This window comes from Hibiscus syriacus, unplaced genomic scaffold (assembly GCF_006381635.1).
Source record: "Hibiscus syriacus cultivar Baekdansim isolate YM2019G1 unplaced genomic scaffold, ASM638163v2 tig00005974_pilon, whole genome shotgun sequence".
Lineage (NCBI taxonomy): Eukaryota > Viridiplantae > Streptophyta > Magnoliopsida > Malvales > Malvaceae > Hibiscus > Hibiscus syriacus.
In genome coordinates, this window is record NW_024062076.1 from 4,645,013 (window position 1) to 4,717,101 (window position 72,089).

General features: G+C 33.9%; 3 protein-coding genes across 4 annotated transcripts; all 3 read left to right on the plus strand.

The window, feature by feature from the left end:
• Positions 1-18,254: 18,254 nt before the first annotated feature.
• On the plus strand, positions 18,255-19,259 carry LOC120200427. The gene is made up of 2 exons (XM_039201286.1): positions 18,255-18,451; positions 18,557-19,259. Exons 1-2 carry the CDS (start codon positions 18,255-18,257, stop codon positions 19,257-19,259), a joined length of 900 nt encoding a protein of 299 aa, XP_039057217.1.
• Positions 19,260-26,635: 7,376 nt separating this feature from the next.
• LOC120200495 (glucan endo-1,3-beta-glucosidase 12-like) lies at positions 26,636-28,344 on the plus strand. Its single transcript, XM_039201330.1, has 3 exons — positions 26,636-26,747; positions 26,827-28,137; positions 28,235-28,344. The coding sequence occupies exons 1-3, from the start codon at positions 26,681-26,683 to the stop codon at positions 28,267-28,269; spliced, it is 1,413 nt and encodes a 470-aa protein (XP_039057261.1). The 5' UTR covers positions 26,636-26,680; the 3' UTR covers positions 28,270-28,344.
• Positions 28,345-43,005: 14,661 nt separating this feature from the next.
• LOC120200496 (grpE protein homolog 2, mitochondrial-like) lies at positions 43,006-45,503 on the plus strand. Of its 2 annotated transcripts, XM_039201332.1 has the most exons (6): positions 43,007-43,249; positions 43,733-43,931; positions 44,019-44,212; positions 44,295-44,462; positions 44,950-45,078; positions 45,238-45,503. In XM_039201332.1, the coding sequence occupies exons 1-6, from the start codon at positions 43,112-43,114 to the stop codon at positions 45,349-45,351; spliced, it is 942 nt and encodes a 313-aa protein (XP_039057263.1). In that variant the 5' UTR covers positions 43,007-43,111; the 3' UTR covers positions 45,352-45,503. The 2 variants fall into 2 exon arrangements, with proteins under 2 accessions (XP_039057262.1, XP_039057263.1); XM_039201331.1 differs by having other exon boundaries at positions 43,006-43,249; positions 43,733-44,212.
• The last annotated feature ends 26,586 nt before the right edge of the window (positions 45,504-72,089 follow it).

Consider the following 72,089-nt stretch of genomic DNA (forward strand, 5'->3'; position numbering starts at 1 on the left):
AGTTTAATAAAATTTAGTTTAATACTTATTGAAAGTCGCGCCATTCTTTGAGTTTAAAAGTGCGGTAATATTATATCTGTAAAAAAATAACTGAAACAAACCTGATTAAATAAATTATATATGAACGAAAATATAACACAATAAATTTTTACACATCAACGTAAATAATTTAAATAATATAATTTTATATTATTACCTGCACCGTAAAACTATTTCGACGTATACTCTCGCTTTTCAATTTTTACAAACATAAAAATTAATTGAAAATAATTAGTATAATATTTTTTCAAATAATCATAATAAATAATAAGTATAATAACAAAATTACCTTATAACGAAAAATCGCACGAACTTCTAAACTAAATATGAGAAGATTGCCAAAATTATTGACTCGTTGACGGAATTATTGTATTAATTTATAAGTTGAGAAGAGAGATGTGAGGAACATAACCGGGGGAGAAGGGTATATATAGACATACAAGACGCGGTACCTGCACCGCTGTATATGTAATTATGGTATACCGCGGATCAGGGTCCGCGCTAAATATAATTGTCTAGATACACAGATATAGCGCGGTTCAGGGGTGCGTTATATCCCACGTGCAACCCAGTCAGCGTATAGCGCGGTGGAGGGGGGGCGCTATACCCCACGCGGCGCCAAATCAGCGTATAGCGTGGGTCAGGGGGCGCGCTTTACTGCTACGGATGTTAGATCGAAAAATATAATCTGACCGGTGTTAGATCGATAAATATACCGATCACCGATGATATTTCGAGAAAAACGCCAACATTTCAAGGGGAAAAGGTCAACATAGTGGGCAACCCTTGAAAGACAATGTTGGTGAACAAGAGTCTGCCCAGTTGTAATTGGGACATTTGAAGTCATCTATCAAACTCGTAATTGAAGACTCACTCACCTGCCCTTATTTCTTTATTAATAAGAAGACTCTCTCACCTGCCCTAATTGAACAAGTGTGAAACAATAACACGAAGTCAAAGATGGTTTCACTACAAAAACATAATCTATTAATAGGTTTTAATGTCATCTTTGTTGTGTTTATCAACTGAAATTCACTAAATCCTAACGTTTGCAATGAGAAAACAGATGAGGTGTCTTTTTCCTAGTTTTCACTTACATATCGTCCATCTAGGATGGCAACCGGCCGGGTTCGGGCCAGGTATTGGTCTCCGTCCCCGTTTAAAAAACTCATACTCATCCCCGCTTAAAAATCGTGGGGATTTAAACGGGAATCTCCATTGGGTAATCGGAGAAAACCGCGGAGAAACAAGTATCTCCGTTTAACATAAACAGTTATTTAAACGGGTATCGGGCCGGGTATATATATATATATAAATTAAATATATAAATATTATATATATTTTTTAATTTAAATTAAATTTATTAATATTATATATATATATATATAATAATTATTTTTAATATTTATCAGATCGGGTATCGGGTCGGGTAATCGGGTAATCGGGGCAGGGATTACCAAACCCGTCTCCGTCCCCATTTAGCATAAACTATTTTTCTCCGTCCCCATTTAATTCGATTTTCGATTTTCCTGGTCGAATTCAAATTTTTTTGCCATCCTACGTCCGTCTTTCTTATCCGTACCCAACCAAAATGCCGACATCCATGTGTCTCACGATCTTGAACTTTAAGGGGCTGGGTTCAATTTCGATTTATAAACTTACCCTGTAGGTCTGCTAAAAAAGATCGAGTTATTAAGGAATTCCAAGTTGTATCCCTTCAAAAAAAAAAAGTTATATAATGATATTTTGTCTTTCTTAATTTAAATATTTGTTAAATAAAATTGTAAACGAGATATCCTTTATATTTTTTCAAAATCATACATAAAATTATATTTTTGTTTTGATTTGGTCATCTTTCATTAAAAATAAAAAAATTATTGATGTGTCATTTTTTTATTTTTTAATGATGATGTGACATTATCTTATGATGTCATGTCAGTATCACCGTTAATTTTATAACGGTGGGATACCAAGACGTAACGTTAGGTATGATTTTGAAAAAAATAGTGACCAAAATAGAACTATTAGAATAGTTGGGTGACAAGTACATAGTTTACCTATTATAAATTATTTAATCCTTTTTTTATAATATTGTGTTTATAAGGTATTATTTGTTTAAAATCTTTCTAAACTATTCACAGTGGACACATACCTTAGAGACAAATTATTCGGATCAAAGATCTATGAAGGAACAACACTCCCTCTAATCATCGATACTACTTGAGAGTTTAAATTATTTAAATATTTAATAATATCAACCTAAAAATATGTTAATTAAATTTAAATAAATATATTATATAGCGATGATGTTCAAATAGATATATATATTTATCTCAAATATCAAGAATAACTATATTCTTGAACTAACATATTAAAAAATGTATATTAAAAAATCCCCAAAAGAAAATAAAACCATAGAGCTAATCAACAAAGGCAGTCCTTTGAAGAAAATCTTGGTGAACAAAAACCTGCTGACTTGTATCTGAACGCTGAAGTTACTCATAAATGGACCAATATCTTCCGATTGACGTACGATAACATCTAAGATATGCTTATATTCATTTATCAATTTCAAAGGCTAACGTGACCATGGGGTTCTCTTTTGATCAAACAAACGACATGTATGAAACACCAGAACAAGTCAAACATGGAGTTTAGAAGGGGTTTTTTTTTCTTTTTCTTCTTCAAAACTCATCGATGGTTTCCATGTTCTCTTAAAATTTCTCAACCGAAAGTAATCAAATTCAACGTTTCCATGAAGTAACATATGTATAATAAAACACAATTATGTTTTAATTATTATCATAAAACATTAAAAGTGATTTAATACTATTGATGTTAATTACATTTGAATTTTAAAATAATACATGACTTAAATATTTAGAAACCTAAATAACTTTTATATCTATTTTTTAATTAACCCGGGACAAGTAGAAGACAATATATATTCAAAGATAAACTCTTAATCTTTCAACATTGATCGCTCACACCCCTGACATCTATGGTACTCGAACCCAGATCCTCAGAAATAATAACAATTTCTTTACCACAGAGGTCACTTAATTCGTGCAACTTGTATATCTATTTTAAATCTCTATCACTATGTACATCAAGGGAATTCGTTCTGTAGTACCCTAATTTGCCCGGGTTAACACCCCCATTACCCATACCGTACATGGTTCCCTTTACGGCATCGGCCAGCTCACCACTGCAGCACCAAATCCGAATCAGCAGCAGCACTAGCATTAAAATAGAAAAATGACAACTCATTCTCCAGATTCAAAAACAACAGAAGATCATGCAAAATAGAAAAACAACAAAAATTGTAATTAAGAAACTGTCCTTTCTCTCGATTGGAAAAATTGTGTATAAGGAACCCGAAAAACATTGTAAGGTCTCATATTATATATGTTGCACTGATACGGATATGAGGACGGATACGGGAACGGGGACAGGAAACGGTAATTTCTAAAATTACAGGATATGGGGACGGTAATGGTACGGCATATAAAATAATTTTAAAATTATAAATATATATAAAAAATTATAAATAAAGTCAAATATCAAGACTCAAACAAGTAAAATCCTAATATTTGAGCATTTTTTAAAATTATAAATAGGTATAAAAATCATAAATAGAATTAATATTTGGATAGCAATGAGCTCACCCCATTTCTTGGCAATGCTTTGAAAGGTTGAATGGTTCCACGCAAACGGTGGAAGCCCTTTACACGAGAGCCATGCACGTCTGCTATTGCACTGCACATTTTCAGACCAAACTTCGACCTTCTCAGAACATATTTCCAACGCTTGCATCTGATTTTTTATTAAAAAAATATATTTATTTTATAACCAAATGCATAACAAAAATCTCGTTTCTTCTTTTTTCACAATTACTAGCGCGAAATATATAAAAAGTTTAGAATGGAGAGAGGAGGGCCATGACTGTCATTACAGAGCTATACCAATAATAGTAATTCAGACGGGGATTCAAACTTGCTGTAAAGCTAGAAAAACTCTCCCCTGCAGAGGGTTAAAAATACAGCAAGCTCAACCTCGCCCCTCGGCATAAAATATATGGGTTTCTTCTAATTCTTCTTCGTTTAAACTTCTAGTTTTGTTGATAATTTTTTCCATCTTTGATTTAATCATACCTGGGAAGGGAAAAGGGACCTTTTTTTTAGATCCCCTGTTTTTCTCAGATTTGACTCCCCTGTTTTATTTTAGAATACAAAGAAAAAAATATGGAGGAAATCGAGTATCCTTTTGGATTCAACAATGGTGTTGATATTGGGTCTTCCCTGTCCCAGCTGATATTATCGGGTGGCTCAAATTACAAATACCCTAGATTCAATCTTCTCTCATTGTCCACCATCCACGACCATCACCACCACCGAGCCATTAGGCTCCTCAGTCTATCTCCGCCAGTGAGACCTGCTTCAAAAGTTCAGTCTATCTTTGTCAATGGAACCTGGGGACGCATGTGCTAGTCACATGTTGTCCCCGAAACGTCCCCAGTGAGAACCGAAACGTCCCCCGTATTGTTCGAACGTACCCTACCACAGTGGCACGTCCCCGGTACGTACCCCGACCGTCTCCGTACCAGAGACGTTTCCGGTACTTGAAACGCCCTTCCTCTGCCGTCCCCGTGCAACATAGCATATTATTCCCCTAGAATCGAACACAGAAGCAATAAGAAAGCATTGGTTTGGTATTCTCTTTTTCGTCTCCATTTTTCAATAAGCATGGTGTGTGTGTGTGTGTTAAAAAATGACGAGTAAAAAAAAGGGTCTCGTTACATTGATAGGTTGAGTCTGTCGCTAAAGTCCCTCACCGCGTTGTTAGTCGTCCGAATAGAGAGTCTGGAGCTTGAGTGCTTTAACGTTAGGGGCGTCGATTCTTAGCATGCATATGTTGTTGAGGCTAGTTTGGGTATTAGTCTAAGCTCCCCGGATGAAGAGGGGAGTGGTCAGAGCAAGTTTAGCCACCGAGTTGTAGTGGCCGATGAGCAAAAGAGGGCCATGGGTTTATGGCTCTTCGGCCAAGGCTAGAGAGAATAGTAAAAGTGAGCAAAGTTCTTTGTGGGGTTTCGTTTGGGTGGCCATTAAGTATCACGTGCCTTGGCCGGCGTTCAGGGAGGGCGAGACCGCCGGAATGACCTTGACGCCCTGGGTTTCGGCCGCCTGCATACAGGTTAGGGAAGAAGAGAATGAAAGAAAGTAAAAATAGGAATCTTTAGGGTTTGGGATAGTTTACATGAAGTGGAAATAATTGGGTTATATCATTTTCTTTTTTGGGATGATTGCGTAGAGGCTCTCCCTCTTTCAACCTTTTCTTCGTTTTAGCCATTACTTTTGTGGTTAATCACGCTTTAGTCCTCAAACTTTATGCTTTTATTTACGATCTGGTTGTTATTTTAGGGTTAATCGTGAAGAGATCCCTATAAGTTAGACGCCTTGTTGCATTCTACTACTAAGGCTAGGGGAAAACTCTCTTAGGTCCCCCTATCTTTATCGTGTTTTTACATTTAGGTCACTAATTTAATCTTTTATTTATTTGTTTTGATTTAAGTTGCATGTTTTGTTTTGTTTTATTTTGGTCATCTGTAATGTTATTTATTCATTTATTTTGAAATGTTTTGTTGGTTTTTATTATTCTTATTTAGGTCACTATTTTAGTCATAATTTGCTTGTTGTTTTTATTTTATTTCCATTTTGGTCCCAAATGCTTGTAATGTTTGATTCTTGTTTTATGTGCTTTGTTATTTATTTGATTTGCAATGGTTTCCTTGATCTCTTGTTGGTTTTAATAGTTTAATCCCTAAAATCACCATATTTATTATTTTGATCCATCATTTAGATATTTGTTAATTTCTTGCTAGTTGTAATATTTTCAAATATTATTTTTACATCATGAATTCATAGAAACGTGTCTTAACTGACAAGGAGTGTGTTTCCAAGAATTGTTTGAATAAAATAGTACCTTTTACATTCGAATAAATTTTTTTAAATATATTTGATACATATATTTTATCTAAAAGCTAAGGCAATATTATTTTGTACGGGGAATCCATGGAAATGCCCCCTTAACTGACAAGGAAAGTATTTTCGAGAATTGTTCGTGCAAAATAACACCCCTTATATTTTTTCCAATATTTAGATGTGTATTCAAATTTGCAAATTTTAATATTTAGATGATGTATAATCACTTAGGTACCAATTTTGGGCACTGTGGGGTGTTAATCCTTCCCCACGCATAATCGACTCCCAAACCCTTTTTCTAAACAAATTTCTGGTTAAACGCATACCACATTTTATCTTTTAAAATTATTTTTCTTAAAATTATTTTAAAGGATCTTTTTTAAGTATTCGACATGCCTAACCCAAAGGTCAATGGTGACTCTAAATCTTTTTATTTATACATTTATTTTAAAACCAAAACTTTTTCAAGATTAAGTTGGATCGCTCCCCGCCATAGCCCAAAAAGCTTAAGAACCGTTCCAAGAGCTTGGCGACTCCATTGGGGACTTTAGAGAGTCAGACCGTAATAGATTATATGTCATCTTTGTAGTTGAAAATGGTAAATTTGAATGATATTTAAATTTTGATCCTTATATTTTGTTTGCATCACATCATGTGATACACCTTTTTTTTACTATTATTTGTACTAATGTGTGATTTACGTGTTTCAGATTTCTAACGTGTTTTTATGTTTGTTGGTTTTCAGATCAAGGCAAAGGATTGTGAGGTTCCCCTCACTCGTTCTATAACCATTCGAGTATCTAGAGCCTTCTAACTGTGCTCTGTCCCGTTAGGTAGAGGTGAACGCTACAGTTACGTGAGAAAAATTATTTTTCTCCGCATGGGCTTTAGCAAGTTACCTATGGGGTGCATATGCCTCGTGTTTACTAGGGAAACATTGATTTTCCTCACATGGACGTGGGGAAAGGCATCCTCTCGAATTGAACTCAACCTGTTTAAGCCTATAATGGGTGAGGATCGAGGGTCTGGCAGGCCCAAAGGGGCACCAACAAAGGATAATTCGAGGACCCTTTTAGTAATAACGAAACTCTTCCCGTTTTGTACTGAATTTCTGTTCACGATTCTTCAAAAGTTAAAAAGGGGAAACTCACTCTAATAATTTCCTCGAATTTATTTATTTATTTTGCAAAAGCATGAGAACTAGAAGAGTATGTAGTTAGGTTTTATATTTCCGTACGAAGGCTGTGAACTAGAAAAATGAGGTTAGGATTTATACATTGAACAAAGCATAGGGTAGAAAACATGTATGGGTAGAACTGTAATAAAAGCATGTCAGGGTAGATACCATGTTGGGTAGGATATTTTCTTTTCTTAAATATTTTTTCTGCTTTTTTTGGTTGAATGACAGTAACAATTTATTTTGTTTTATCTTATTTTTTATGCCTTATGTTTGCAATTGCATTTTCACATCATAATCAAACAAGGTGTCAGTTCACAAGTGATCGATCGAGTCAGAAGGCTTTCATATCGACATAAGAGTTCCATAACTATATATTTAACTCCGTAAAGGCGAAGACTTACAAACAAAGTTGATAGGCGAGAGAAGAGCTCAAAGATTTATTGAAGACTCCCATTAAACACAGATAAAGATGGTATCAAATAGCCAGATGATAGTTAAGTCAAGAGTGAGAAGATCCTTTGCGAGATATCAAAGCCGCTTTCTTCTTGGAGAATCCCACAGAAATAGAAGTCTAAAGATCCAATAATCACAATGGGTGAATTAAAACAAAGAAAGGTGGGTCAACACTTTGAGGAGTCCAACAATGACTACAAAGACAACATCAAATCGTGAGAAAGACCTAGATCAAGTAAATGAAGAAAATGAAGCTCTTCTGTCTAGTGTAAAAAGCACTTATGGTCTGATGAAGGTTGTTATATGGTGATCGCTTTTAGAATTAACACATTGTGCATTTGCATTTGCATTTGCATTAGCTTATTAATTTATTTTGATTGCTTTTACAGTAATTCTTAATATTTTGTAGTAATATTTTTTATGTTGCTTTTCTTTTTGCTTACATCGCATGATCATGACATAATCAAGGTGTTGATCTATGAGTGGTCATCAAATTAAAAGGTTTTCATGATGGACAAAGAGTTTCATAATCAAGTAAACTATAGCATCGCTAGGGAATGGAATCCTGATGAAGCTCCGAGAATAGTGGAGAGTTATGCACCCAAATATCAAATGTCCAACGATGAGCAAAAGGAGATAAGAGAGATGAGAGAGAAAATGTCCAAGATGATGACTAGAATAGTCACTTTGACCAAAGAGAAAGAGACTTCGGTAATAGAAATGAAAGAACTCGATGAGAACGATCTTACGATGTCAATTACACAAAATACTACTTTAGAACAAGATAATCATAACCAATCTGAGAAATCACGCACAATCACCATTCGTATCAACAAGTTGTATGGAGGCCCCAAGGAAATGGTGAAAACTATAGAAGTTTAGAAATATGAAAAGAAACAATGCAATCAAAACTCGTGAGCATTTGAGAGTATACTTACAACGTTAGGAGAAATAAACCTGAAGACTCCAGTTCAATCTAAACCAAGAGGTGGCTCTCATTTTGATTATATCCCTATATCATATAAGGAGTTGTATGATAAGATTTTAGAAGCCCGGGATATGGCCCCAAATTATGTGAAACCTTGGCAGCCTCCATATCCAGATTGGTATGATGTCAATGTTCGTTGTGAATATCATACCGGAGCTCAAGGATATTCCATTGAGAATTGGACCGCCTTCAAGCATCGAGTCCAACATCTTTTGGATCATGGAATCTTGGAGTTCGAGATAAAAGATCAACCTAGTTTGGTAACTGATTGTCCTGTTAGGTTAGAGCCAAAAAGTGTTCAAAGATAAGGATATCAGTGGGGGAATTCAGGAAGAAGAAGATTTGCTAAAGAGTGAAGCTCAAGTTCATCATTTAAGGAATGTAAATGATAAACTGAATGAAGAGATGGAAACCATGCGTGATTGTTTGAATGGATCAGTCAAGCCTTTAAAAATGTAAGTATAGGAAATACCTCAGAGGAGTGGGTAAAAGGGGTCCCTAAACTGAAAAACGATATTGAACAATGGAGAAGGAATTGCAAGGTGCATGAAGATCGAGCCAAGAAATTCTCTTATGATTTACATATTACAGAAGAAAGGTGCAATGCATCCGTTAATGACTTGCAAAGATGTCAAGCCAAAAATCAAATGTTGAATATGTTCATAGCCAATATGGAAGCCTAATATCATCGCTACAAGCATGAGAATGATGTTGAGCTAGAAGCCACTAGAACCAAGAACAAGACATTGATGAAGATTGTATATGGTTATATAGATCATGCACAAGAACTTCATAACCACAAAGACTTTCTTACAAGGAAAAATGAACAACATTGTCTACAGCTCTGAGAATTGACACAGAAGATGAAGGAAAAAGACGACGTCTTGCAAGAAGCTATTGCCCAAGTAAGTAATGTGGCTCAAAAATTGGTTGATTTAGTTGGCTTTGCAAGAGAACTGAACCAGATTGACAACTCAACACCTGAGCATGAGTGGAAGTTAACTTGGCTTTTGATGGAGATAAAGAAGTTAGGAGTTGAAGATATCCCTTATATGTAAAGTTTGTTTGATGTACCGAAACCTTTTGTGTTCAATGGAAGTTGTTTTAAGATGGTCACTCTGGAATGACACCTTTTGCATAAATGCATTTGCATCATATTTGTTTATTTAAGTATTTTTATATGCATTAGTTATGAAAACGTGGAAATAATTGACGAAGGCTTTTATAACGGTAATACCAAGATCATTCATTCATACTATTGTCTCATCATCATGAACAAACAAATGGAAACCATTGAGTAATCTCATGAGGAGTCACAATATCGGTTGCAAGAGCAGTTGACCGAGTTACAACGAGATAAGAGGAATCAATCATCGAATTCTCTACAAGACGATTCCAATTAAATGATCCAAGTGCTGACAACCAAGGCTGCTGATAGAGGGGAAATAACTATTAAAGAACATCAGTGTTATCAGACTAATACGTTGAGAAGGATAATCTACCCTGGGGCATCCCACTCGAACCTAACGAATAGCCTCATTAATCATGAGCAATCTGAGGATAGATTCAAACAGTTGAAGGAAATAATTGGAGCTATGAGAGTTGTTAATGACTCCCACAAAGAACTAGAAGCAAGAGAACTCAACCTAGTCCTTGATTTGGTTATCCCATAGGAATTTAGGATGCCTAATTTTGAGAAATATTATAGTATCAGTTTTCCCTTAGTTTATCTGAAAATATTTTGTATAAAGATAGAAGGGTATTTAAACGATGATAATATATTGATTCATTACTTCCATGATAGTCTTGTTGGGCTAACTATAGTATGGTATAACCGTTTAAACAAAGAGCAAATCAAGAAATGGGTTGATCTAGCTGACGCCTTTGTGGGTCAATATCGATATGTTAGATGCTTAACTCCAAAGCATCAAGATCTTCAATGAATAAGGATGAAATCCACTGAAAGCTTTAAAGAATATGCTCTAAGATGGAGAGGAGTGGCAGCACAAGTTCAGCTTCCCATGTTATAAGAATAAATATCATATATGTTTCATAATTCTCTCTCATATCCTATCTTCGAGTTAATGCTGGAAAACTCAACAGGGGACTTCAAGGATCTTGTGACAGCTGTGGAATTAATTGAAAATGTAATCAACAAAGGAAACTTAAAATTCACTTCCAAAAGCCCAACCGATCAAAAAGAGAAAGCTAATGAGGTAAATGAATGTTACGTCCAGAGCCCCCACAGCCACAAAAGAAAATGAGCAGGTAGTCATTCGGACCGACCAAAGAAAGTCTCAAGTTCTAGAAATACTTTGAAGGTATTCTAAGCTTTTATCTCATATATATACCCCCATTTGATTAAAGGTCAATACCTTACACTGAGGCCAACGAAAGTGCCACCAAACCCTTCTGCCTACAACTATGATCAAGATAGTGCTTGTGATTTCTACTTGGGGCATCTGGGCATTCTACGGGGAATTCTAGGCCGCTGTTAAAAGAGATAGGGATGCTTGCTGAAAATAGAACATTGACACATGAACTGGTGGAACAGTGGATGACGAACTCGAGTAGGGCATCAAAGCACAATATGTAGCATCCGATTAAGTCAAGTGCCACCGTATTAGATGGGTAATGGGCCACCCTAATTAGGAAGAGATCATTTCATCCATCATGGAGATTTATATCATTTGTATCATCTTGTTTGAATTCATTTTCTGTCCTTTCTCAGCTTCTTTGTAAATATATTTTAAATGAACTTATGCTACTTTAAGAATTGTGAACATTGAATCAAATTTGCAATGTTGCAGTTCTTTGAATATCAACTGAATTAAAAACTCTTTAAATGATTAGAGTTATAAATCTTTGACAAAGTGACAAGATTGAAAACTGATAAAACAAGGACCCTTGACCTTGCCTCAGAAGATACATTCGAACACCATACCTTTCTCTTGCAGTGGCTAATATAGCCTTCTCATCTCATGAGGAAATGAACAAGAGGCTTGGTATTCAGGTATGTATAGGAGTGGACAACATGAGGCATCTCTTGTGTATGAAATTGTAAAATTGACTATACTACTCTTCTATTGAGGACGTTCAGTGATGATCCTAATATTCATAAATGGAATGGTGGAGTGGATGAATTTAGTATAGGTAAGTTGTTTGGGAACTGAACTCTAAATATGAGATTGTCTAACCATTAAAGACACATAGACTATAACAGGTTCTTCTCAATGAACTTAAGAAATTCTAAATCTGAATACTCAAAAAGTTAATAAATTATTATTATAGATTATACAATAAAGCTAAGATATTCCACTAAAGAAATTGGTTATAGAGGAAACTCAAAAGCCCTATCTTTTTGAATATATTACATTCAAACCATGAAATTGCTCGGGTATTAGACAGTTCAGTGTTTGCTCCATTACGAATGACAAGTCAAAGACTTTGTGATGAGATGAACCCTTTAGATAGCTCGATAAAGGTAATTACAATAAAGTTGAATTCAGCTAACCAAACAATGGAAATTAAATCAAATTTATCTAATAACGAGTTTCAGTAAAATGGACTAAAAGAGTTGAGGAACATCTGTTATAGTCAGCCTCATACAAGCACTCAGGAATTTTATATTTAGATTGATGCCCTTGCACTACCTCTGATAAAGAAGATTGCGAAGCTTGAACAAATGGAAGATTTCAGAGAACCGAAGTAGAAGTGTGCTAGAAAGTCTAGTAATTGAATATGCTAGTTGCATCATTTTGTCCACATCCAGTTAAAATATCAAGCCAAGAAAAAGGGGTATGTTATAATGTTCACAATGACTGAGAAATAAAGGACATATTCAATGACTAAAACCTTGGAAAAGAGGAAGCCAACCTGAAGTCAACTCATCAATTTTGACACTTGTCAAAGAGCTATAACTTTGAAAATATTAAAAGAGTTATTGATTCTTTTGATATTTGGTGAACTCATGGTTTCCTTCAATAGTGATCCTGAATTAAGAATTGATAGTTTACAAAATTCTTTTGTTCTTTTATTTATAAAATAAAAGAAATGAGAAAAACATTTTCAAACAGGACAGTCTCAAATGTGAAAGGCCTTTGAAGCAGAAGAGGCTCATTCTGCGTCTATTGGAGAAAAAGAATATGTGATTCTAGAATCATGAAGCATTCCACAATCTTGAAAGGAAGTAGTCTGAGAGATTAGAAGGGATGGAGGATAGAACTCGTAGCACTTCCTTGTGACGTGTCGGTAACCCGTCGAGACGTAGATGATCGCCCTATTTGAAAGGGGCACATATCCCGGTGCATAGCAAAAATGCAAGAGTGCGACCAGTCAAGGATGAATTTTGGCACCCAAATAGGGAGGAGCCATAAAATACCCACCTTGGGGCATGACTAAAAATCCAGATCATGTGGAGATAACAAGGTTCATACCGAAACAACATTGAGAGTGAGTCTCACAATTTGGAGTGTCAGGGGCAGACCATGAATTTGAGCAGGGCTTACCTTGAAAAGAAAACCAACCGAGCATCAATCAACTATAGAGTCCTGGAAAAGAAACTCTGAAGGCAATTGAGTCAATGATATAAAGGGGCATTAAGATCATATTAATGACTATAGTAAGGATTCAGGAAACATTTCTTCTGGAAGTTTAATACAGATGAGAGGTGAAGAAGATGAAAAGACATAAGATGATCATATGGCTCTTCAAAGTTGCAAGCTTAAAATCATAAGTTGCTACACTGATATCTGAGTAAACCTAGAGAAGAGTGATCAAGAAGAAAAAGACCTGGTTCCCCACTTTGGAGTCAAAAGAAATTTGAATAAGCATTTATGCATTCATGAGAACATCATTTGCATAAAAGAAAATGCATTGTATTGATACATTCAATTTCATTCGCGTTTGGTACATAAACACATGATTTTTACAGATCTTCCAGTGAAAAGAGAAAATCCATGATGTCAAAATCTCAGCTAATGAAAGCTAGAATTCAAACCTTAAATACAGGGAATCATGTTTAGAGAGGCATAACCTAAAGAACAGGAAGACCCAATCCATATAAGAAGTGTTACTTTGAAGTGGGGCATGTTGCTTGACCATTAAGTCATTTTATAAGTTAAAAAATGAGAAAAGTTTCTCATTTAAATTTGAAAATTGAAATTTTTAAAAAGTAAGAAAAGTTTCTTACCTGGTAAACTATTTCCAAAATTAGTAAGTCCATCGGGCCATCAGTAAGTCTATCGAGCATGATGCTTAAATCCTTTAGGTCATCTGTAAGTCTTTTGAGCAATACGATAAGTCCTTCGGGCCATCCATAAGACCTTTGGGCAGGATGTTTTCACATGTTTCTTCAAAAAATGAGAAAGGATTCTCATTTAAATTTGAAAATTGAAAATTTTGAAAAATAAGAAAAGTTTCTTACATAATAAACTATTTTCGAAATTGGTAAGTCCTTCGTGCCATCAGTAAGTCTTTCAAGCATGATGTTTAAATCTTTCAGGTCATTTGTAAGTCTTTCGAGCAAGATAATAAGTCATTCGGGCCATCCATAAGACCTTCGGGCAGGATGTTTTCACATGTCTCTCGATGAATGAGAAAGGTTTCTCATTTAAATCTGAAAATTAAAAATTTTGAAAAGTAAGAAAAGTTTCTTACTTAGTAAACTATTTCCAAAATTGGTAAGTCCTTCGGGCCATCAGTAAGTCTTTCGAGCATGATACTTAAGTCCTTCGGGCCATCAGTAAGTCTTTCGAGCATGATACTTAAATCCTCCGGGTCATCTGTAAGTCTTTCAAGCAGGATGATAAGTCTTTTGGGTAATCCATAAGACATTTGGGCAGGATGTTTCACATATTTCTCAAAAAATGAGAAAATTTTCTCATTTAAATCTGAAAACTGAAATATTAGAAAAATATGAAAAGTTTCTTACCTAGTAAACTATTTCCAAAATTGCTAAGTCCTTCGGGCCATTAGTAAGTCTCTCGAGCATGATTATTAAATCCATCGGTTCATCCGTCAGTCTTTTGAGCAAGATGATAAGTCCTTCGGGCCATCCATAAGACCTTCGGGTAGAATGTTTTCACATGATTTTCAAAAAATTAGAAAGTTCCAAATTTTCTCATTATATTTTTTATAAAAAAAATATAAGAAGAAAAATGAAGTGAAAAATAGAAACTAAAAAGAGAAAGAAGAGAATAATTAAATAAACCCTCAGACGCACTAATTATTGACATATATGTCTTTTGCATGATTATTAGATATAAGAGGAAATAAAATATTCTCGGGTATGGAGAAGTAGATCAAGCGATTAAAAGAACCTGCACATGTAATATTGGGGAAAATTAAACAAATAAAGTTTTAGATCCAGAAAAATAAACCATTCCATTAAAAGATGGAGCGGATTAATAGAGGATCGAAGAAGAGTAGTGAAGCCATAATTGGGTTACAACCGAACCCAATAAAATTAGGCTATCTTTTGTCTTTTCTTTATTATTATTTCACAACAACAAGCAAAGAGAGGCAATTGTAATACCCTAATTTTTCCTGGGTTAACAGCCTCATTACCCGGACTGTACATGGTTCCCTTTACAGCACCGGTCAGCTCATCACCGCAACACTAAATTTACGGTAGTAGCAACTTTAGCATGAAAATAGCAAAATGAAAACTAATTCCCCATATTCAAAAACAGCAGAAGATCATGCAAAATAGAAAAACAACAAAGATTGTAATTAAGAAACTGTAATTTCTATCGATTGGTAAAATTGGGTATAAGGAACCTGAAAAACATTGTAAGGTCTAACCTTCTTTCCCTAGAATTGAACACAGAAGCAATAAGAAAGCATTGTTTTGGTATTCTCTTTTCCGTCTCCATTTTTCAATAAGAATTGGGGTATGTGTGTGTTAAAAAATGATGAGTAAAGAAAAAAACGTCTTGTTATATTGATAGGTTGGGTCTGTAGCTAGAGTCCCTCACTGCGTCGTTAGTCGTCCGAATAGAGAGTATGAGGCTTGAGTGTTTTAACGTTAGGGGCGTCGAATCTAAGCATGCATATGTTGTTGAGGCTAGTTTGGGTATTATTCTAAGCTCCTCGGATGAAGAGAAGAGTGGTCGGAGCAAGTTTAGCCACCGAACTGTAATGGCCGGTGAGGAAAGAAGGGTCATGGGTTTGTGGCTCTCGGCCAAGGCTAGAGATGAGAGTAAAGGTGAGAAAAGTTCTTTATGGGGTTTTATTTGGGTGGTCATTAAGTATCCCGTGCCTTGGTCGGTGTTCGGGGAGGGAGAAACCGTCGTAATGGCCTTGACACCCTGGCATACAGCCGTCTGTGTTTAGGTTGGGGAAGAAGAGAACGAAAGAAAGTAAAAATATGATTATTTAGGGTTTAGGATCATTTACCTGAAGTGGAAATAATTGGGTTATATCATTTTCTTTTTGGGATAATCGCGTAGAGGCTCTCCCTCTTTCAGTATTTTCTTCGTTTTAGCCACTACTTTTGTAATTAATCACGCTTCAGTCCTCAAACTTTATGCGTGTATTTGCGAAATGGTCATTGTTTTACGGGTTAATCATGAAGAGGTCCCTATAAGTTAGACGCCTTACTGAATTCTACACACTAAGGCTAGGGGAAAACTCTCTTTAGGTCCTTCTATCTTTGTCGTGTTTTTACATTTAGGTCACTAATTTCATCTTTTATTTGTTTGTTTTGATTTAAGCCGCATGTTTTGTTTTATTTTATTTTGGTCACTTGTCATGTTATTTATTTATTTATTTCAAATTATTCTGCTGGTTTCTATTATTCTTATTTATGTTACTATTTTAGTCATAATTTTCTTGCTATTTTTATTTTATTCCATTTTTGGTCCCAAATATATGGGCTTATTACACTGCCAATGCTTGTAATGTTTGACTCTTGTTTTATGTGCTTAGTTATTTATTTAATTTGTAATGGTTGCCTTGATCTCTTGTTGGTTTTAATAGTTTAATCCCTAAAGTCACCATATTTATTATTTTGATCTATCATTTAAATATTTGTTAATTTTTTGCTAGTTGTAATATTTTCAAATATTATTTTTACATGAGGAATTCATAGAAACGCGCCTTAACTGACAAGGAGTGCATTTCCAAGAATTGTTCGAATAAAATAGTACCTTTTACATTCGAATGAATTTTTTTTAAATATATTTGATACATGTATTTTATCTAAAAGCTAAGGCAATATTATTTTGTACGGGGAATCAATGGAAATGCCCCCTTATCTAGGGGTGTTTAAAATTCGGTTTTAACCGAATTAACCGACCGAACCGAATTAGTTCGGTTAATTCGGTCGGCCACCGAATTAATTCGGTCGGGGAACGGTTAAGGATTTTTTTGGAATTCGGTTAACGGTTAATTCGGTTTGAAATCGGTTAATTAACCGAATTAACCTTTAAATATAATTATATTAAGAGGCCTAATCCATTTAAAATCCATTTAAAACCCAAATCAATATTAATTAATTAAAATAATATCAAAACTAAATGCAAAATGTTTGAATCAAATTAATTAGATATTATTTATAATTAGATATTATTTAAATTAATTGTAAATTGTTTTTTTAATTAAAAAAATATTAAATTCTAAAATTCTAAAAAATTTCAGTTAATTCGAAAATTAACCGAATTAACCGAAATTTATTCGGTTCGGTTAATATTTACGAAAAAAAGTTTGGTTCAGTTAACGGTTAAAGAAAAAAAAAGTTTGGTTAATTCGAAAATGGTAGTTCTGTCGGTTTGGCCACCGAATTAACCGAATGAACACCCCTACCCTTATCTGACAAGGAAGGTATTTTCGAGAATTGTTCGTGCAAAATAATACCCTTTATATTTTTTTTCTAAAGAGGATCATAATTTAAATGTATATTCAAATTTGCAAATTTCAATATTTAGATGACGTATAATCACTTAGGTACCAATTTTGGGCGCTGTGGGGTGCTAATCTTTCCCCACGTATAATCGACTCTTGAACCCTTTTTCTAAATGAATTTCTGGTTAAACGCATGCAACTTTTTATTTTTCTAAAATTATTTTTCTTAACATTATTTTAGAGGATATTTTTTAGGTAGTCGACCTGCCTAACCCAAAGGTTGATGGCGACTCCAAATCTATTTTTTATACATTTATTTTAAAACCCAACCTTTTCCAAGATTAAGTTGGATCGCTCCCCGCCATAGCCCCAAAAGGCTTAAGAATCGTTCCGACACGTTCGCAATATGCTCTAAAAAACATTAATAATTCAAAGACTGGAGCAGATTGAGCTCTCAGGTAAGTTCTGATTTTGATTGGGTTTCTGTTAGATTTTTCCGTATGTGTGCTCGTTTATTATGGATTGTAGTTTTTCAGTTATTAGTTGGAATGTGAGAGGTTTGGGAAAAAGTCTTAAATGTAGAGCCATCAGCCGGGTTTTAGAGTATAATAAGCCTAGTATAGTGTTCCTTCAGGAATTGAAAGTGGGTGTGATCTCTGATTATGATGATCGGGTGTTTAAGGGCAGAATTGACAGGGGTCTTATTTTTTAGCCGTCTATAGGAGCCTCGGGAGGTATTATATCTTTATGGGATCGAGATATTTTTGAGATGAAGAGCAAGGTTACCCATAGGCGAATTGTTGCGGTTAAAGGCAGCCTGTTGATTAACAATCTGGAGATTGGTTTTGTAAACGTTTATGGGCCTCATTCTCAAAGTGACAGATATGATTTTTTCGACCAACTTAATTATGTAATTTCAAGCTTAAATTGCCCAATTGTTGTGGGAGGGGATTTTAACATGGAAAGGTTTGTCTCTGAAAGAATTGGGGCTTCTGATTTTCCTGCTGCGAGGAGAATTTTTGAAGATTTCATCTCTTAGTGGGAGTTGTTTGATGTTCCAATTATGGACAGTCGATTCACTTGGTTTAGGGGCGGACCGGTTACAACTGCTAGTATACTAGATAGAATTTTGATTTCTCCTGAGATTGCCTGCTTATTTCCGGGACTGGTGCAGTTCACTCTTCCAAGGAGTGTATCAGACCATAATCTGGTTTTCTTGAAAGCTAAAAACCATAGAAAATTTATCCGGCCATTTAAATGGTTCAACCATTGGAGTGAAGATTCCATTCTTGTTGGTAGAATCAAGGATGTATGGGAATTGAATAGAGGTAAAAACATTATGCAGTCCCTGCTGCTTACAAAGGTCGTGACAAAAGATAGAGCAAGATCAGTTCGTGATAGTAATCCCGTCAACGTGGAAATCTTTGGGAAACAAGTTGAAGAATTAGAAAGTAAATGTATTTCGAACCCCTTTTCTAATTCTGTTCAATCCGATCTTGTTGCTTTGAAGGCTCGGTTGTGGGCCATTTTACGAAAAGAAGAACGAGAGTGGCTCCAAAAATCGAGACTTAGGTGGTTCAAAGAAGGTGATAGAAATACAAAGTTTTTCCATTTAACTGCTTCTTCTAGAGCAAAGCGAAACCAGATTAACAAACTGAAGGTTCATAATTCGGTGTTAAAACGTCAAGATAGGATTCAACAGGCTTTTGTTTCATACTTTAGGGGTTCCTATAATGACGTGAAGACAATCCCTGTAAAGATATGGGATATTTAGTTCAAGAGATTGTGTGTTATCTCTAGAAGGTTCCTTGAAAGCCTGTTTTCCGAAGAAGAGGTTTGGTTCGTAATTAATTCGTCAGATGGCTTGAGAGCGCTTGGCCCGGATAGATTTACCTTGGATTTTTTCAAAAAAAATCTGGATGGTTATTAAGGAAGATGTCATGTTGTTTTTGTCTGACTTTTACTGGGGCAAAGTCGAGGATACTACTTTTAATAAATCTTTTATCGCCCTTATTCCGAAGGTTGGTGAGGCAGCTAATCCAGAGGATTTTAGACCAATTTCTCTGGTGGGGAGTTTGTATAAAATAGTATCTCGGATTCTGGCTAAGAGAATGGCTTGTTGTCTCAAAGAAGTGCTTGGGGAAAATCAGTTCGCCTTTATTTCGTGTAAGCAGATTGCAGATTGTGTCCTGATAGCCAACGAAGTCATTGACGACCTTTCCAAGAGGAAAAAAGAAGATGTTCTATTTAAGGCTGATTTTAGTAAAGCGTATAATACCGTCGATTGGAATTTCCTGAATTTTATTCTTAAGAAGATGGGTTTTGGCAAAAGGTGGAGAAGTTGGATTCATTTCTGCATTTCGACCTCTTCTATTGTTGTTCTTGTAAATGGTTACCCTTCGGACAATTTTTCAATAAAGAGAGGCCTTAGGCAGGGCTGCCCCTTATCTCCTTTGCTTTTTAATATTGTTGGGGAGGCGCTAAGTGGATTGTTAAAGAAAGTGACAGAAATTGGGTTGTGTGAAGGTGTTGGAATTGGGTTGGGAAGTATAGATATTTCTCATATCCAATTTGCTTATGATTTGTTGGTATTTTCTTCTGCTAACATTTTGAGCTTACAAAATTTCAGTCGTGTTCTAAAAATCTTTGAGCTGGCTGCAGGTTTGAAATTAAATATGAAGAAAACTAAGATTTTTGGTATCAATGTTGACGATGGTAGGATATCTAGTTGGGCGTCTTCAATTAATTGTGGATGTGCTTCTCTCCCTACGACTTACTTGGGTCTTCCGCTAGGGCACAAAAGGAATTCGAAGTCTCTTTGGCATCCAGTGCTGGAAAAAATTCAGTCTCGTTTACAAAGTTGGAAATCTAAAGTTTTATCTTTTGGGGGCAGGCTTACTCTTATTAGATCAGTGTTATCTAATCTCACTGTTTATTTCATGTCTTTATTCCCTATTCCTAAGGGCGTTGCTGACTCTATTGATAAAGTCATCGCCTTTTCGTTTGGAAGGGTAATTCGGAGAGAGGAATTCATTGGTTAAATTGGAAATCTGTTTGTGGTCTGAAATCTCATGGGGGTCTGGGTATCTTTGATGCTCTAACCAAAAATCGAGCTCTGCTAAATAAGTGGGTTTGGCGTTTTAGCGAGGAGAATGATAGCCTTTGGAAAAAAATCATAGTTGCTAAGTACAATTACGATCCCCTTGATATTTTTCCAAAAGAGGTTTATTCGCGTAATTCTTCTTGGGTTTGGCATAACATTGTCAATCTGGTGCCTTCTCATGTGGGGAATGTGTGTGATGATTTTATATGCATTATGAGAAATGGAGAGAAAATAGATTTTTGGAATGATCGGTGGTCTAATTTGATCTCTCTTAAAGCATCATTCCCCAGAATTTTTGGATTGGCTGTTAAAAAATCTGAAAAGATATCTGATTTTGGGCTTTGGGTGAATGGTGTTTGGGAATGGAAGATATATCTTAGGAGGGGTCTTTTTGATGGGGAAATTCCTCTTTGGTCGCATTTCTTGGAGGTTATTAATCTAGCTGCTAGTTCAGCTCCTGCTCACGATAAATTAAAATGGGTGGGCTCCGCTGATGGAAGATACACCCCAAAATTTTATTGTCATTCTGTGACTTCCGAAGGCAAGTTGGTCGATCTGATTTGGCAAGTTGTATTGTGTAAATTAGTTCCTCCAAAAGTGTCTGGGTTTGTTTGGAAAGCAGTACATCAAAGGTTGCCGGTTATTCATGAACTGGTGAAGCGGGGAGTTCATGTTTCTGATCAGATTTCTTGTTCCTTCTGCAATAGTTTTCCAGAATATATTAATCATATTCTGGTTCATTGCGAGAGTTCATGGCAGGTTTGGCAACGCTGGTGTTCCGTGTGGCATATTTGTATGGTTTTTCCTTCGAATGTTAGAGACTTGCTGTAGGTTTGGTGTTCTCAAAAAATTAAAAAGTCTTTACAGGATCTATGGTCTATCGGATTCTTCGGTATTATATGGAATTTATGGTTCAGATAGGTGTGTGGGCTAATGCGCTTTGGCCCTTGCTGGTTCCGATCATTCAAGATTTTGTTCGTTGCCCCGATTATGTTTTGTTTGGTTGGAGATGTTAGTAGTGGGATTTTTCTGATATGTGTTTGTTATGATAGTTATTCGACTCTAGTTTTTTGTATTGTGTTTACTGGTGGACGTCTGCTCTGAAATGTGGGCTCGTTGTTGGGTTTGTGCGCTCTCGGTGCTGTGGCTGATCATTTTCGAGCATGCGTCCTGGAAGCTTCAGTTTCTTTTTCTCTGTGTGGTCGTGCATTTGGTTTTCTGGTGCAATTGCTAGTTGATTTGTTATCCCTTCAATCGTTGCTGCTTTTCTTTTTCTCGGTTGGTTGAATTGGGTTGGCTGTGTTTTCTTGAGCAGTTTTTTCTGTTGGAAATATGGCAGTGGGTGCAATTAGGGAGATGGTGTTTTGTTGGATGTTCTTCTAGCTCCGTTCTGGTTGCTGCTGCTGGTTGAGTTCAGGTCGTGGGTTGTGTGAAAGGGTCTGTTGCTTGTATATGATCCTTTCGATTTTCTTTTTTCATTCCTATCGTTAGTTTATGTTGGAACGGTTCTGAACTGGCCTGCGGTTCGTTGTTTGGCTAGAGTTCGGATTGTTTGTTGTTAAAGTATTGTTTGTTTTTAGATCATTTCTATCTCAAGGTATTCTCTTTTTCCTCCATTTAAGATTAGGGAGGTTTTTTAATGAGGTCCTTGAGGTGGTGTACTTTGTACCCCTTTTATACAAAGTACCCTCTTTAAAAAAAAACATTAATAATTAGAATTTTTAAAAGAACATTTTAGACATTGGATACTCGAAAATTTATACTCCTAAAAAAATCATTGCCTTCGATTTGACTTCTGATAGGTCACATATAATTTGTTAAAATCAATCAATGATCAATCACATCAAACATGTATGTTTATCCTACCAATCTACATATAGTAATCATGGATATTATCAACAACCTTCACTAAAGATCATTATAAGAAACTCTCAATCTAGATGGAGAGAGGATATCGGGTTCCAACTATTTTACATCCACCCTTCTTCCTCACAAAAGAGAGAACTTGTCATAATTACTAACAATCATCTAACACCGATTGTGACTCTTTATGCAACCCATAAGGGGTAAAGGTCCATAGCCAACACAACTTAATTTATTCTCATCGACAATTGGTGCGGCGAGAATGAAAGAATTCCTATCAGAAAAATATCATTCATGATGAACCCTTAAACCATCAATTCCTTGAACCCATTTAGGAGTGTTCATAATTTGGTTAAAATCCAATTAGTCGATCGAGCTAATTTTTTTAGTTAATCAATCGATTAATACGGTTCGAAATAGGTTAATTAACTGATTTAATCAAAATTATTAATTATTTAATATATTATATATATTATTTATATATTATGCTAATATGAGTGTTTAAATTTTGATTTTAATCGAATTAATCAAAAATATATAATATATAATATATATTATTTATAAATTTTGATTAATTTGATAACCGACTAATTAATCGAACTTAGTTCGTTTCTATTAAATTCTTTTTGAAAAATCAATTCAATTAACGGTGGTTAATGAATTTTGAGTAGTTCAACTCGATCGATTAATTGTATTAACCGATTAAATACCCTTAAACCCATTTTTTCTGAAGAGCTACACTGAAACACCAACAGTCCAACAAACTACAAATCCTTTAGGGTAAAGATAGTTTACTTTAGGATCATGATAAAGTTAAAAGAACTTAGATGCTAAAATAAAAAATATATATTTATGTTATAATAATTTAAAATGAATATTGAAAATTTAAAATACAGTGATAATTAAATTTTAATGTAGGTTAAACGAAGGGTGAGAGGGTAAGTAATGATAAATATAGATGATTTTATTCATATTTTATTCATATTTTTTAAAATTATGATTTTAAAAACAAGTACGACTTTTCATATATTTTAAAGAAATCATGAAAGATTATTAAAATAAAATTTTCATTATAATTGAGAGATAAAATGAGATATTATTTAATAATTTAATATATCGCATCATCTTATTAACAACAATTTGTGATGACTAATGACGTAGTATTTATTTTATAATAAATTAAAACCCAATTGATTAAATAATTCAGAATGATTAACCTAAAGGCTAAAAGATTTCATAGCTTTTAACTTTTCCAAAACTTCATTAGGAATACATATGTTGTTTTTAAAATGATAAATTAAGATTCATATAAAAACATTAATCCAATTAATAAATTTAAATAATATACGAGGTATGACATGCTCAAACCCTACATTGAGTGAAAGGTTATAATTCTATAATAAATGGTCAGTCCAAAATTTATACTTGAAAACTTATAATTTTAGCCATTTAAAAGAAAAAAGGAGCAGTTCATAATTCTTCCAAATACTTCAACTATTAAAAAATATTGAAATTAGTAGTTGTTATGCATTGACAAAACAAACCTATCGTAAAAGTCCTACTTTTATATTGATTACCATAATTATATTAAATAAAGTTAAACATTAAGATTATGTTTATTTTAAAAAAATAAATTAGTAAAATATTTTCATTTTTTATTAATTCAATGATTGTAAATTAATATATATATTTTCTAAATTTTACTTCTCGCATTTTCAAATATGAAATATAATTTCAGTCAATGATTTTGTTTGATCTAATAATAGTGAATGAATATAAAATTAAAGAATTTTATATTATGTAAGCATATATTATTTTCTCTTCAAAATTTAACTTAATCGGCTAAATTTAATTTTGAATGTCATAATATCGAGATGGATATATATATATATATATATATATATATATATATATATATATATATATATATATATATATATATATATATATATATATATATTATAAAATAAAAAGTAATTTCTTTTTTAATTAAAATAATTTGATATCTAATAGACTAATTCCTGCTTTGAAATGTTATACTTTTTCGTGACCCAAATTGATTTCACACCTAAGATTTGCTTGCAAATTGCAAAAGAAAACGTTATCTTGTTTTGAAGATTATTAATGACCTTTATTCGGCTTAATTCGTACGCATCGATGATTGCTTTCAACTTGAGGAAGGAAAATATATATTGATTATAACTTAATTGTTTGATTATAACTTAATTGTTTGATTATTGATTAATTAATTAATTGTCAATTTTTATTGTTACTAAGGTTTAAGGTTACTATTATAATAAAAATAAAGAAACTGGTATTATTATTAGGATAATCATCTGAGACGTTAGTGGTTGAATTATTTTCTTCACTTTTAATTCATTCTATTTTAATTTAAAATTTTGTTTATGACAGTGTCGGTGAAAAATAATTCTGCAAATAAATTTAATATTATGATAAATATTTTAAAATCTAAAAATAAATAATTAAAACTCTTAACATTATTCTAAAACCATTTATAAAATTATTTTTATCAAATATTAAATAATAATAATTTATTAATTGTAAAAAAACATGACTGTATATTAAAGCCAAAAACCTCGCCACATAATTTTTTTTTGGAAGATGCCACATAAATAATCCTTATTATTATAACGTCCACTTTTGTCTAATTTGTTGTTTTCTCTACATTTCTTATCCAACTTAAGTAGGAGTGTTCAATGTTCGGTTAAAACTGAATTAACCGATCGAATCGATTAGTTAATTTTGGGTTCAGTCGGTTAACGGTTAATGATTCTTTTTTTCAAATTTTTGATTTCGGTTAATTCGATTTAAAATCGGTTAATTAACCGAATTAACTGAAATTATTAAATATTTGATATATTATATATATATATATATATTATTTAGCTTTAGGAGTGTTTGAACCCAGTTTTTACCGAATTAACCGACTAAATTAACCGAATAAACCAAAAAAAATATTTAATATATAATATATATTATTTATAAAGTTTGATTAATTCGGTTAACCGTTTAATTAACCGAATTAAGTTCGGTTCGGTTAAATACTTTTAGAAAAAATTCGGTTCTATTAATTATTGATGGAGAAAAATTTTGATTAATAAAATTTAGGTAATTTAGTTTGATCGGTTAATCGAATTATCTGTTTCAACACCCCTAAACTTAAGCCTTTCAACACTTTCACATCCGAAGCATTTAATTGGTATTGCAGTCCCATCATGCATGTTTTTTTTAATATAAATTACATATTTAATCATTTAATTCTTATTTTAATTATTTAATTATTTTAAAAAAATCATTATTAATATTACATTTTAGTTTTAGTTTTAGTTTTCATTATATAAAAATTAATAAAAACATTTATATATTATCGTAAAATAATACTACATTATCATTAAAGAATTATTTTCTATTTTTTAGAGTTTGAGGACTTAAAGCAACTTATTAAGACATTGTATTAAGAAAACATAAATGTCTATATCATCATATATATTTAATTTTAAGATTTGTAATATTTGATTCATTAATCAGGATGACATTGAACTTGTAACATTAAATGGGATACGAGAATTTCAAGTTAACAAAGCTGCAGAATCTCTTAAATTAAGAATATTCATGCTTTTTTCAAAATGTTTCCGAAAGAATAATAATGAACTAATTTTAAAAAATAATATTTAAAGAATCTAGAATTGAAATAGCTGCATATTTTTATCACAATCTCAGAATACAGGAATAATATAAATTAAGAAAAACCACATTTAATAATCCTTTTGGAATAATTTACCTATAACAAAACAAAAACAACTATCAACTGTGATTTGTGAATGCGACGTTCGATTTTAGGAGAGATAAAAGGGCTTACGCAAAATTTCCCAGTTTCAGCAATATTGTTATGATTGCTGCCCAAAGGGTAACGCCATCCACATAAAGTACAACTATCAGTGACCGTCCAATTTGCCAAATCACCCTTCAATAGAAAACACGTGTATGGCTAAGATGTCATATGTAAATCTAAGTATTTTTTGAAAAATAAAAATAGTACCTGTCGAAGAAAACGGTCGAGTTGGTGGCTGCCATTGCTATTTTCAATCCAAGTTGTTGAGTTTTCCCACTAACCCCACTCTCCCCTATAAAACAACGTTAAAATCCCTCTCTTCTCTTTTTTAAACTTAAACACTTCATTTTTTTTCTTTTTCTTCGAAGCTTTGGCCATGGCTTCCCGACCATTCTGTCTTCTCATTTCACCCATTGTTATCTTCTCCGCCATATTTGTCTCAGGTATGAACTTCAAAATGAAATCCTTTCTTTTTTCTTGTCTCAACGAAACCCAAAGTTTTTTTTTTTTGCTTTCTTGCAGATGCTGCTGGTTCGTTCGGGATTAACTACGGTCGTGTCGCCAACAACTTACCGTCGCCGGAAAAAGTCGTTGAGCTGTTGAAGTCCCAGGGAATAAACAAAGTGAAGCTCTATGACACCGACGCCACCGTTCTGACTGCGTTGGCGAACTCCGGGATCACCGTCGTTGTCGCTCTTCCAAACGAACTCCTCGCCTCAATGGCCGGCGACCAGTCCGCCGCGGACAACTGGGTTCAATCCAATATAACCAAGTTCTACCCTCAAACAAAGATTGAAGCCATAGCTGTCGGGAATGAAGTGTTTGTGGACCCGAAAAACACGATCAACTACCTCGTACCCGCCATGAAAAACATCCACGCCTCGCTGGTTAAATCCAAGCTAGATTCCGCCATCAAAATATCTTCCCCCTTAGCCTTCAGTGCCTTGCAAAACTCATACCCTTCTTCAGCCGGTTCTTTCAAGCAGGAACTGGTCGAGCCGGTTATTAAACCCATGTTGGATTTCTTGAAACAAACCGGTTCTTACCTCATGGTAAATGCGTACCCGTTTTTCGCTTACTCTGCAAATTCGGATCAAATCTCACTGGATTACGCTTTGTTAAAGGACAACCCGGGTGTAGTGGACTCGGGTAACGGTTTGAAATACCACAGCCTTTTCGAAGCTCAAATCGACGCCGTTTTCGCAGCCTTGTCGGCCATTCAGTACGGCGACGTAAAGATGGTGGTGACTGAAACAGGGTGGCCTTCAATGGGAGACGAGAATGAAATTGGTGCTAGCGAAGACAATGCGGCGTCTTACAATGGTAATTTGGTACGGAAAGTATTGAGTGGAAGTGGGACTCCTTTGAGACCTCAAGACCCAATTAACGTTTACTTATTTGCCTTGTTCAACGAGAATCAAAAACCCGGTCCAACTTCGGAAAGGAATTACGGTTTATTTTACCCTAATGAACAAAAGGTATACAACATACCATTAACAGAAGAGGAGGCAAAAGGAGGGCAGTCAACGCCGGTCAATGGAAATACTAGTCAGGCTCCTGTTGCCGGAGAAGTGTCGAAGACTCAGGTTGGGCAGACTTGGTGCGTGGCAAACGCGAAAGCCGACCAGGCGAAGTTGCAAGCGGCGTTGGATTATGCTTGCGGTGAAGGAGGGGCCGATTGTAACGCTACTCAACCCGGCGCCACATGTTTTAGTCCGAACACGCTGGAAGCACATGCCTCGTATGCCTTCAACAGCTATTATCAGAAGAAGACACGCGCCGCCGGTACGTGCGAATTCGGCGGTGCGGCTTATGTTGTCTCACAGCGTCCTGGTATCTTACTGTATTTTGTTAATTACAAACAAATTAAATCATTATTCGATTTAACTCATGAATATCTATAATTTTGTTTGATTTTTTTGAATGGCAGCTTATGGGAATTGTGAGTTTCCAACGGGGTACTGAAGTGGAAATGACTTGGTGGATTTCAGCCACAGATTTGTTGGGCTACAAATTCAACAATTTCTTCTTCTTCTTCTTCTTCTTATAGAGCAGGATGAAAAGAGTAGGTGAAGTTATTCATTAGTTGTTTTTACTTTTTCTTGTTTATAGTTATGTGGTCCTGTTTGTATTTATTGTTATTATCGCCTATGAATTATTTTAATATTCATACATTATGAATCGGTTAGAAATTATTTTAATATTTATACTTCTTCTCAATTAATATTTTAAAGATTAAATAAATAACAACTTTTTAATTCAATTATAAATGATCACATAATAACATTTTTAAATGTATTAATAAAACGAAAACAAAGGCTAAGGCATCGGGCACAGGGCAGAAAAATTATAAATGCTTGAATAGAACAATCAGGGCCTTCATCTTGCAGGACGAGTTCAATCGATTAGGCGTTCGGGTGAAAGCTTGAATACAAATGGAGGACTGAATTAGCTTTTCACTGCTGATAAAAATTATTGTGGTGAAGGATTCAACAAACCTACTGTAAATTCGAACAATATACTCTGATAATTACAGAATATATGTATAATATTTTATCTTCTCAAATGACTTGATTGATTAACATAACATGTTTATGATTGTTATTAGAAGTCCCAGAGGGAATCATTCACTCGAGAATGATTGATTGAATAATCATGATTTTGATTGGTTTGTTATGCAAAATTTGTCACAATAAGAAATATGAATTTTCAGATTCTTAAAAAAGACATTTATAATCAATTAAGATCTCAAATAACTCAAGTATTGTTGTTAGTGTGTTATGCACACGAAGGGCAACAACATTTGGACGATAGTCATTACCTAATTGATTGATGATAGAAATCAACACCCATGCATTAGAAATAGGACAATTGTCAAGACAAGAACAGAGGCAATATCATGCTTGTCTTTCATATAATCGGAGATAGATCTAAAACCATGCAGATTACGAGCCAGCTTGGATTTGAGATCAAGAATGCGACTAAAAGATGCTCAAGCATAACTTGCGACTGGAGTATCTCGTGCCATTTTAACGACCACAACGGATGGAATGAATGGTTTAACTAGATCATCACAACTGTCATGAAGAATTGATAAAAATTTAATCCTGACGATACCATTGTAGATATTCAAGATTACCAATTTTTGTTGTGGCATTGATAAAATGATATGAGGAAGGTTGTTATCCATCGATATAACGGATTAGCCCAAAACTAATAAGAGTGACCTTATAAGCTGAACTTTGTGGGGGCGAAGGGAGCCTTAACTCCCATCAATTATTTTTTAAGTTTAATTAATATTAAAATATATATATTGTCAAAAAGGTAAAAGGGTAACTTTTGCCCCTCAGTATATCCAATTTAACACTTTTGCCTATATCATATTTTCTCATTAATTTAGTTATCGAAATTGTTCAATTGTATCATTCTATACTCTACTCCTAACATAAAACCCTAAATTATAAACTTTACACCCTAACCCCCAACTTAAGGTTTATAATTTAGGGATAGGGTATAGAATGATGTAATTGAGCAACTTTGAGGGCTAAATTGATGCGAAAATATGATATGAACGAAAATGATAAATATATATATTAGAGGGACAAAGGTGACCTTTAAACCTTTGAAAAATAACTAAAAAATTTATTAGGTCTCCTCAATTTAAAAAACTATATTTATAAAAAATAAAAAATATTTTAACTCCATTATAATAAATTCCTAATTCCGTAGATCCAAAACCTCGAACACATGCAGGGCCAGCCCCGGGCCAGGGCAGGAGGGGCTCCCACCTAGGGCCCACAAAATAAATTTTTTTAGTACAATATTTTTGTTAATTTTCTAATAATAAATTAAAAAATTGTAAAATAAAATAGAGTAATCTATGAATTTAGTACCTAAACTATTAGTTCCGATTCGTTGTGGTACTTAAACTTTTAATTTTTTTCAAAATCATATATAACGTTTAGTTTTCATTTCATTTTAGTATCCGTCGTTAAAAACTTAACGCGTTTAGTACCTAACTATCAGTTTTGGTTTGTTTTAGTACCTAAAATTTCAAAAAAAAATTAAAACTTAACGTTCAATTTTGAATGTGTACTAAAATGAAATAAAAAGACTAAAGTTTTTAACGGTGAGTACTAAAATCAAACAAAAACTAAACTTTACGTATGGTTTTGAAAAAAATTGAAAGTTTAGGCACTAAAACAGACCAAAACTGATAATTTAGGTACTAAACACGTAATTTACTCAATAAAATAATGGTGCCCATGAATTTATTAAGGTGTGAATTATCTTTATTGAATTTTATATTAACTGTCGAAACGATTTTTAAAACGTGTGGGGAAGCGAGATTTGGAAAAACCACGTCATTTTTAATTATTCTCTTTATGTTTGATTTTTAATTAAAAACAATGTGATTTTAGAAGACCTCTCGTTTCGAAAATTTGGAAATTCCTTTTACAATAAAAACATATGGTTCGAGGAGTCGCCACCAATCTTTGATTAGGGTGTGATTGGGCACCCAAAAACATTGTCATTTTATAAAAAAATAATTTTAATTAAAACGACAAATTTGCGGTCTACATTACCAAAATCCGGGTTCGGGAGTCGGTTACGCGTGGGGAAGGATTAGCACCCCCACAACGCCCTAAATCGGTACCTCATCGATTAATTAATGTCTTTGCAATGAAATTTACAAATTCGAATTTAATTTGGTTTATGATCCCCGACAAAACAACACATGAATTTTACGACATTCAAAAATGCCAAAATAGATTAAATTAAAATTATCAAGCCTTTAGAAAGATAAAGAATATTCGATTATTTAAAAATATTGAGACCAGATCTTTAGGTCAGTTCTAACGACATTTTCTCAACAAATTTAAATAGCCGAACATTTCTTTTTCTTTCACTCCCAAATTTTAAAGTAATGAATCAATTTTTAGATATCACTAATGGGATACACTTTTAATTTAAAATCGTCAAAAGCGGATCCCTAATCAGTTAAGACAACCCACTTAAAACAATTTTAAATTAAAAGGGTATTACCCTTAATCCAATTATATAATAATGTCAAGTTATGCACATGAGGGTATCATACAAATTGTACTACTAATTGATAAAATGATACAAACATATCAAAATGAATGTAAATAAAAATTATTAACAAGGTTAATAAAGTTTAGGGTTCGATGAAAAACATATATTCTAACAATGATCGTGATATTAATTTGTTTTAAAAAACAAGTAAAAGTAGAATTTATATCTACTAATATACACATGTAACAGATTAATTAATTATTACAAACTACTTAATTTACATATGATTTATTAAACCTATGTGAAACCTATTTAGTTAAATCCTACTTTATACTCATGCCTTTGCATATGGATTATTATGACAAAATAATATCATAAGGATTAAAAAATGTAAAATAACCTTAAAACTAAAATCATAAATTAAACAAAAATCAAGTCATAAAACATAACTCCTTACATTTCATTTACTAATATTGAAATAAACCTAATAATGCATGTAGGACTAAAATATAGATTTCAAAAGGAGCATACCAAATGTACAAACAAAAGAAAATTCATAATCACTGGATTCCGGGACTAAAATGCCAATTAAAAATATTACATATTAAATAAAAAATGACATATAACTTAGAATCATCATAATAAAGGACCATATTGAGAGTCATGCTAAATATAAAGGCAAAAGTAGAAAATCGAAAAGGCTTAACCTAAGGACTAAAACATAACGAGCGTAAAACTTTATTGCAGAATCAAAAGTATTAAAAATAAAGAGACATGGACTGAAACGCATTAAAACAAAACTTGGCGGGTACATACCTAAATAACTCCAAGCGCTAAAACAAATATTCTTTACTGTTGATGAAACGGTTCCATTTTAGCAAATTGATATATAATATATTATAAAATTTAAACCCTAATTTTCCTTTGTTTAAATCCCTTAGTGCCGCAATCTCTCTTTTCATTTCCCCAACTCTCTGCTTCCCCTTTCACGGCACCATTGGAACCCTCTCTCCATTCAAACTCCACGGCAGAAACCTTAACAGCGCCCTGTTTTCATCGTTTGAAGAACCACAAAGGCCCGACCAGTCGGCTACCTTCTTCAAAGTGGCTCACCATTAAAATCGACATGGTAAACTAAATCCCTTCCCTAAACCAACTCGAATCTCCTATTTCTTACCTTAAAACCCCGATTTCGAACTCTCACCACAACTTCCTTTTCCCACCGTACATCGGCGTTACGCTCACGTCGACCACCACCAGAGGTAACCGATTTTCTCACCACCTAAACTGAACCTATCTACCCTCAAAACGACCCTCCTCCTTCTCGCCTTCTCGACCGAATAACCCCCGATGTTCGGCCAAGGCAAAGCTACCACTTTCCTTCTATACTATTTTACTTTCAATCGAAAGCATGTACCTTTAGAAACTAAAAAACGTAAGTAGAAAATAAAAACAACTTGAAATCTCTTGTTTTGGTATGATTTATGTCTTAGATAAGTAACAGCGAGAAAGAACTAATTCTGCTTACATTTCTTGCTTGGTTCTATGGAAATAACAATTGATTCAATGTTGGTATTGCTACGAAAAACTGTATATTGAAACTAAAATCTTATTTTTCATTCTCTGTTTTTTATTTGCTTTGAAATGAATCCCACACACACAGTACTAAAACCATAGGAAAATGAATATACATATTACCTTAATAAGCTGTTATTGCTTTCGAAGAGAATCGAGAATTACAAGTAGTTTCTTTTTGGTTTTTTTTTTTGCCCTCATTACCACCCCCTCTCTTTTATGGTTGCTTCCGATCCATCTTTAATCTGTCTCCATTTTGTCTTTGCATGCGTGATTGTTGGATGATGAATGATTGATGTGGTAAGTAGAAACCCCAAAAATTTCAAGGTTTAGGTAAGAAATTGGTGGGATTTGTTTTTTGACTTTGTTGTGTGGAATTTTCGATGGCTGATTTGTTTTTGTTTTCTGTCTTGTAGCTAACTTGGGGTGACTCGATCCGAGGTGCCACCTCGCGTAGCAGCTGATGAAGAAGGGGGATCATGGTGTGCTTGATTGTTGTATTCGTGGTGACCTTGGAGACCTGGGACATCTGTTGCATGAGGTAGCGTGTAACAATGGATTACATCTGGGAATTGGGCTTCTGTTGGGGCTTTTTAATTGGGCCTGCAAATAGTTGTAATAAATATAATAATAATAATAATAATAAAATCATAATATACCCCGGACAAAAATGGGTGTCTACAGTTGCCCCTCTTTGCTTATTCTTGTGTTAACAAGAATAGTGCAAAGATAAAAAGACAACGCGTTTTTGTCCAAATTCATCTTCGCTTTGAAACTTGATAAGGGATTTGTCCCATTCCTCCTTCAAGGTAAGTGAGACTTGAAAAATCTTCTGCAAACGGGTTCGCTCTCTTTTTCTTCAGGGAGTAGAACTCGAACGATAATCTTCCTACGAGACTGCCCAATTTTCTTCAGGGACTAGAACTCGAACAATAATCTTCCTACGAGACTGCCCAATTTTCTTCAGGGACTAGAACTCGAACAATAATCTTCCTACGAGACTGTCCAATTTTCTTCAGGGACTAGAACTCGAACAATAATCTTCCTACGAGACTGTCCAATTTTCTTCAAGGACTAGAACTCGAACAATAATCTTCCTACGAGACTGTCCAATTTTCTTCAGGGACTAGAACTCGAAAAATAATCTTCCTACGGGTCTGCCCAATTTTCTTCAAGGACTAGAACTCGAACAATAATCTTCCTACGGGTCTGCCCAATTTTCTTCAGGGACTAGAACTCGAACAATAATCTTCCTACGAGACTGCCCAATTTTCTTCAGGGACTAGAACTCGAACAATAATCTTCCTACGAGACTGTCCAATTTTCTTCAGGGACTAGAACTCGAACAATAATCTTCCTACGAGACTGCCCAATTTTCTTCAGGGACTAGAACTCGAACAATAATCTTCCTACGAGACTGTCCAATTTTATTCAGGGACTAGAACTCGAAAAATAATCTTCCTACGGGTATGCCCAATTTTCTTCAAGGACTAGAACTCGAACAATAATCTTCCTACGGGTCTGCCCAATTTTCTTCAGGGACTAGAACTCGAACAATAATCTTCCTACGAGACTGCCCAATTTTCTTCAGGGACTAGAACTCGAACAATAATCTTTGTCCAAACGATTTTTTTTCAAGTGCGAGATTTTGGAAACCGCGTCATTTTTAATTATTCTCTTAAGATTACAATTTTTAATTAAAAACAATGTGATTTTAGAAAACCTCTCGTTTCAAAAATTTGAGAATTCATTCACGATAAAAAACAGGTTCGAAGAGTCGCCACCAATATTTGATTAGGGTGTGATTGGACACCAAAAAATGTTGACATTTTAAATAAAAATTAATTTTAATTAAAATAACAAATTTAGGTTTGCGTTACCAGAAAATAGGTTCGGGAGTCGGTTACGCGTGAGGAAGGATTAGCACCCCCACAACGCCCTAAATCGGTACCTCGTCGATTAATTAATGTCTTTGCAATGAAATTTACAAATTCGATTTTAATTTGATTTATGATCCCCAACAAATAACAACACATGAATTCCACCATATTCAAAAGCAACAAGATTGATTAAGTTAAAATTATCAAGCTTTTAGAAAGATAAAGAATATTCGATTATTTACAAATATCGAGACCAGATCTTAAATAGTTATAACGACCTTTTCTCGATAAATTTAAATAGCCGAACATTTCTTTTTCTTCTATTCCCAAATTTTAAAGTGATGGATCATTTTTTAGGTGTCACTAATGGGATACACTTCTAGTTTAAAATCGTCAAAAGCGGATATCTAATCAGTTAAGACAACCCACTTAAAACAATTTTAAATTAAAAGAATATTACCCTTAATCAAATTATGTAATAGTATCGAGTTATGTACATGGGAGTATCATGCAAATCATACCAAAATGATATCATGCCAGAATTAATTAAATAAATATTATGATAAAAAAACTATGTCATGTGATATACAAAAATTATATACATATATTTATTAATTATAATATACCATATATGTATATATATATATAATATTACATTACTTATGAATTCATGAGATGCAAAATACGTAAATAAAACAATTGCAGTGGTACCCTACGTTTGTCGGTTGGTATTGGCGCAACTATGGCAACAAGGTCAACAGATAACATGGTAAAATAAATGTTTAGCAGACAATTCTTGACAACATAATATTAATAAATAAATAAATAAATAACTAAAGAGTGGAGAGCAAACATGCCACGCCAAATTATAAGTATCTCATGCATTCCAATAATTGAAATATATATATATATATATATATATATATATATATATACTAATCCATGTTACTAACATATTTAATGATTTAGATAAAATAAGACAGAAACAACACTGATCATAATACTGTTAATATATAAATGTATACATGCACACAAACAGGTTAACACCAAATTATACTTTAAATATATATATACATATTAGAACAAGAATTAAATTTAAACAAATGTGAAATTAAACATGTAAATTAAAAATAAACTAGGGACCTAAATCAAAATGTACATAAATATAGGTCTATAACTAATTCACCCCTAATATTCACGTGACTAAAGTATAATTTTTCCAAAAACCTTTTAATATGTAACCTAAAATAAACTAAAGATAAATTTACTAAACCTAAACACTACAGGCAAAACACCCAGCCTCACGCTTCACTCTTCTTCTCCAAATCTTCATCTCTCTCATTCTCACGTACACACACGGCGCCACTCTCAACACCGGCGAGAACACCAACTAAACCCGACTAGAAGCTAAACCCTCTAAGGTAAACATTCTACCCTTTACTTCTTTCTATTTCCTCTTTTTTTTTCGATCGAGACCCGAAACCGACGAGATCCTAAACCCAAAGCCTCCCTATATACTTCCTAACACAGATCTAAGCTTAGCAGTGGACATGCAAAGACCTAAGGGCCATTAAACCCTTCGAATACTTACCCCGATGGCTAGGCTCCTCCTCTTGTTTCCAGCGATGCTCGGAATTCTCCAACTTCCGGCGAAGACTCGAAAAAGAACACAGCTAAATTCCTTTTTTTTTCCAGTTGGTTCGAGCTCCCCTTTTGAATAATAATAAGAAAACAAAAAAAAAAACAAATAAAGATGTTTTTGAGGTTTTATTTCTACTGCCTTATATTCATTGCGTTTTCTTCGTAACAGGGAAGAAGATCTTGTTACATTGCTTGTCCATACAAAAAATGGGAAATCGACCTTCGAAAATTGTTTCTCTCGAATACTAAAAAATGGAAGATCAAAATCCCTTTACCCCTATTTATAATTTTTTTTCTGTTGAAAAACTGAGCCCTCTGTTTACAATTTTCATCCGGAGTTTTAATACCCCTTTACAACATTTTCCCTATCCTCTGTTGAAAAATCGAGAACCCTTCGAACCTCCTATTTCGTGATGAAATCCCCCCCTTTCTTTGTTCTTCCAATGCTTCCTTTAATCTGTCTCCATTTTGTCTTTGCATGCGTGATTGTTGGATGATGAATGATTGATGCGGTAAGTAGAAACCCCAAAAATTTCAAGGTTTAGGTAAGAAATTGGTGGGATTTGTTTTTTGACTTTGTTGTGTGGGATTTTCGATGGCTGATTTGTTTTTGTTTTCTGTCTTGTAGCTAACTTGGGGGTGACTCGATCCGAGGTGCCACCTCGCGTAGCAGCTGATGAAGAAGGGGGACCATGGTGTGCTTGATTGTTGTATTCGTGGTGACCTTGGAGACCTGGGACATCTGTTGCATGAGGTAGCGTGTAACAATGGATTACATCTGGGAATTGGGCTTCTGTTGGGGCTTTTTAATTGGGCCTGCAAATAGTTGTAATAAATATTAATAATAATAATAAATAATAATAATAATAATAATCATATAATATAATAATAATAATAATTATTATTATAATATAATATTTATATCCCGGACAAAAATGGGTGTCTACATTAACGTTAATAAATTGTTCTTCCATAAAATTCTAATTTAATATTTCTTTCTCAAAATTCAAAAAAAATCAATTGAACTCTTTAAATTTGGTCTTTCCAAATTCCCAATATCAATTCACCAAATCTCTTTCCCGATTTTTTCATATCAATAAAAATAATTTATTAACATTATTTTTTTTTCAAAACTTAATGAGAAGAAAAAAATTTAAGTATAATTAGCATGCTTCTTTTATCTTTCATGTTTCACGATTCATCTAAAAATTATTATTCTCATTTTTTTATTTATCATATTTCTCTCACACGTAAAGTCACAATTGTTTATTATCAATTATGGTGTTTAAATCATATTGAAGATTATTCTTAAAATTCTAGGTATACCACATTTTCAAATTTTTTCTTTTAATTTTATATATTTTCAAATTCTAGATAGGAGCATTCTTTTATTTTCAAATGTTATGTTATGTATTGAGAAAAATATATTAGAAAACATTGATGTTGATACTATCATCAATGGTTTTGCATAAAAATGATCGATTGTAATATTTTTTTTATAAATATTTGTATTCTTAAATATATTTTTGACATCTTTTATATTATAATGAATTATATTTTTTTAAATTAATAAAAATTCTAATAAAATTTTTAAATTACATATTTTTTAATTTTTTTATATTAGGGGCCTATTTTTTATTTTCGCCCCGAGCCTAATAATAGTCCGGACCAGCCCTAAACACATGTGCCATTGAAGCCGAAGGAATACCCTTGATTGATCTTTCCGTGTTCAACTCAGCTGATGACATTGGTCTGGTTTCCGGCATAGGTGAAGCTTGTGAGATATGGGGCTTCTTCCAAGTGATCAACCACGGGGTGCCATTGGAGAAACGTGAGAAGCTTGAGAAGGCAGCCATGAATTTTTTTTTATCAGCCTTTGGAGGAGAAGGTGAAGATGAGGAGAGATGAAGTGAGGGTTTTAGGGTATTATGACACTGAGCATACGAAGAACGTTAGAGATTGGAAAGTGGTGTTTGATTTTCAAGTGCAGAGTCCAACCATATTTCCAGCTTCAACACCACGGGCGGGAAACTTGGTGGCTCTGTCCATTATTTTTCTAATTATTAATTAATATTAAAAATATATTTAAAAAAAATAAATAAAAAAACTGATCATACTCTCTCAATTAAAAAAGTTCTGTTTAGGAAAAATAAAAAATATGTTATTCTCCTTTATAGTAAATTCCTAGTTCTACTATTGTGACTCCATTTGTCGACATCAAACAGAAAAATTGGTGAACGTAAGTTTGATTAGAAAGTTGGTCGGTGCATTGAGATGTGTGATGGTGGAAGACGAAGTCAGGAAAATATATTCGATTTGAAGAAGAGCGAAAGAGGAAAGAAAATAATCGAGTAGAAAAAATCTATTAGGCTTTGATGACCATGTATTTATACAATGCAGCATTTACAAGTGATAGTATAAGTAGGAGAACAAGAAAATCTAATTATAGAAAGATAAGAAAAGTCAAAGGTTAAACCAAGTAAAGTTTATACAAGATAAAATTGAATTGAATAAGACTAGATTAGATTAATTGTATTAGATTGAATAATATAATCAAATCTTTATCTTTGATATTCACTCGAAGTCGATCCATCAAATCCATAAAAGGAAATTTCTCCAAACGATCCAACTTTATTTCTTCGTTCCAAGTGAAGTTTACAATAATGCATTTATGGAAGATATATGACGCTCGGGGATGTCTAAGGAAATGCAGACTATAAGGTTAAAAAACTACACAACCAGAAAAGTGAAAAAAAAAAATCTTAACAAAATAGGATTAGCGCAACTCGAAATGTTGACTTATATGTAATATATTAGATTGCAACTATTTTATAATAACTTAAACGAGTGTAACTGGTTAATGGCGGAACACAAAATGTTATAGTGTAGAACCAAAAAAGTTATCGATCGTAGTAACATAATATGTTTCACCCAAAATGTTATAAACACAAGAAAATAAATTATAAACGGTAAATAATATGGTATTATTAACATTTTAGGTTGCACCTAAAATGTTACTAGAGTTTAAGTTGATGGAGCCTAAGATTTACAACGATAACAGAATAAGTTAAAAGCTGAAAATATTATAAATATATATATGAAATCTAGTTGCGTCCAAAAATGTCATGGTTCACTAAGAGAGTAGGTTGCGATCTGGAATGTTATTAACATATTATCGTAGAAAATCTAAGGCTCCATAAGCTTAAACTCTGATAACATTTTATTATCGTTTATAACATTAGGTACAACATGTTATGTTACTAAGATTAATAACATTTTAGGTTCCAAATTATAATATTTTGTGTTTCGCTTTTCACGTGTCACCTATTTTTACCGGTCACGCCGTTTATTAGCCTTATTTTAGGCGTCTCACAACAGAACTTTCCTATGATGCATAGGGGTGGTTATCGAACGATTCGATCGCGAGTTGGTAGTTCTCAACTTATGCTCGTTAAAAAAAATATTGTTTGACCCGACTCGTTGCTCTCGTTAAGCTCGTTAAAATTTTGCTTGACTCGCGCTCATTAAAAAAATTGTTGCTCAACTCATTGCTCGTTAAGCTCGATACTCCTTGCTCGTCTCGTTGCTTGTTAAGCTCACTAAATTTTTTACCTTATTTTCTTAAATATATGTAAAATCTACTAATACTGTATAGAGCTTAATATAAACATAAATTAATAAATGTAACAAAAAAATTATAAAAAATGTATAAAACAATTTAAACTCCAAAGCAACAATCCATAAACACATTAAAATAATAAATATGGTTTGATTTTTTAGTGTAATAAAATATTAATCAATAATTTAGTATTTTTTTATTGTTTATTAGAAAATTCATACATTAGCAATTGATCATATTTTTTTATTATTTAATAGTAAATTAATAATTTTTAATAAAAATATTTTATTTTAAAATAACTATATATATATAATTAGCGAGATGCTTGCGAACTTATCGAGTCAAGTTGGATTTTATTCGACTCAACTCGTTAAGATCTTGAGTTGAGCTCAAATTAAATCAATCCGAGTTAAGTTTTTACCGAACTTTAACCGAGTCGAGTTTGAAATACTCACAAACTGCTTAACTCATTAAGCACCTTGACGCATACTTCTTAAATACGCTCCAACGTACGCACTTCTGAATGATTCAGCAAAACAGTGTTGAATGATTTAACACAGAAGTACATTCTGAATTATTCAGAGCCAGTTATCAAACAGCATGTCACATTCAGAGTCAAGCCATTCAGAGCCTCTGAATCATTCAGTATTTGAATCATTCAGCGCTTAATAATTCTGAAGTAAACAAACAGCCCCTAAGTGTATATTTTTATAATCAGGTCTACATTGCTTCCAAGTTGTTATGATTTGAAAGAGTAAGGTTATATTTGATTTTAGAAAATATTTTTTGTTTTTGTTTTATAAAATAATTTTTATTTTCAGTTTTTTGAAAATTAGAAAATATAATTGGTTAATATTAATGAAAAATTGAATTGAAAAATAAAAATAATAAAAATATATTTGATATCTAATTTCTTAAAATAGAGATGAACAAATAGTTATTAAATAATTAAATTAAAGTATAATTATTAAAAAAAATATATTACATAAATTTAACATGTGAGTTATGCAAATTGATAAAAAAAATCAAAACATAAAAATTCATAATAAATAGTTAATGCATATTAGATATCAATTAAATTAAAAAACTACACAAAAACACATTGTAAGCAAGAGCACACAAAAGTGTCATTAAAATTAAAAATAAGTTTAGTTGTATTTAAGGCCCTCAAATTTTTGGAGAAAAAATTAGTCTAATCCTATAACTTTTTTTGCACTAAATGTGACCTTTAAATTGAGGGGAAAAATCAATCTAACCCTTTGACTAGCGGAATCGAAAATTAACCGTCACAACGTTTACATGACAGTTGACAAAGTTTATATGATAATCTAGGATGATGATGTAATAGTTAACGATACTATTATGGCAGTATACAATGGATGATTATATGATAGGTGAACTTTTTTTATTAAGCTGAGAGCCTAATTGATTTTTTAGAAAGTTTGAGGACTTATTTAGGTTTTTTTTTAAATTAAGAAATTATTTGAAGTAAAATATAAAAAATTATTAAGATATTTAATATATTAAATATAAAAATACTATAATATTAAATTATTAAAAAATTAATTTAAAGACCACATTGAGTATAAAAAATTTAGGGACCATGTTTATTTTTTTGCAAAAGTTGGAGGGTTGCAGACATCATTAAATCAAAAAATTATTGTTAGAAGGATATCAATTTGTGTAAATTAAGTTAAAATTCTAGATCATGTGTTTTATATTTTTCAAAATTTTAGAATAATTTTAAGGAAAATATTAAAAATTATATTTTTTATGTTTTTATATTTTTACTCATTTTTATTTTTCATAAATCATATTCACATTTTATGGTCAAACACGTTTTCTTCAACATTACCTATTTTTTAAGAAATTGAAAATTTCTTATTTTTAAGAAATTGAAAATTTCTTATTTTTAAGAAATTGAAAATAATTTATATTTTCTATAACCAAATATACCCTAAATATCTTATAGTTTTAAAATCGAGGTTTAATTGTGCCATTAATATCGATGTTCTTTCAACTTAAAATTTAGTCCTTATATTTGTTTATTTTAAAAATTAAGTTTGTTAATATTGTTAATAGATTTGAACATGTGACATTCGAATATTAAAATGTATTTACACAAAACGAGGTCGAGAGCTCTGTATATGTGTAATTAGACCTGTAAAAGAGTTGAACGTTCAGTGAATCGTTCATGAACTGTGTAGCGGGAAGTTCATTTATGTTCGTTTATTTATTAAATGAACGAACATGAATAAGATTTTGCGTTCGTTTAATTAAATGAACGAACACGAACAAATGGCTCGTTCATTCATTTACGTTCGTGAACGTTCGATTATATGTCCGTTCGTTTATGTTCAAACAGAGGGCAAATTGAATATGTTACGAAGATTATTGAAGTTTGGATTTCAAGAATATTGTTTTGGTGAATAAAATAACTTTAAGACTTTATTATGTTCATATAACTTATTTATGATTTATGTATGTTTTTGTCGTATTCAAACAAATTGACTTTAAAGTTTCAGGTTATATTAATGAATTTTAAGTTGTTATTCTTGTTGTTTACTTTTTTTACATTCATTTGTTGTGTTCGAATAAGTTTTTGTGTGTGTTTGTGTTGTTCGTTTATGTTCGTTTACGTTCGTTTATGTTCGTTTATCATTTAAATGAACGAACATGAACAAACTATATTCCTTAATAAAAGAACACGAACAATTTTTTTTGTTCATTTATGTTCGTGTTCGTTTATGTTCATTTATTTATTAAATGAACGAACATGAACATACGTCCGTTCGTGTGCGTTCGGTTCGTTTACATGCCGTGCATATTCATCAATCACCTAATGAACGATGTCGTTTCTAACATTACAGAGAGGATAATTTCGTCAACTAATATAAAATCAACTTTGCCTTTTCTCTCTTAACGCACATTCTTTCGCTCTAAAAATTTCTCCCCTCGTTTCTATTTTTTTTTCTCGAGAAAAAACCTTTTATATTTCCCGTTATTCACCCCGTAAAACCCTAAACCTCCTTCTCCCTTTCTTCCTCCTCCAGAGATGTTGATGTCCGGGGCGTTGTCACGCGTCTCAAGGAGCGTCGGTGCACGCTCCTTGCTTCTCTCAGCTTCCAAGAGCCTTCAAACGCCAAGCTCTTCCACTCAGTTTCACTCTCTTATCTGTGAATATCCGAATAAGGTACATAAATATTTTCAGTGTTTTAAAAAAATCAATAAAACCTTTGATTTTTTTTATTAATTCTGAGAGGCTTTTAATAGGGTTAAGGATTTTGTTTAAATTGGCTCAATTTTGATGACTTGTTATATTTGTTCGTTTTTTTATTCTTTGTCTTTGTTTCACCATGTTGGAGTTCTCTGGGTTTTGGTTTGAAGTTAAAATGGCTTAAATTTATATGAAAGGGAGTGCCTTATATAAGCTTTATATTTGTTCTATTTTTTTCATGTTTATTTGATTATTATTTTCAATTTTTTACCAACTGCCTTAATGTAGTCATTAAATTGATAATTTATCATTTGATTGGGGTCTTGTTTGGTTCTAATGTTCACTGTTTTAGTCAGTAATTGAATGATCATGCAGGATTTTGGATCTTAAACTCATTTTGATTCCTACAAAATATAACCAAGTTCATAAAATTTGCATGCATTTTCTTTGTCTATGAAGGTGATTACAAGTGATGTATTTAAGCTGCAATATTCAACCCTAAATTTCTCTGCATTCCGACGATTTGGGGTCTCTTCATCAGCCTCCCCCGAACCTTCTGGAAAGGAACATGGGAGTACTGTAGAGAATAATGGTGATGATCCTGCAAAGGCAAGTGGGAATACGAATCCTGGAGAGGCCGAAGTTACAAAAGAATCAGGTTTTAACTCGGAGTCCCAAAATACAGTGTCTCAATCTGAAAAAGGGAGGAGGAGAGCCACTAAACGAACTGCATTTTCTGATTCGGATTCCGAGAGCAATGGTGACGCATCAATGGCTGATATGGTGAAACTTGTGGAGGAAAAAGAAGAGCTCCTGAATGCCAAGCAAAAGGAGATTGAACAAATGAAGGACAAAGTTGTTCGAACTCTTGCAGAAATGGAGAATGTTATAGTCAGGACAAGACGGGAAGCGGAGAACTCGAAAAAATTTGCCATACAGGTAGTGTTGGCGAATTAATAACCACTTGATTTCTAATTGGAATCTTTGGAAATGAGTGTAATTATTTGTTGATGTGCTACAGAATTTTGCGAAAGGCTTACTCGATGTTGCAGATAATTTAGCAAGGGCTTCTACACATGTTAAAGGCAGTTTCTCTAAGATTGACGAATCAAAAGACACTGCTGGAGCTGTACCACTCCTTAAGACACTCCTTGAAGGAGTTGAAATGACTGAGAAACAACTTGAAGAGGTAAGCTTTCTGTTATTTCGCCAATCAGGTCGTTAGTCTCAAAGCTTCCTATGATACTGTGAGGTCCCGTGAAGCTGAATTATTATAGTTTTATAATTGAATTTGTATGATTTGATTTCCTTTTCCGTTCCCTGTTAAAAGGGAAAATTTGATGAACTAAAATCACTTAAATCATAGGACTATCATAAGATTACTTGTTGTACTTGGTCATGTGCTTACTGCTTAGTTAATTATCCAAGTTGTGGTTTCTTCCTACATTGTTTTGATCTTCATTTTTCTTGAATATCCATGTTTGGCACATTGCCAAACATGGGTTCGGGGAGACGCATGAAAAGATTGAAGATACCCATGTTGGATATGTGCCCATATCTAACATCTACACCAGAGTCCGAGCAATATAGTTTTATTCTATCACTTTGACAATGTTTGACTTGTACATGTATTCTATATCGTATTACTAACCGGTTAGAGATGTTATTGCTTTCAGGTATTTAGAAAGTTTGGAGTGGAAAAATTTGATCCTACAAACGAACCATTTGATCCACACAGGCACAATGCAGTATTCCAAGTACCAGATAATTCTAAGCCTCCTGGAACAGTTGCTCATGTTTTGAAGGTATTATCTTATAATTGAACTTTATCAAAAGAGATCCATTTACCTATAGTTTGTTATAATTGATTCAGATTAATGTTTGATTCTAGAAATGGATTAGTTTCCGGTTACATTATTTATGTTTAATTACCATTAAATACATGTTTCTGTTCTTTATTACAGGCGGGATATATGCTCTATGATCGAGTTATTCGACCAGCTGAGGTCGGTGTTACTCAAGCAACAGATAATGATGCAACTGAGAATAGCACGAGTGACAAAGGCCCTGATGCTTGATGGTAGCTTAGGTAAGGTTTTAAATGGCAAATTTTCAAAAACTTTTACCTTCGTGATAAAGAATTATACACATTTAAGGGTTATCAGTCACTTCTTTCACTACTTATAGAAGACATGTGCTCGTAAGTTATTCGAATTTGGTTCGACCATTTATCTAGCTGAGCCTGAGCTTGAGTAGTTCAAACTACCGACTGAGTTGTTCAAGTCGAGAGCTTGATTTTTTGTTTTCAACTTTGAGCAAGCAAGATATTCATAGTTTTCGAAAACAGTACATGTTTAACCTTTGATCTCTTCGCGCTCCACAATTTTGATACATTGGTATGATGTAGAACAAAAACAGGCTCGAATTGAACAAGTAAATAACGTTGGATAACCAGCCTAACCTTTTCTTTAACCATTCGAACCAGCCACAGCAGAAGCCATGAGATCGAACACCATGAAGTTTTTATACTTAATTTAATATAATTTGGTCCTCTTACTATTGTTAATGGTAGATTTTAGTCTGGATCGTTGAAAAGTACCGTTACTTGATTGATGGGTATTAAAAAATTCTCTAGCAACAGGATAAGATAGGATAGTATATGATAGGAGGATCAATTTATATCAAATTGAAATGTAAGATTAAATCCTCAAATTTAGCTTAGTTCAGGGACAAATACCACAATTCAACCAATTCCACAATCATCCTTTGGCGATTCTTACTGCAATTGATTATTTCCATCTTTCAAATGCACTTGAGTTACTGCAATGACTAAGTTGGAAAAATGAGTGCTCTGCAAAAATAAAAATATTGACTAGAAAAATGATTTGATGTGAATTAGAATGAAGTTTAATTGTGTTGTGGTCTAAATCACTTGAACAAATATATCATGATTGGTGTAATTGTTGAAAAGAACGTCATTCTCAACGTTAATATAATTCTTCAATATTCATACACTAAAATGATATACAAATCACTTAATATTGTTATTTTCGGAAAGATGGGATTGAGGTCGGAAATATTTTTCTTTGATGTTCAACAATTAAAAAACAAATTTATACAAGGAGAGGTAGGAGAGAAATTACTATGATTGTTTTATCTTTTAGAAGTGAAAAAACAACTTTTAGTTATACACGGTTGAACATATATTTTGATATAACGAATAAAGGTAAAATCTTTTTGAACTTAATTGAATTTGTTTAAATATTTTAAAAATAATTCAAAGTCCAACAAACTTGAAAAATATGTTTCAAAGTTTTTAACCTTAAAAATACGTGTAACTCAGTATCAATACTGTGATGCTAAAAAAGTCAAAATTGAGCTTGTAAAGGCTATATTTTGAAGGAGTATCGATACTTACACTAGAGTATTGATATCACTGAGTACAAAGACCTAAAATTGCTAAAAATTTTACCTCCAAAATGCTCCAAACGTCCTCCAACGACTACAAACTCATTCCTCCTTATAAATCTTTAATGTTCATCTTTTGAGAGTTTAATTGTGCAAACACATTTGCCTTGTGAGATTTTTTCCTTGTTTGCTAAATTTGTATCTCTCTAAGGGAAAATGTAACTCATAGTTTTGGGTATAAACTTTGAGAAAAATGTAAGGTTACACTTTGTCCTCAAAAGAAAGACAAATTAACGAATTTGTGAAAAATCCTTAGTGTGAATAGCTGAGGTAGTGGATGTAGACTTCATTAAGGAAGTCGAACCACTATAAATCGTTACGTTAATTTTTTATCTTTTGGTTTCTTCCACCACATTATCTTGTTTGCTAATTCAACAACTTCTTAACTGTTTTTTATTGATCGGTTCGAGCTCAAAAAACTCAAATTGAGGGAAAAAGGATAATAACAATAGCACTTATAAAAATAATTAATTACCATAAATATTATTTTAATGATTATAAATTATTTTATTATTTTATAACATTTTGTAATTATATAATATAAATTATGATAAAATATTCTATTGATATATTTTAAAAAACATACAAATCAGATTGAACCAAGCTAGATAGTTCTTACCTAATGTAGATTTTTTTTTGCATTGCCAATATTCTTCCACTAATTAAGAATATTTTTTAGAAAATCAAGAAGATATTTTGAAGTAAAACATGAGAAGAGTAATAATAAAATTATTCGCTTAAATACTAATGAACGTACATAAAATTAATACGTAGTGAAAATGGACAATTCTTCTCTTTAATAAGTGAATGAATTTAGAACTTGATAAGATACGAGAAAACTTGTAAGAAATAATTAACTTCATTCATCAATTGGAATATGTAAAAATCAATAGTTTAGTCAATTCATCTCATAATGTTGGTAATGCTCCAGAAAGATAATCCAATATACGTACATAAATTAATACGTAGTGAAAATGGACAATTCTTCTCTTTAATAAGTGAATGAATTTAGAACTTGATAAGATACGAGAAAACTTGTAAGAAATAATTAACTTCATTCATCCAATTGGAATATGTGAAAAATCAATAGTTTAGTCAATTCATCTCATAATGTTGGTAAATGCTCCAGAAAGATAATCCAATATTTTTTTATAGAAGATGAATAATTCTTCACTCTTACATTGGTAATTTCATTAAGTTTAGCTTAATATAGACCATCTAAATATGGATTATGAAAATCATTAAGAACATTTTTTTAGGATTGTCCTTTCAATTTTAGTTATGGTGAATTCACCAAGTTCTTTTCAAAAGAACCGCCCAACCTTTGAGATATAAATTCATTAAGAATAAAATTTAACTTTTCTTATTGGTGAGTTCATCAAGTCATTCTCAATAGAAACACTAAATATATAAGATATGAACTCATTAAGAGTAGAAAATTTTGTAACACCCAAATTCGATCTGACCTGAAATTTGAAAGATTTGATAGCACATTGAACCAACAAAGTGGCTAACCATTTTTTTGAAAACATTTCTCAAAACATAAGTAAATCATCCATAAATTTAAACATAAGAGTTTAAGGTTTACAAGTGGGAAGCTCCCAAATAGCATTCAAAATAAACATTCAAGTTTTAAACAAAAAAGTTGCGACTCAATTTTTTATAGAAAGATCTATGAAAATACATACCCTCTAAAATAACTGAGACATACTCTATAGTTCTACAGAATCTGGAATCCACAAATATGGCAATAAGCTCCTCAACCGACACCTATTAACCTGCGCATGGAAACAAATTCTTAATGTTGAGCTACGAGCTTAGTGCCACACATATAACTCTACTATACTACATGCATCCATCAAGTATGTAAAATAACAAGTATGGTCATGCGACAACAAAATGCACCAAGCATGAGACATAACAAAATATCACACACACACACACACACACACACACACACACACACACACACACACACAACACACACACACATATTATGATATGTAAATTTTTGCCTTGCCATCAATTAACGAAAGTGCCTTAACACTGGTACTAAAGTGTCTCAACACTATTAGGAGAATACTTGGATATCTCATTCATATTTATTAAGTGAATGTCATTCATTTGAGTAGTTCAGGTGTCCTCATTGTTTCCTGAACATCACATAAGAGTTTAAGTCTTAAGTATAATTCCTTTATAACATTTGTTTACTTCTCATACAACATTTGGGTTTTCACTTTCAAGCTTATTAGAGTAGTTATGGATATTCGAACCCTTTCCAGACTCTTAACCAAAAATTAGGCTTCTTACCCAATTCGGTATGTACCAACACTGACCCCCTTTAGTATCTATATTGACCCTCTAATATCGATACCGACCTTTGGTATTGATACCGAATTAGACTACTGGAATTTGAGAAAATTGACAATATCGATACTCTTACTTGGATATCAGTACCTCAGTACTAGGGTATTAATACCATCATAAGTATCAATACCAAAATTAGGTTTAATGTTTTATTTTAATAACTCAATATCAATACTTTTACTTAGGGTATCAATACCATAACGTCCCGATTCTTGGGTTAGTAGTTTCAGGCAAACTCAAACAAGAGTTAATTAAACCCATTAGGCCTACAAGAAGTTTTTGTCTAAATAAGAAGTGGTTTGGGCTTGGGTTGAGCCCATTATGGTTAGAAAAAGGGTATTTTTGATTTGGGGTAAATCTAGAAATGACCAAATCAACAATTTACCTCCTTGTTTTTAAGGCTGAAAATCTTAAATGGGGATGAAGTCACCCATGCAAAACATCTTTTTTTTTTCATTCTTCTTTGCCTTCTTCCTATTATTATCATTTTCATTTTCTCTCAAGTGGAAGCTAACAAATGAGAAATTTTTATAATCCATTATTCCTAGTTCGAAATTATGAAAATAGGTTTTGAAATCCTCTTCCTTAGATCTTTAATTTGAGCTCACAACCTTGGAGTTTGGCCATGGTGCTCATGGTTGTGTTTAAGAAGGGTTTTGTGTTTTAGAGCTTGCATGAGGCTCTAAATCATTCTTAAAGCTTAGAAACTTCATTCTTACATTTCTTAAGCTCCTAGATGAGTTAATAACTCATTTCCATTTTTCATTCTAGTTAGAGAAGTGGGTGAAAGCTCAAGGGTGAAAGACAAAGAGAAAGATATGCTTGAGTGAGCTTGAGGTGGTTTCCACAACTCCTAAGTGTAAGGTAACACACGTTTAACCTTTCCTTACTACTTTTAGCATGTTTAGTTTTGATGCTTGTATGAGTGTGGGAACCATTTGGGTGCATTTGCAGGTTCAAAGCATGAAAACAGGAAATTATTGTGAATCATGCATAAATTAATGATATTTTATGACCCTTAAGCACTAAATAAGCTTTAGAAGTCTTTTGGGGGCCTTAGGGACATTTTAAGAGTGAATTGGAAGGTTTTAGTCAAGAAAAACAAAGTTTTTTAGTCCAATGGTATCGATATTGTATGAACAGTACCCATACTGCTCGTCGAGAGTGGGCAAAATTCAAAGAGTTTGTGAGGAGGGTATCGATATCCCATTATGGAGTATTGATACTACTCATGCGGTATCAATACTTAGAGGCCTAGTATCGATACTCAGGGACTTGGTCAGATTCTATCGGTAATCATGGAAGTATTAATACCCATGGTAGAGTATCGATAGTCTCAGTAGGGGTACTCATAGAAGTATTGATACTGAGGGTAAGGTATCGATACTCTTGGGGAAGTATCAGTACCATATGAGGGGAGTACCAATACCCAAGGAGAAGTATTGATACTATTGTGAATACTTAGGATATAAGCCTAGCGCTAGTTAGAAAGATGAAACTAAGAGGTTTGATGGTGAAACTTTTTAATAATCTTTTTAATAATCTTACAAGTGAGAATCTTAATAATTTATGTGATAACATAAGATCTTAATAAGGTAAGATTCCACAAGACTTATGCCTTTGTATGACGCTAGGAAAACGACGAGGACACCCGAGTCACTTCATATAATGGTTGTGTGATAAAGTAATGATTATCCGTATATATCCAATCCAGTGCTTAGCATTTTAAATTCTAGTTGGACGTTGTATCGATGCTATGCGACTCAAACAATTCTTGAGTACTCTAGAGGAGTAAACTAACTGCGTAAGGTACCAATACTATGTGACCCAAACCTAGCCTATAGTATTAGGGAGATGTTGTTGCTATGTGACCCATATCTTGCCTAAGGTTGTGGTAAGAAAATAAGGGTGTGAGTTCCATGATGCTATGGTGGCCCCGAGCTACACCATGATGCTTACCATTATTTTTGTCTTATTGTATCCAAATGTCCATAACCATACTAGTTGCATGCTTATATGTTGAATGCATGTAGTATAGTAGGGTTATTTTTGTAGTACTAAGATTGTGAGCTCAGTGTGTGAAATGTGTTCTCGTGTGCATGTTCGTAGGTGCCAGTTAAGGAGCTCGTCGCCATATTTTGGATTTCCAGACTTGATCACCCATTAGAATACCTCCCAAGTATTAAGTGGACATGTATTTTCATAGACCCTTGTTATTTATTTGAGACGTAAACTCTAATTTGAATTATGTATTTTGAGTATTGATAACTATGTAAAAAGACTTAATTTCCAGTCTTTTCACTTAAGTTATTGCTCGTCTAAACAAAGTATGCATAGCATTTTAGTTGCATATAGGTTATATTAGCTTGTGGTGGATAAGTTTTGCTTAGGCAAGATTTATTTTGTCTGACTGATGCTGCTGAGGATAAGAGGTTGTATGGATTGTGTTTGTGCAGAAAACTTACAGAGGAAGAACATTTCAGTCGTGACAATGTAAATTTGCAAAGGCCAACGGAATAGATGAGAACAAGAGGAGCAGATTTATCTCGCCGAGGCAAGGTTTATCTAAAGAAGTCTGAAGCAGGTGTGGCGAAACTGCCTATGTCACACGCCATTTGGATGACCTACTTCACGTGCAAGAAAGCCTTAATTATTCTGACAACTGCCTTTCTTTTTAAGTCTGGGCATTTAATAACGGTTATTTAAGGAAACTCCAAAAGCATGCAAAGCCCTAGGAGATCTTTCCTTATAAATAACCTATCGTAGCTTGCAAAGAAAAAGAGGCAAGGAAGAAGAGAGAAGAGCTTTATCCAAGGCGTGAGCAAGCAACTACAGTGCTTCTTCACCGTCTACCCACCGACTTTCCTTGGTGTCCTCCATAGCCAGACTTTAGCAGAGCGGTGATCATGTCTCGAGAGAGGCAGATCACCAAGGCAGGTGTTGTACTGATTAAAATCATCGTGACAGAGCCCCCGATTTTGGGAGTCGTTCTACCTTTGTTCTTAACTCTTTATCTATTTGGGGTTCTATTAAACGTTGAATCTTGGATGATTTTTGATAGCATCATGATTGTATTACGTGATGTTAAACTTTGTTTTCCCTGAACAATATTCTTATGTTTTATGAATGATGAATTATGTTTTTCTTATGACTGTTTTGCTCATCGTTTAAATATTTTACCTTACGCTGTAAGAACATTGAGAGATCGCCTGGGGTTTGGTAAAACATGTCTTGACAATATAAGAGCATCGAGAGATATCCTTTTTTCTAGATAGTGATTCTTAGATTCGAGAGAATTAAGATAGATCAACGTGAGCAATGAAATGAATCCGGGATGGTGAAGTTCTAACTTGTTACCTTAGAGATAAGGAGTGAGTTTGAATCGACTAAAAGGGATAGACGCTAGAGTAGGATAGACAAAGCCTATAGTTTACGTTGATAGGTATTACTATAACAACAGTTTGACAAAATTCATTCTAGACTCAGAATAATTATTGTCAAAGAAAAAGTTTAGCATAAGTGCTCTGTGATGTGTCTGGATATGTGAGGTTGTTTATGTCTTGTTTTATTTTATTTTAGTATTCTGCATACTTATTTTGCCTCGACCAAACTTTCCTGCAATCGTTAAATCACTTCTTTGTTTTATTAATATTAGTTATTAAGTTGACAATCTCATAGGACTTAGTTTGTGGCACTAGTTCTAGTTGTGGTGAAAATATATTTCCTATCCAATCCCTGTGAAGACGATACTCACTTACCCTATATTACTTGAATTGATTGTGTATAGTTGCACAGATTTCTTACCTTAACATATACATTTATAAGCGATCAAGTTTTTGGCGCCTTTGCCGGGGATTGGCAGCTGACGATTTTAGCCATAGCTAGTTCTTTTTGTGTCACCTTATATTTATTTAGTCTAACGTAGTTTATTATTTTCTGTTGTAGGTTTTTGCATGACCCTGAGATCTGTTGGTAAGCCTTTGGAACCATTCGACCCTGAAGTTGAGCAAACACTCAGACAAAGGCTACGTGCCCAAAGAAACATAGAACAATTAAACCAAATTCAAATGCAAGACAACATGAGAGATTTCAGACCTGATGCAACTATCAATCTTTAAGTTGAAAGGCCAAGAGCGATACAAGATAATTTGAACCCGATTCTCAATGATCTCAATCCAGGTATAGTGGCACCTGAAATACAAGCCACTCATTTCGAACTTAAACCGGTGATGTTTAATATGCTAAACTCTATTAGACAATTTGGTGATTCACCCAATGAGGATGCTAGGCAACATGTTCGTGCTTTCCTTGAAGTATTCGACTCATTTCGGCAACAAGGAATACATGAAGATGTGTTCAAACTAAAACTTTTCCCTTACTCCTTACATGATAGAGCAAGAGCTTGGCTCAATGGAGTTCTTTCCGTCTCAATGGAGTCTTGAGCAAATTTATGCAAGAGTTTCTTATTCCGATACAATCCACCCAATATGAATATACAGCTTCGCAATGACATTGCGAGTTTTCGCCAAGGAGATGATGAATCAATGTATGAGTGTTGGGATAAGTACAAAATCCTACTTCATAAGTGTGTTAACCATGGCTTTCACGATTGGACGCAAGTGGTGATGTTTTGCAACGGAGTCAATGCACCAACTCGAATGATGCTAGATGCCTCAGCAAATGGCACCTTACTGGACAAATCACCTGAGGAAGCTTTTGACATCCTCGACAGGATAGCAAATAATGATTATCAATTTCCAAATACAAGATTGGGAACCGACAGAAAAACATCTGAAGCATATGAATTAGAGGGTAAAGATTCGGTAGCCGCTCAACTTTCTACCATAACCGATATGTTGAAAAATTTGCAACGTCCTAATAAGGTAAGAGAAGTCAAGGTGACCAATAACGCATGCATATTTTGTCACGGCAACCATCATGAGAGTGAATGCCTGGAAAACCATGAGTCAGCCAATTTCGTGGGAAACTACAATTGGAGCAACAATAACCCCTATTCAAACACGTACAATCCTGGTTGGAGATAACACCCAAATTTTTCATGGAGTAATCAAGGAAACAACAACAATCAAGCAGCAAATTACAGGCCACAACAAAATAATTATGACCATCAACATTTCTAGAATCAGCATCATCAGTAGCCTTGGCAAAACAATAAAGGTATAGCTTCTTCCTCCAATAATAATTCCAATACTAATTCCTTGGAGTTATCATTGTAGGAATTTATGGCATTGACGAAAGATTTCATGGCCTCCAAAAAGACCTTGATGCACGAACATTTTGCAATAATTAAAAATCAAGGAAATTTGTTACAAAGCCAAGTAACACATTTGCAAAGCCATAGTTCATCACTAAGAGCATTGAGGAATCAAGTGGGACAAATTGCTACGATATTACATTCTCACCCACAAGGAAACCTCCATAGTGATACGAAGATCACTAATCATCATGGGAATGAACAATGCAATGTACTTACACTAAGGAGTGGAAAATAGGTCAACCAAGATGACAAGTTTGGGGGAGAAAACTCAAACAGTTTTCGCCATGGCATAACACAACCAAAGGATCGAGCTGAAAATGTTGAACGAGAGGAAGCGCCTGAAGAGAAGGAAAAAATTGAAGGTTCAGAAATACATCGCTCAAACAATGAGAAATTCATGACCGAGGCCAGAGATTTTTCAATAACAGCAGAAGACAAAGTGAGACCTCCACCACCATTCCCTCAACGGTTGAAGAAGCATGATGATGACATCCAGTTCAAGAAATTCGTTGATGTTCTCGATCAGTTGTGTATCAATGTAACCTTTCTAGAAGCCATCGAGCAAATGCCTTCCTATGCCAAGTTCTTAAGGACATTGTTACAAAGAAACGAAAGGTAGAACGTGTTGCCACGGTAGCAGAAATCTGTTTAGCAGTGAGAAAACTCCCACCAAAGCAAAAAGACCCTAAAAGCTTTATAATACCATGCTCAATTGGTAATGACTTCATAGGACGAGATCTTTTTGATATGAGATCAAGTGTGAACTTGATACCAAAGTCCATATTTATGAAACTAGATGAGTATCATGTCTGTCCAACCTCAGTCATCTTACAGCTAGTCGATCAGTCATATGTGCGTCCAGAGGGCAGAATAGAGGACATCATAGTAAAGGTGGATAAATTCGTATTTCCAGTTGATTTCCTCATCATGGATTGCGAAGCTGATGAAAATGCCCCAATCATTCTGGGACGACCCTTTTTAGCCACTGGGAGAATCCTAATAGATTGTGAAAAGGGAGAGTTCACAATGCGAGTTTGAGAGCAAAGTGTCACCATCAATGTGTTCAACTCCATGAAATATGTAGACGATTCAGAAGAGTGCCAATGCATTAGAGAAGTAGAGGAGAAAAAAATCCTTGGACAAGTCGAATCTCTAAGACTCGATGAATATAGTGCTTTGTACAATGACCCTATAACCGAGATGCACGAACAAGACACTTTTGACCCAAGTGAATTATGCTCAGAAGATGATTCAGAGAATCATGGCCTTGACAACGAAATTCTGAACAATGAGCACCCTGAAAACGATACCAATGCATGATACGAAGGAAAGAAAAAGGATCAATCGAGACTTCTTCATAATAAATCAAGTATGAAAATTGAACCCTTAGATTATGATGAAGTTAAGTCTCAAGAGTCATCCTTGCAACATGCACCGAAACTGGAACTTAAAACTTTGCCATAACACTTAAAGTATGCTTATTTAGGAGTTGATGAAACTCTACCAGTGATAATTTCTGCCAACCTAACCTCCGAATAGGAGAATAGTTTGTTGAATTATTTTTCACAGCACAGAAAAACTCTTAGATGAACAATGGCAGACTTGAAGGGAATCAGTCCGACCATATGCATGCACAAAATCAACCTCGAATATAGCCATAGGACTTTAATAGAACCCTAAAGAAGGCTGAATCCAATCATAAAGAAGGTAGTCATGAAGGAAATTATAAAATGGTTGGACGCATGAGTAATATATCCTATATCCGATAGTTCATGGGTCAGCCCGGTGCAGTTGTGCCAAAAAAGGGTGGTGTGACCGTGATTAAAGGCGAACATGATGAACTCCTCACCACAAGAACAGTCATAGGCTGGCGCATATGCATGGATTACATGAAGCTCAACAAAGCCACAAAGAAATACCATTTCCACCTCCCTTTCATCGACCAAACGCTTGATAGGTTAGCAGGAAAAGCATTTTACTGTTTCCTCGATGGATACTCAGGGTATGACCAAATAGCCATAGCACCAGAGGATCAAGAGAAAACCATTTTCACATGCCGGTATGGTACCTATACATTTAGACGAATGCTGTTTGGACTATGTAATGCTCCAGCTACATTTCAAAGATGCATAATGGCAATCTTTTCAGACATGGTGAAAGAATGTATGGAAATATTTATGGATGATTTCTCCATCTCGGGTGATGATTTTGAGCGATGTCTCGGTAATCTATCCAAGGTACTGGAACGATGTGAAGAAGCCAACCTAGTGCTGAATTGGGAGAAATGCCATTTTATGGTGACCGAAGGAATAATGTTAGGTCACAAAATTTCATGCTGAGGCATTGAAGTTGACAAAGCCAAGGGGGACGAGATTACAAACCTACCCCCACCCACCAATGTGCGAGGTGTACGCAGTTTCCTTGGAAATGCAGGCTTCTACAGGCGGTTCATAAAAGATTTTTCTTAACTCTCTAAACCCTTATGTCTTTTGCTTCAACAAAATCATCCAATTGAATTTACTAATGATTGTTTGAATGCCTTCACAGATTTGAAGAGAAAAAGCTTACGACAGTACCAATCGTTATCCCACCAGACTGGAACGAACCTTTTCAGCTCATGTGCGATGCAAGTGACTATACGGTCGGAGCAGTGCTAGGATAACGAAAAAGTAAAATCTTTCATGTTATATACTATGCAAGCCGTACTCTTAATGATGCACAAGTAAACTATACCACCACTGAAAAAGAACTCTTAGCAGTAGTATTTACATTCGATAAGTTTAGGCCATACTTAATAGGCAATAAGGTAATTGTGCATACAAATCACTCTACCATTAAATATATGATTAATGAAAAAGATGCAAAGCCTAGACTAATTCGATGGATATTATTACTACAAGAGTTCGATTTAGAGATTAAGGATAGAAAAGGTATACAGAATCAAGTGGCAGACCATTTGTCTAGGCTAGATAACAAACCTGATTGTCCTAACATAACAAAAATTAAAGAGGATTTCCCCGATGAGAAAATATTATTTGTCCCGGCTACGCCGTGGTATGCTGATGTCGTAACCGTTTCTCGTCCGGGCACGAATTTTTTTATACTTGGCGAGAAAAATGATGTGAATAAATTAATGATTTTGATTTTTTTTAAAAATATTTTGGGAGTCGCCATCGGCCTTTTGGGGCAGGTAGGTCGAATACCTAAAAATCATCCTTTAAAAGAGTTTTTAAGAAAACATCGATTAAAAGATAAACTGATCTGCGTTTTAACCAAAAATTCGTTCTTTTTAATAATAAAAAGAGATTCGTGGTCGGTTACGTTTAGGGAAGGATTAGCACCCCTACAACGCCCAAAATTGGTACTTTTTAATTATAAAATTGTCTCTAATAATAGAATTTTAAGAATTCAAATATATTTAATTTATAATTATGTTATTTCAAATTTTATTGCTATAATTTTTAAGAAAATATATTAATTTAAATATATTTATAAAAAAATTTATTTATTTAGAAATATCAGAAAAAGACTTCTAGGTGCCTTAAGACAGCTCTTTTCTTCGATATTAAAAAATAAATAAATGACTAAAACATTTTCTTAAGATAATGAAAATTTATTTTAATATAGTAAGATATTTATTTATTCAAAAATATCAGAAAAGGGCTTCTAGGTACCTTAAGACAGCTCTTTTCTTCGATATTAATAAATAAAAATAAATATTAAAATTTTAATAATTTAAATAAACTAAATTATAATTTTTATAATATTTATTTATTTAAAATACCAGAATATGACATCCAGTTGTTTTAAGACTGCCCTTTTCTTTGATATTGAAAATAAATAAACATTATTATTTAATATATATATATATATATATATATATTTATAAAATAATAATTTAAGTATTAATTTAAACATATTAAAAGGATAATAATACAAATCAAATACAATTAAATATAATATTAAATCAAACAATGACCAAAATAAAGAAAACTAAAATTATGTGATTAAAATATAAAGATTAAAAAATTCTAATTCGAATTATTTAAAAGACAGGCATTAAAATGGTAATTTAACCTTGATTCATAATTCTAAATTAAAATAATAATTACTAAACTATGAGGGACTAAATTTAATATTTACCCTAAATATATATATGCTGATAAGGACTAAATTAAAATAAAATAAAATTAGAAGACTAAACTAAAATAATCAGAAATCAATTTCAGTGACTAAATTATAATGATTACAAACTTGGAGTACTACGGACAGGGTTTACCCTCTTCCCAAAACGCACCGTTTCATCATGAAACGACGTCGTTTTGTATCGGGTATAAATACCCCAAACGGCTGGCCCTTCGAGCCAGCTCTCTCAATTCTTCTTTCTCTCTTCTCTCTCTAACTGAGATAGAATTTTAACTCTCTCGCCTCTCTCTAAAACTAAGAGAGGCCACCGGCCGGCAGCCGTGCTTCGGCGTCGGCAACCACCGCTGGCCACCGTTGACGTTGGCCGGAAAAACCCCAAAATACCCCAAAATAGAGCTCTAAACATCCTAAGGTCCGATCCAAGATTATTTGAACCTAAAACCCCATAATACATCGTAAATCTACGATTTTCACCTTCGGCGTTTTGGTTCTCTGGCGACGTTTGGAGCTCTCCGACGACAGAGTAAGTTCCTCTCTTCTCTTTTTTTTTTCTTTTGGCTTCTGGTTGCTGTGTTGTTGGTTGGGATCGTTGGTAGCTTTCTATCTTCCTTCGTTTCTTTCTTCTCTCGTTTCTGTTTTTTTGTTGCTCTCTGTCCCTTTTTTCTTCTATTCTCTGTGTCTTTTTTGTTTTGCAGGATCCGGTGGCTTTTATAGCCACCACCGATGATGGCTTCAGACCGGTCCAGAGGATGAAAGCCTTGGTGAGTCACCAAAGCTATGCTGGTGACTCACAGTAGTGTCTTGACGTGGATGGGGCAGCTGGCTCTCTGGAAAGCTCGGTGAAGGCTTGGCGTGGCAGCAACAGCGTCGGCAGCAGTTGTTTGGACCACTTGGCGATGGAGACGGCGTCTGGATGAGGCACCTGGTAGAAGACAGTCGGTGGGTTTGGTTGGCTTCAGGGGCGCCACCGCGTGGTCCCTAGGGTTATGATAACCCTAGGGTTTCTTGATGGAGCATCTGGGGACCGTTGGATCAAGGACAGATCCAATGGTGGTGAGCAATGGCGGCTGGGAGCTTGTGATACAAACCTTAATTAATTTAGGGTTTCTGTTTTTAACTGGGCCTTGACCAAGTTGGGTCTGGGCCAATATGGGTTGTAATTGGGCCTCCAGTCTGGTTTGTAATTTGGGCTTGTAATAAAAAATAATAATATTATAATATAATAATAATATTAAAATAAAATAATAATAAATAAAACAAATGAAATAAAAAACTAGTGTCTTCAGCTACCCCTATTTGTTCATTCTTGTGTTAACGAGAATAGGGCAAAGACTAAAAGACAATAAGTTTTTTTTTCATTTGACTTCACTTGATTATGATGGCAATGTTGAATAAGTTCTTCTCATTATGAACTCTTTCACTGGGGATGACAATTCATCTCCTTCTGTGATGTAATTTGGAAATGTTGATACTGATCTATCTCCATCTGTGATAGAATCATGCAAAAGATTGAAGAAGTTCTTCTCATTATGAACTTCTTCTTCCTTCTTCAGATGAGTTCTTCTCATTATGAACTCTCTCTGGAAAAGTTGATCCATCGAGTGATGAATTCGAGCAAAAAGTTGAACAAGTTCTTCTATTATGAATTTTCTTCCTTCTTCAGATGAGTTCTTCTCATTATGAACTCGCCCTGGCCTGCTGATCCATCGAATAAATTCAAGCGACAAGTTGAACAAGTTCTTCTCATTATGAACTTCTTCCTCCTTCTTCAGATGAGTTCTTCTCATTATGAACTCGACTTGGCAATGCTGATCCATCGAATGATGAATTCAAGCGAAAAGTTGAACAAGTTCTTCTCATTATGAACTCTTCTGGAAATGCTGATCCATCGAATGAGGAATTCAAGCAAAAAGTTGAACAAGTTCTTCTCATTATGAACTTTTTCTTCCTTCTTTAGATGAGTTCTTCTCATTATGAATGCATGAATGTTGATGCAATCTTCATTTGACTGGTTGATCTTGATGCACCATTCTGTCTTTGATAAAACCAACTTTCTTTGTTTGGACTTGTGTAGAAATCCAATAAGCTTTCATCTTTGAAAAGAGAATCTATCATCTTTTAAAAGAGAATCTATCATCTTTGAAGAGTGTAGATGTAGATATGCCTGACTTAGCAGGGATTAATTAGGAGAGTAGAGTCTGTTCTGATTTGACTCTTGAAACATATCACAAGGAGGATTTATCCTAATTCTTTTCATGTATCCATATATAATCAGATCTTGAATAAGGCAACTTGGACCATATCATGTCGAGATGCTTAACAACAACATGTCGTTCAACCATAGTTGGCTCCACTAGTTTCTTATTGTTAAAATTTATGCTTCCCTTTTGTGGAAAGAAATCTTCATTATATCTCACTTCTAATCTTGGGGTTGAAGAAGACAGACTTCATCTTGGATCAATAAATGGAAACCATATGATCGTAACATTGATTCAGCATCAGAATAGCAGGTTCGTAAAACATTTGATAGCGCATTCATCCTTTCCTGTGGCTTCTGCTCAGATGTTCGTAAAACATTTGACAACACATTCATCATTTCCTGTGGTTTCTGCTCAGACGTTCGTAAAGCGTTTGATAACACATTCATCCTTTTCTGTGGCTTCTGCCAAGATTTCTCAATCATTGAAGCTCTTTGCCTATTGTTCAAAGGTTTTGAATGACGTCACAAGACCACTTGAGAACAAAACTTAATAGGAATACAAATGAGATGCTGGTGTGACCAAAAAGTTGATAAATTCTCAAGATATGCTAGTGATGAATTGAATAAGAGATACCAATTGATCTTGATATTGTCTCAGGCAAGGGTAAATGTGATATTGATCACGTTTTCTTCTGTAATGAGCGTTATAGGAATTAGAAACCCACCCACTATAAGAGCCATGTATGGAAAGATATCCGTAGAATTCTTGATGCTGGGGATGAAACGCACATGATAAACCAAATAGATGAAAACTCGGTTCAGTCTAGCTGGCAATGATAACCCCAGTAACATCGGGAAAGAGCAATATACATGAGTTTCTCTCTTCAATGTCATCAAGTAAACAAAACTGATGTGAAAAATAGCTTCGTAACCTCAACAGTATGGTTTAAACTAACTGACAGGAATCTCAAAGAAATATTTTTAATTATTACCGACACACAAAAGGCCAAATTCAGATTTCGAGGTCTCGAGGAACTGATCCTTGGATCGAATGGTCTACAAAGGGACCATCTTTATTCATGCAACCATGATGTAGCTTAACAAAGAACACACTATCATGTGACACATGGTTTAAGAAGATTGGGTATTTGAAACCATACTTGCTAAATAAATATTTGTTCAACAATATGATCCTAATGCAACTGCCTGATGAACGAAGCAATTATGTGTAGATTGACTGTTATTGTTTCACCATTTTCATTCTTCATATTTTCTGTCTCATTGGAAATATCTGCTCAAGTCAATGATTTTTAACACATGATGATGTGGGCCTTCAGCATACCCCAGTATTTGCTGATACGATCGTTCAAAAATGCATCAACAGTCCTAATTCTGATTGAAATGGGCTTTCAGCATGCCCCGATATTTGCTTCTTGTTAATCTGAGCCTTCAAAATGCCCCACATAGATCTATCTGAAGGAACCTTTAAAATGCCCCAACATTTGCTGATACAGATGTTAGAAGTGTGCTCAACATTACTTCTTGTTGAGATGAGCCTCTAAGAATGCCCAAATATTCATATTGTTGTGAGCCTTCAAAATGCCCCAATATTCTATTTCTGATTGCAATGGGCCCTCAAGATGTCCCTCTAGATTTGTCTGATTCACTCTCAATGTCTGTTTGACTGAAATGTCATGATCCCCACAAGGTCCAATTTTGACAATGAACTGTTGTAGGTACTTGTAGCTTTATTCGTACCCCAAATTTATTTATCTTGAATACTCTCATTCTGGTGTCACTAAACAGTAGTATTGTCAAGTAACTGGAGAAATTCCCTTCATGTTGTCACAAATTTAAGAAGTACTCAATCATTCGGACAGAAACGTCTGAGATATGTGTCTTCTGAATGAGGTGACCATTTTCTGTATCTGGAGGGATTTAGTCGGACAGAGCAGTAAAAATAGCTTGGTAATCCGTTCCAGGCTGACACAGTGGCTTATCATCTTTCAGTGAAGGCCATCTCTGAAATATACTTTTCTGTGGGAGAGAAACCAATTTATGCGAACGGTAATCTGATGAAATAGAAAGACTACATATAAAGTGGTACAGGCTCATCAAAAATCCACGCCCATGCAACATGTTGATTCTGATAACAACTCATCTGATTATGAAGTGATATTTCAGGATGATTTCACAGATATTGATAGTTCTTCTGATATAGAGGAAATCCTGAATTCTGATTCTGATGAGGAGAATAAACTGTTATACTTGACAAAAATGGGATTCTCAGAGGCTGAGACTTTATTAACCATGGAGAGATGTGGTCCAGATTCATCAATTGCAGAATTGACAGATTTTATATGTGCTGATCAACTGGCTAAGGCTACTGACACACTTCTTCCGGTAGAAGATAGGAAGCCATTATGCAATGATCCCAATTACAGGAAAAAGGTGAAACTCGGGCAATGATTTGTGGAAAAGGAAGAAGCAGAGGAAGCTTGAAAAGAAGCTTCTTAATGAAGACGATCATACAGTTCATCTTTTAATTCCAATGATTGGTTCTGGGGTTCCTACCGAACCAGATCAGATAACTCAAAGAATACTTCCAGAAGATGCTATTGGGTCTTCTTATTTCTACTATGAGCAAATTCATCTTTCAAATCCAATGATTGGTTTTGGGGTTCATACCAAACCAGATCAGATAACTCAAAGAACACTTCCAGAAGATGTTATTGGGGCTCCTTATTTCTATTACGAGAACGTGGCACTTGCTCCAGTTAATGTTTAGACTGGAATATCATAGTATTTATTCGATGTAGAGCCAGAATTTGTAGATTCGAAGCATTTTCATGCTGCTACACTGAAAAGGGGCTATATTCATAATCTGTCAATTGAGAACAGATTTCCTTTTATCTTGTTTTCTCCACTCACTATACATGATGCTTTTCCATTGACAAAATGGTGGCCTTCCTTCGAGTGTCCAGAAGTATGTTCTTGATGAGTGCTAAAAATGGAATCTGGTATGGGTTGAAAGGAATAAAGTTGTTCCACTTGAACCTGATGAGGTGGAAATGCATCTAGTTTTCCCTAAAAACCATACACGAGGAGGAGGATCTGCTAGAGACATGTTCCCCAGTGGTATCAATGTCCTGTCTCTTTTTTCTAAAATCAGTGATGCAGAGGTTGCCTTCTACTGTCTTGGCATACCTTTAAAAATAGATGTGCAAGAACTGAATGATGATCGGTTAGAGCAATTGATGAGTAGATTTGTCGAATTCGACCTTGTTGTCGGTGGCATCCAGTGTAGCAACCTTAATGGAAGCACTAAACATCATCAAGATGGACTTGAGGATTTTTGTTGGTGTCTTTTCTTGCAATGACTGATATGACAACTGTTTCTTCTGCTGCTCCAATATATCCCACTCTTTTCAAATTATGGAAAGGTTTGGCTGATAGTAAAACTGGTTATCTCATCTTTTGGAATCATGTAACCAATGTTACCCAATATGAAAGGCATACAAATGTAGAATCTGTTTCAATGTCTTATTCTGTGCCATAAGTTCTCAATCTCAAATTCAGTAATCTTCTGAAGGGCATAATGAATATCATCTTGACAAAGAAAATGATCGGCATAAAAGAAGTAGCAATGATGTATCAAGACTTGAGTCAGCATCACAGTATAACCAGAGTGCAGGTAGTGACTTGTTCATGGCTCTATGAGAACATGGATTGATGGCTGGGGAAAATAATTTGTCTGGTGATGCTTATCGACCTCAGCATGAGATAAATGATAATTTTTCTTGATGAGCTACTAATAATGTCATAGGAGAGTGTCACAAGTTCAAATCTCCAGACTTTCTGGCTTCTTGGACCACTTGCCTTCAAAAATGTGAAATGATTCATTATTCTGGCCTCGTTCATTCTTTTTCTACAACAGAGGTAGAATATGCATCGTCTTGCTTCAAGGACCTTCCTTATTTGAGACTTTCCTGTTTGAAAATGTTTTTTCTCCTTTCTTTATTAAAGAATGAAATAATTTTGTAAAATGTTGCCTATCACAGGTTCACAATAGAATCAAATCATAAGCATGAATTCAAAGAATATCAAAAGAATCAACAATTCTTTAATGTTTGAGAATTATAGCTCTTTGACAAGTATCAAAATTTGGTTTGGTTTCAGGATGGCTTTTCTATTCTCTATGGTTACATCTATTTAAGATGTCACTCTTCTCTCTCTTTACGAACTTTGTCACATGCCTAACTTTAAGGGCTTGGTATTTTAACCGGATGCGTACAAAATGACGCAACTAGGATTACTAATTACTAGACCTTCTAGAATACTTCCATTTCAATTCTCTGAAATCCTTCATTTAGACTCATCTAACCAAAGTAGTGCAAAAATATCGGTCTAAAAATGAAATTTCTGAGTGCTTGTGTGAAGTTGACTATAACAGGTGTTTCACAACTCCCTTGGTCCATTTGTTAACACATTTGCCACTTTGGCTAGCTGAATTCAGCTTTATTGTATATAATAATCACCTTTATCAGGTTAATTGAAACTTATCCATAAAGCCGGGGCGATTAACCAATTGCTCTAGAGGGACAGTTTTATTGCATATAATAGTATAATAGATTAGCTGAATATTATCCATAAAGCCAGGGCGATTAACCAATTGCTCTAGAGGGACAACTCAAGCTTTATTGTATAATAATATAACATGGGTGTTCAAATCCAATTTCTTAAGCTTGTTAAGAAGAACCTGTTATAGTCTAGGTGTTTTGGTGGAATTCAGAAAATCACTTTGTTAGAATTCAATTCTCAAGCAACTGACTTAAACTAGATTTACCTATTTGTAAAAATTATGTTCATCATCAAATGTCATCAATAGAAAAATACTCTAGTCAGTTTTGTAATGTAATATACCAATGGTGCCCCATGTTGTACGCTCCTATATATAAATACCAAGCCTTTTGTAATGTCTTTCAATTGGAGAAGGCTATCTCATATTTGTAATAGGATATTGTTTGGTTGTATTTCTTCTGGGGTAAGGTCAATGGTCCTTGTTTTTCTGGTTTTCAATCCTGATATTCTGTCAAAGATTATAACTCTAATTATGAAGAGCTTTTTAATCCAGTTGATATTCAAAGAACTGCAAGATTGCAAATTTGACTCAATGCTCATAACCTTAATAAGCAACACAAATTTATTTATTGCACAAAAGGCGGAGAAAAGAACAAAAAACAAGTTTAAACAAGATGCTGAAAATAGAAAGGTACTACAGTGGTAGATAACACTTCCACTTGTTTATGCATCATTACTTCTCTAATGTTGGGTGTGCAATTGGAACATAGTTCTTGTCCTCATTTGCCCCCCATTTCTTGATCATTTCTTGTGTTAAAACCCCTTTGTCAACAAACATCTCAATTTCTTTCAACAGTGGCCTACAATTTCCAGTAGAGTGTCCAGATACCCCCAAGTGGAAATTATAAACACTATCTTGATCATAGCTATGAGCAGAAGGGTTTGGTGTCACTTTCGTTGGTCTTGGTGTGATGTATTGACCTTTAATCAAATGAGGGTACAAGCCTGAAATGGAGGTTTGGAACACCTCCAAAGTATTTCTTGATCGCATGACTTTCTTTGGTCGATCTGAGCAACTATTTGCTCCTTTTCTTTTGTAATTGCGGGGACTTTGGATGTGATACTCATTCACATTACCAACTTTAGCTCTCTGATCAATCGGGCTATTGGATGTGACTTTTGACTTTCCTTTCACCGATTACATTCTCAATTAAATCTCCACTTGTCATAAGATTCTTGAATTCCTTCGTCGGATTTGCCTGCATTAACTCGCAGAAAGGAGCGGGAATGGAATCCTGAAACATATGTGATATCTTTTCTTCTAACATGGGAGGTTGAACTTGTGCTGCCACTCCTCTCCATTTTAAGGCATATTCTTGAAATCTTTCATTGGTTTTCTTCTTTACTCTTCGAAGATCCATACGTGTTGGAGCTAAGCCTTTAACATACATATATTGTCCCAAAAATGCATCAGCTAGATCAACCCATCTCTTGATCTGTTCTTGGGTCAACTGATTGTACCAGACTACTGCTGGGCCAATAAGGCTATCATGGAAAGAGTGAATTAACAGATCATCAGAACTTAAATATCCTTCTATTTTTCTACAAAACATTCTCAAATGGATTAAGGGACAACTGGTGCCATCATATTTTTCAAAATTTGGCATTTTGAATTCATGGGGGAATAATCAAGTCTGGAACCAAGCTGAGTTCTCTTGCTTCTAGTTCTTTGTAGAAAGTATCAACACATTTCATATTTCTGATTGCTTCATCCATCTTCTTGAATCTTTCCTCATACTGTGAATAATTAATGAGGCTATTCTTTGGGTTTGAGTGGGATGCCCCAGGGTATATTATCTTTCTCGACTCTTCAATCCGATAGCACGGTTTCTCTTTATCAATTATCTCTTCCTTATCAGATGCCATACACTGAATAATTTGATTTGATCCATATGGTACTGAATCTGATGTTTCTTTCCTTATATCCTGAGGTAACCCTGTCAATTGTTTTGGCCATGATCTTGTAGTCCTCATAGATTGCTCCATTGTTTTCATGATGTAGTAAAGTAATATTAATGTATATAACAATACTTTAAATAAAAAAATGTAATGTAAATGCGAAAATGCATAAATGCCAAAAATAAAAATGCAAAATGTGCAATTCAAAGATATAAAAAGTAAGAATACAAAATGAAAATGCACATATACAAAATGTAAATGTATGTATGAAAAGGTGTTACTCAAGAGTGATCATCTTAGAATAGATTTCATTGAACACAAAAGCTTCAGTACATCAAACAAAACTTTACATATAAGGATATCTTTCACTTCTAACTTCTCCAAAGCCCAATTAGTTTCCATTCATGCTCAAAAAGTTGAGTCTTTAGTCTGCTTCATCTCCTTGTAAAATCAGCTAAATCTATTACTTAAGAACTGTATTGCTTGTCTGGACTGCAACTTCTTCCATGACATTCTCTTTCATCTTCTGTGTCATTTCTCGGAGTTACTCATTTTCCCTTGTAAGAGAACCTTTATGTCCAAGAAGTTCTTGAACAAGATCCTCATATATGTTGCAGCTCTTTTTCAGCTTGGTGACCCCTGTTATCCACTCTTCTGGGGTACTTCCTAGGCCAGCATTTTGAAAGGTTTGATTGATCTTCTGAAAATCTTCATGCATGGTTTTCATTTCTGTGCTCAATTTCGTATTTTCGTCGTTCAAGTCCTTCAAATAACATGCTCGAGCTTCATAAAAACCTCCACTACTCTGAATGCCCTGACTGATGTTCTTACCATAGACTGCTTTTGGTATAAATCTGGTAGGATCTTTGTGTAATACTTTTGGTATTAATATAACAGGATCTCTGTGTGCATTGCTCGCTTCCATCCTCGGAGTTTCCTCAGGATGTCTTTCCTTGGCCGTATCATATTTTGTTTGATCATAAAACTTTTTGTCCATTTACGATTTCTTTCCAATTTGATGAACAGTCTTTCAAGTCAACACCTTTTGATTATGTCATGATTATGTAATGCAGACAAAAGAATATAAACAAATTAGAACAATGTAACATGCATGGAAAAATAAGAAAACAAAAATAGAATAATTAGTACCAATTAATGGAAAGAAAAATTCTATTTATCAAGGTATAAATCCTAACCTCATGCTTTCTAGTTCTATGCTTTGTTTGAAAAATTTAACATAACTGCATGATTTCTAGTTCGCATGCATTTATTAAAAAATTAAAACTCATTTCTCCTTTGTGTACACCTATGAACAGAGGTTCAGTACTGTATTAGATTAGGTGAATTTCTAGAGTTTATTATATGCAAAATTTCAGTTCTAGTAGTAAAGGTACTCGAATTGTCCTTGTTGATGCCCCCTTGGGCTATCAACCCTCAATCCTAGTCCATTACAGACCTAAACAGATCAAGTTCAATTCGAGGGGACACATTTCTCTATGCCTGACACGGAGAATAAATTCTCACGAAGACATAGAGCATATGAACCCCGAAAGTTACTTGCTAGGTTTGACACGGAGAATAAATTCTCACGAAGACGTCGCTTTCACTCCCACTTAAAAGGGACAAAACTCAATTATAGAGCTTTATGTTATGCAATGCAAGTGTTGTGTGTGAGGAGAAATGTTCAAACCTCTGACATATAAATAATGAAATAAAATACTTGAAAAATAAAATGAAACATTAATAAAATAATATAAATATTATGAAAATAATAAGTATATATAAAAATTTTGAAAAGAAAGAATTATAAATTAAATATATTTTTGAATTTTTTTAATTTGTAATAATAGAGACAATTTATATTTGATTTTAAAAGCTTGACCATGGTCCCCAGCGGAGTCGCCAAGCTGTCGTAACCATTTTTCATCCGGGCACGAATTTTTTTATACTTGGCGGGAAAAATGATGTGAATAAATTAATGATTTTGATTTTTTTAAAAAATATTTTGGGAGTCGCCATCGGGTTTTTGGGGCAGGTAGGTCGAATACCTAAAAATCATCCTTTAAAAGAGTTTTTAAGAAAACATCAATTAAAAGATAAACTGATATGCGTTTTAACCAAAAATTCGTTCTTTTTAATAATATAAAGAGATTCGTGGTCGGTTACGTTTAGGGAAGGATTAGCACCCCTACAACGCCCAAAATTGGTACTTTTTAATTATAAAATTGTCTCTAATAATAGAATTTTAAGAATTCAAATATATTTAATTTATAATTATGTTATTTCAAATTTTATTACTATACTTTTTAAGAAAATATATTAATTTAAATATATTTATAAATTTTTTTATTTATTTAGAAATATCAGAAAAGGACATCTAGGTGCCTTAAGACAGCTCCTTTTCTTCGATATTAAAAAATAAATAAATGACTAAAACATTTTCTTAAGATAATGAAAATTTATTTTAATATAGTAAGATATTTATTTATTCAAAAATATCAGAAAAGGGCTTCTAGGTACCTTAAGACAGCTATATTCTTCGATATTAATAAATAAAAATAAATATTAAAATTTTAATAATTTAAATAAAACTAAATTATAATTTTTATAATATTTAATTATTTAAAATACCAGAATAGGACATCCAGTTGTTTTAAGACTGCCCTTTTCTTTGATATTGAAAATAAATAAAAATTATTATTTAAAAGATATATATATATATATATATTTATTTATAAAATAATAATTTAAGTAGTAATTTAAACATATTAAAAGGATAATAATACAAATCAAATACAATTAAATATAATATTAAATCAAACAATGACCAAAATAAAGGAAACTAAAATTATGTGATTAAAATATAAAGATTAAAAAATTCTAATTCGAATTATTTAAAAGACAGGCATTAAAATGGTAATTTAACCTTGATTCATAATTCTAAATTAAAATAATAATTATTAAACTATGAGGGACTAAATTTAATATTTACCCTAAATATATATATATATATATATATATGCTGATAAGGACTAAATTAAATTAAAATAAAATTAGAAGACTAAACTAAAATAATCAGAAATCAATTTCAGTGACTAAATTGTAATGATTACAAACTTGGAGCACTACGGACAGGGTTTACCCTCTTCCCAAAACGCATCGTTCCATCATGAAACGACGTCGTTTTGTATCGGGTATAAATACCCCAAACGGCTGGCCCTTCGAGCCAGCTCTCTCATTTCTTATTTCTCTCTTCTCTCTCTAACTGAGAGAGAATTTTAACTCTCTCGCCTCTCTCTAAAACTGAAAGAGACCACCGGCCGGCAGCCGTGCTCCGACGTCGGCAACCACCGTCGGCCACCATTGATGATGGCCGGAAAAACCCCAAAATACCCCAAAATAGAGCTCTAAACATCCTAAGGTCCGATCCAAGGTTATTTTAACATAAAACCCCATAATACATCGTAAATCTACGATTTTTACCTTTGGCGTTTTGGTTCTCTGGCGACGTTTGGAGCTCTCCGGCGACAGAGTAAGTTCCTCTCTTCTTTTTTTTTTCTTTTGGCTTCTGGTTGCTGTGTTGTTGGTTGGGATCGTTGGTAGCTTTCTATCTTCCTTTATTTTTTTTCTTCTATCGTTTCTGTTTTTTTTTGTTGCTCTCTGTCCTTTTTTCTTCTGTTCTCTGTGTCTTTTTTGTTTTGCAGGATCCGGTGGCTTTTATAGCCACCACCGGTGATGGCTTCAGACCGGTCCAGAGGATGAAAGCCTTGGTGAGTCACGAAAGCTATGCTGGTGACTCACAGTAGTGTCTTGACGTGGATGGGGCAGCTGGCTCTCTGGAAAGCTCGGTGAAGGCTTGGCGTGGCAACAACAGCGTCGGCAGCAGTTGTTTTGACCACTTGGCGGTGGAGATGGCTTCTGGACGAGGCACTTGGTAGAAGAAAGTCGGTGGGTTTGGTTGGCTTCAGGGGCGCCGCCGCATGGTCCCTAGGGTTATGATAACCCTAGGGTTTCTTGATGGAGCATCTGGGGACCGTTGGATCAAGGACTGATCCAACGGTGGTGAGCAATGGCGGCTGGGAGCTTGTGATACAAACCCTAATCAATTTAGGGTTTCTATTTGTAACTGGGCCTGGACAAAGTTGGGTCTGTTGGGTCTGGGCCAGTATGGGTTGTAATTGGGCCTCCGGTCTGGTTTGTAATTTGGGCCTGTAATAAAAAATAATAATATTATAATATAATAATAATATTAAAATAAAATAATAATAAATAAAACAAATGAAATAAAAAACTAGTGTCTTCAGCTGACATAGTTAACTTTCTTGTTAGTGGTATTGTTCCTCCTGATTTATCTAGCCAGGGCAGAAAGAAGTTTCTATATGATGTGCGACATTACTACTGCGATGAACCATTTCTATTCAAGCAATGTGGAGACCAAATAATTTGAAGATGCATTCCAGAAGAAGAGTAGAAAGATATTCTACACCAGTGCCACTTGTCACCATATGGAGGACATTTTGGTGGAATGAGAATAGCAGCGAAAGTGTTTCAGTCTGGATTTTATTGGCCAACCTTGTTCAAGGATGCACATGAATTCTATAAGTCATGTGATAGATGCCAATGAACAGGAAACATATAAAAAAGGAATGAGATGCCATAGCAAAATATTTTGGAAATTGAACTCTTCGACATATGAGGAATAGACTTCATGGGACCTTTTTCCCACATATTTTGGAGATTTGTACAATCTCTTGGCAGTGGATTATATATCAAAGTGGGTTGAGGCCATTGCAACACCTAAAAATGATTCCAAGACG

Coding starts and splice junctions, on each gene's coding strand:
- LOC120200496 (XM_039201331.1), top strand. CDS start 43,112: ATGTTGATGTCCGGGGCGTTGTCACGCGTCTCAAGGAGCGTCGGTGCA. Junction 44,213..44,294: donor CGAAAAAATTTGCCATACAG/GTAGTGTTGGCG, acceptor GATGTGCTACAG/AATTTTGCGAAAGGCTTACT. Junction 45,079..45,237: donor CAGTTGCTCATGTTTTGAAG/GTATTATCTTAT, acceptor TCTTTATTACAG/GCGGGATATATGCTCTATGA.
- LOC120200427 (XM_039201286.1), top strand. CDS start 18,255: ATGAAGAGCAAGGTTACCCATAGGCGAATTGTTGCGGTTAAAGGCAGC. Junction 18,452..18,556: donor GGGGATTTTAACATGGAAAG/GTTTGTCTCTGA, acceptor AATTATGGACAG/TCGATTCACTTGGTTTAGGG.
- LOC120200495 (XM_039201330.1), top strand. CDS start 26,681: ATGGCTTCCCGACCATTCTGTCTTCTCATTTCACCCATTGTTATCTTC. Junction 26,748..26,826: donor CTCCGCCATATTTGTCTCAG/GTATGAACTTCA, acceptor GCTTTCTTGCAG/ATGCTGCTGGTTCGTTCGGG. Junction 28,138..28,234: donor TGTTGTCTCACAGCGTCCTG/GTATCTTACTGT, acceptor TTTGAATGGCAG/CTTATGGGAATTGTGAGTTT.